General features: G+C 42.1%; 1 long non-coding RNA gene across 1 annotated transcript; it reads right to left on the reverse strand.

The window, feature by feature from the left end:
* Positions 1-5784: 5784 nt before the first annotated feature.
* Positions 5785-53395, reverse strand: LOC148123995 (uncharacterized). The gene is made up of 3 exons (XR_015740173.1): positions 53242-53395; positions 40930-41039; positions 5785-6338 (listed from the first exon to the last, which is right to left on the reverse strand). It is a non-coding gene; the product is annotated as an uncharacterized LOC148123995 (long non-coding RNA).
* Between the last annotated feature and the right edge of the window lie 18694 nt (positions 53396-72089).

Consider the following 72089-nt stretch of genomic DNA (forward strand, 5'->3'; position numbering starts at 1 on the left):
TCACCACCTCTACAGGGTGGCTTAGCTCCAAAACCAGCCGGCTCAGGGCGCTCCAGTGGCAAGCCCAGACCGAAACCGCGCACGATCGTGGATTTCTGTCTGTTGCCGAAGAGACTTCAAACCAGAAGCTCAGGAAGGGGTTTTCTATGTGGGATGATGTTGCAGTCTAATCTGAGGGCATTGGTTTACCATGCTTGCAAGGTCTCTGGTATTCCCCTAATGTTACAGGCCTTCTTTACTTCGGGGGTCAATGGCGTTCTTAAAGTAGTGTAAAGTCATCCTTTCAGGCCAATCCATGAGACCCTTCTAAATTAACAAATAAAGGGTCACTTGCCTTGTTTCATTTCCATTAACTTCTCTTCATTCTCTGCCACCCTGTCTGGATTTTCAAATCTGAGTCTCAATAATCTAATAAACTCATTGACATCTTGTAAGTCTGGGGCTTGTTTGTTGTGTAGTTGGACCACCCAGTCAGATTCATCCCCTTCATTCATCCCATCTGTTATGGCAGTAACCAAATCACACTCTGTCACGTATTGATCTCCAAATTGGTCTATGTGGTATGAGATTCGAGTGAGAAAGCAATTAAAATGCTCATGGCAGCCATCAAAAATGGCTTTGAATGGTATTTGATTTGGTCTGGGTCATGATTGGGAGGTGGTACAGGCCTGGCATCTGCAAATTGAACTGGAATGAAAGGAGCTTGGTGGGCTGCGTATCTTGACTGGGCAAGGGCCCTAAAGCCTGGCTGGGTTGTGCCTCTCTGTGAGAGGGGTCTCTGCAGGGTTGCTCCAATTGGGGTTTGCATTTATGGTTGCCATGAGGAAGGTGGGTGTTGCCTGGTTCCCTGCCTGGTTGGAGGGGGAGTGTCTGCTGTCTAGGGAGATCCCCTTCAACCCAGGAATTTGTTGGTGTGGGCATCCATTGGCACTGAATCCACCCCTAGCCTGGATAAAATCCCCACCCTGGAGGGATATTTTCTGCAGGGGGTAACCTTCTTTCTGGAAAGTGGGGAGCAGGACTTGGGGTTTGCAACATACCTCTGGTAGTCAGCACCTCTTGCTGGGCCTCTCCAACTGGCATCTGTGTAATCTCCTCATCCCTCACGATACTTGGATAAGAGAAGATGGGTTGTGTCAGGCTCCAACTTGTCCAGACAGGCTGTGGTTTTGAGACCAAGCTTGCCAATTTTAATTGCTGGAATTGTTGTGGTAATTCTGCCATCGATGGGCTCCCAGAATCAATCTTGGGGTTATCACCCTGAGAGAGTTTCAATTCAATTTGGGTTTCCTCCCTCCAGCCTGCTTCCTTTGCTGTATACAAAGGGCTAGGGAAAGATTTTTCTTCAGGCTGTTTGTGTAAAGTCGTTTGGCAACTCCCCCATGAGTTGGAACATCTTGGCCTGACTCCCAAATCCTTTCTCTCTTCTGCCATTCTAAAGGCATCCATCATCTCCTCCAAAGGGGCACTGAAAGATTCAGCTAATGCTCCAGTGGCTCCCCTCCCCCCACAAGCCCCATCCTGCTCACCTTCAGTGTTGGCTGATTATTGAGCTTTCTCCATCGCTGGAAAAAAATTCTCTGGGGTATCAGCTTAAGCCCCATTAGAAAAAAGTGAGTTCTGAAATAATGTCAGGGTTCCAGTCATTGTCCTGTTTAAACAGTAACTCCAACACAAACATAATCTCGAAATACTTTATTAAAACCTACTGGTAACATCTGTGAAATTTCAGAACTGAAATCATTCTCAGACCTTCCCACAAAATTCAACCTTCCTCCTCCCACTTTTCTAGACTTCATTAATCATGTGAATCAATTACTCTGCAGCTTCAATTTCTTAGTGTGATATACTAAATAACCTTGAACTTTGAAACTTTTTTTTCTTTTAGAACTATTCAATTACATCACCCCCCCCAACATTCTTCAACTCTGTGACAGCGATGAATTCCAGAGCTGACAATGAGAACACAAATTTATGTTAACTCTGTAAACCACTTAGATAGGACTGTAAAGCACTATGAAGTGGTATCTAAGTATTACATATAAGCTATTGCTCAAGGCATTTAGAATAATAAATTCTTTCAAACTGAACACTGTAAATGAAAACACACAGTAACCATATCACTATGGTTCACACCACTATGCAATATGTTACTAATTAATGCTTGGTTTAGGCTTTATTAGTTCTTTTATTGCCTTTTTTTCCTTTGTGTTTTTGTGTGGAGTTGTTGTTTTCTTGCCTTTTCAAAGAAGCTCTTGCTTTTGCCTGTGAGATCTTTTTTCCAGACAAGGCATAGATAGTTGATTACTGTGCTTCTCATTATAGCTTTCAAGGTGTCTTATAATAGTTTTTGTTGAGTTCCCTTTGGTGTCATTCATTTGATAAACATTTTTAATCTCATCCACCAATGTCTTGCAATCACCAAGGCTTTAAGGAGTTTATTATTACGTTTCTGGAGGTTCCAGAATATTCTTCCCTTGTGCAAAAGGAAAGCTGTTAACTTCTGATCAGAAATAAAAAAATAAACTTCCTTGTAGATTAAGAAGTTTTCTACCTCATCAATCTGAGCTTGATCTTAAACACATTTTATCCTATAGAGAATGTGCTATAATCCACTGATCCAGCAATAAGTGTGTGTGTGTGTGTGCAATTTTTCATATGCACAAATTAATGGCAGGAAGGTGAAGAGGCAGTGAAGAGGTGAGGTGAGCTCTGTGGTGTTATTTTCTCCATTCTCTAAAATATGATAGCTACATTGATGATGATGATGACGAGGAGGAGGAGGAGGATCATCATCATCATCATCATCATCATCATCATCATGCACAGTGATATTGGGTGTGGGCATATTTACTTTGGAATCTTGAGCACCTGGAAACAGGGTGCCTTAAAGGCCCAAAGTAAATTCCAACAAGAGATATTTAGACTCTTTCATTTCTCTTCAAAATTCAGGGTGGGATTCTACCAGTTCGCAGCTATTCACTAGAACCGGTTGTTAACATTCTAAGCAGTTCGGAGAACCAGTTGTTGGAAGAAATTACTGGCCTAATCCTGTAAGGAAGGCAGGAAGGAAACATTCTGCTGTTGCTTACAGAAACTGCCTCTCCATTAACCCTTATTGCATTCTTGGCAGGAATAGACTTCCTGTCTCAGGAACATCTCTGGAGTTTTTCCCCCCTCCTTTGCTGGTACTTTGCTTGTGTGGAGTGACCATTCAAAGTTACAATGGCACTGAAAAAAGTGACATGACCGTTTTTCACACTTAAGACTGTTGTAGCATCCCCACAGTCATGAGAGGCCAGGTGAGGAAATGCGTGCTTGTTGGCCACACCCAGCCAATAACATGACCACCAAGCCATGTCCACCGAGTCACATGACCACCAAGCCATACCTACCACCTAAGCCACCCCCACAGAACCGGTTGTTAAAAAACTTGAATCCCACCCCTGTCAAAATTGTATACAAAAGTGCTAGACCAAAAGCTATTTCTGCAGATGTGTATTCTCTTTCTTGACAAATTTGCATTTGGAACATAATGTTCAATTTGGCAGGTTTTATAGCCTCATTTATTTTCATCATAGTTGGGAACTACATGGAGGACCACTCAAAACCTCACTTAAGATTTTGCCTTCTAAGAAAGAATTCTTTTAAATATAAGCCAACCAAAAGGAAACAAAAACAAAATCCAAAATAGCATCAAAACTTTGGAAACAATGATTATGGGCTATCAAGTCAGCATTGCCTCTTATCATCCATAAGATAGAATTTCTCCATAACAATCAGTTGTTCTTTAGTACACCCATTGCCACCATTTTCTTAATATGGATCACAAGTAGACCTTAAGGACATAGCAATCTTGTCTCCTGTACAGAATTCCTGGGATTACAGTACTATAACTCCAGGACAACATTGTTTGAACCCTCCTTTATAAAATTAAACAAATGAGACAAAGAGATTGCATGATAAAAATCTCATAAGGAAGATCACTTAGTTTCTCGCAGTTGCTTAAACTTTAAAAAGTGGAGACTAGTGCCAATCTTTTTAAAAAAAATTGAAACCAAATTATTTTGAAATTATTGCCATGCTATGATTCCTATAAGATTTTTTTTTTTACAGGGATTGGCAGTATGACATAAGTGATTAATCCAGATTTGGAAAGAAATGTCATTAGAATGGAATTCTCAAATACCTCTTAACGAATTTAAAAAAAAAATGATTTGATTTGTCAATTGCTAATATAACAGGTATAAGTATAACCTTGAGTAAGAATACAGGAAAAAGATTGTGCACTTATGCACGTCCTTTACAGACCTCTTAGAAATGGGATGAGGTCAATAGTGGTTAGTTTAAGGTTAAAGAAGTGGGGGTTAGATGATGTAACAATAGAGTCAGGTAGTGCATTCCAGACATTGACCACTCTGTTGCTGAAGTCATACTTTCTGCAATCAAGTTTGGAGTGGTTTACATTGAGTTTGTATCTGTTGTGTGCTCTTGTATTGTTGCGGTTGAAGCTGAAGTAGTCATTAACTGATAGGACATTGTAGCAGATAATTTCAAGCCTGGTGATATAGGGTATTCCGTTGTGAGCAGAGGAATGTAGTACTCTTCTCGTGAAATATTCTGGACTCCCTCAATTGTATTAATGTCCAATATACAGTGGGATTTCAGACAGATGAGCTGTATTCAAGTATTGGTTTAGCAAAGGCTTTGTATGCCCTAGTTAGCAATTCAATATTACCACAGGAGAAGCTTCATAAGATTAGATTTTCAACTGTTGATGTCCTTTTGGCAATGCTGTTATGGTGAGCTCTTGCACCTAGGTCATTTTGATATGAGTACTCCAAGGTCCTTGACAGAGTGAGGGTCATCAATTAGGCCATATCCTCCTAGATTGTATTTGGTACACTGGATTTTTTATCAATGTGTAGGACAGAGCATTTGTTGGTTATGATTTGGAGTTGCCAATTGTTTAACCATTCAGACTCATAATCAAAGTCACTTTGAAGGACAATAGCATTGTCAGTGGTGTTGAATAGTTTTACATCATCTGTGAGAAGACACAGTTGCTTACAAGGTGATCACAAAGGTCATTTATGCAGAGTATAAAGGGTGTGGGTCCTAGAATAGCAATAGCAATAGCACTTAGACTTATATATCACTTTATAGTGATTTACAGCCCTCTCTAAGCGTTTTACAGAGTCAGCATATTGCTCCCAACAATCTGGGTCCTCATTTTACCCACCTCAGAAGGATGGTGGGATTTGATATGCCAAAAAGCAGGCAGCTGATTGTTAGCACAGAAGTAGTTTGCAGTACTGCACTCTAACCAGTGCACTACTGAGGCTCTGAATGAATGAAGAATGCTGCCTTGGGGGACACCACTGTTAATTGGAGCAGGGTTTTAAATAGCGCTCCCTATTTTTACCATTTGTTGCCTGTTTGACAGGAACGCAGTAATAAAATATGTTTTCATTTTTGGTAATTTGCCATATTAGTGATGGAAAGAGAGTTGCTTTAGTTATGCAGAGCTTTCAATCATTTCCTTTGCAAAATTCATGTTTCATTTAAACATAAAAGCTAGTATTCTTTTCTCCTGACAGCCACAAAAAGCAAATTAAGACATTGCAGTCAACAGAACATTGAAGACTCTATTGCCAGTTTTACTTCATTTCTTTATTCCAAACTATAATATTTTCTTTAATTCAAATAATTTCTAGTTATTTTCTCTAATTCTTCCATATAGTAAATGTGATATTGAGCAATGATTGTTCTGATAATTGTTTTTGAATTCTCTGATAATCTATTCTGCTTCCTGAAGAGAACACAGACATCCTCTGAATAAAATCCCATTACAAGGAAATGCATCTTCATATAGTCAACTTTTAAAGGAGTTGGTAACCAATAAGCTCATATCTTTTCACTTTTGCAGCACTATCACAGTCTAAGATGACACCACATTGCCAATTTTACGTCCATTTGTCTTTGCAGCAAAACAGGCCTATTCAAATCCCAATGAGAAATATACATGACTTAATGAGTTAGCAGAACAATGAGAGCTTTACCTTTCTAATTTCCTGTGTTGTTCTTGTTTTACAATCTTTCCTCTTCTTTTTTCAGTGTGGGTGATTATTAATAAAGTTATCTTGCTGTAAGATCTTCAGTAGAGTGTGTCCAGTTTTTAAATAATATTGTAGATAAATGTTTCTAAATGATGCTTTCTTTATATTATGAATGCAATTTAGTGGTTCAAGACTGAGGATTCTAACTGGTGGTATCCTTATGTCTGAAGTCATTCTTGGCAGGAGCCCTTTTAAACACAGTCTAGCTCAGGTAAAATGCTGCAGAAGAAGGCAGAAGAGGCAATGATGGGAATTAACCAAGAACATGGCATGTAAAACCTAAATAGAAAATGTTATGGTTCACATCCCCAAACCACAGAGTTAAAAGCATGCTCTGAAATGGAACAAAAAATGTGAATGTTTAAATATAATTAAAGGATACTGCTGTGGAATCTGATAAATTTCTCCTTTAAAAATTAAAAACTAAACTACATTTGAAAAACTAAACCGTTTTCAAAATGGCTGCACACATGGATGCTGAGGCTAACCGCTCTTTCTTTCAGTGTATGGTGTGTATGATTCTGTGTATGTTTTGGATCCTTTCCTTGATTGAATCCTGTAGGGCAAGGAGCATCTATAGTCGGCAAGCCTTGTTACAAATTGGACTGAAATGTGAAAAGGCTATTACGGACGATTTTATACATTCTCATAACATACCGAAGGAGGCAGCTAGGCCCCTGGGGGAGCCATGGATCACTATCCCTGTAGGAAGGAGGAAGAGGCAGAGAAAGAAGAATAGGAAGAGGAAGAGAGGATGCCATGCTGGGATTTTCTTTAGGCTGAGTATGTTTCCACACAAGCTTTCAATTCCAAGTATATTTCTTACCAATGCAAGATCTCTGACTAACAAAATGGATGAATTAAGGCTACAGATTGCAAAGACTAAATTCAACAAGAACTGCTGTGTTTTGCTAATCACAGAAACTTGGCTTCATTCACTCATTCCAGATGCAGCTATTGAGCTGGAAGGTTACATAGCTCACCAGCAGGACAGGAGTAGAGATTCTGGCAAGGGGAGGTTTAAGCCTTTATGTGAACAAAAGCTGGTGCATCAATTCAAAGACTGTAGACAGCCACTGTTCCATGGAACTGGAGTATATGACTCTTAAATGTAGACCCATATATCTTCTATGGGAATTCAGCGTGGTTTTGATTACTGCAGTCTATGTCCCACCTGATGTCAATACTACCATAGCTTTGGGATTCTTGTATAACATTGTTAGTAATCAGCAGAACAAGTGTCCTGATGCTGTGCATATCATAGTGGGTGACTTTAATCAAGCTGATTTAAAAGAAGTGCTCCCTAAATTCTATCAGCTGGTAAGTGTGCTACTAGAGGAGCAAACATAGAAAGGCTGCAGGTCCTGACGGCATCTCTGGCCAAGTGCTTAAAGACTGCACTGATCAGTTGGCTGGAGCCTTTACCAGGATCTTCAATTCATCTTTATCCCAGTCCACTATTCCATCTTGTTTGAAGGCTTCCACCATTGTTCCACTGCCAAAGAAGTTCTCTATCAATAATCTCAATGATTACAGATCAGTGGCACTAACTCCTATCATCATGAAGTGCTTTGAGAAATTGGTCTGTCAGCACATCATTTCTGGTCTTCCGCATACATTTGATAAACACCAGTTTGCATACAGAAAAAAATAGATCTATAGAGGACACTATAGCCATCACTCTTCACACTGCTCTGACTCATCTAGAATAGCTAGATGAGGATTCTTTTTGTGGATTTTACTTCTGCGTTTAACACAATTATTCCACATAGACTAGTGTCTAAATTTCTGGACCTTGGGCTTTCTAATTCAATCTGCCTTTGGATTATGGATTTCCTGTCTGGCCGCTCACAGAGGGTCAGATTAGGTAATCATATCTCTTCATCCCTTAACACTGATACACCACAGGGTTGTGTGCTGAGTCCCTTACTCTATACTCTTTATGTGCATGACTGCATTCCCACTCATGCTAGTAATACTATTGCTAAATTTTCAGATGATACAACAGTGGTGGGACTTATCCATGGGGGGAATGAGTCTGCCTACCAAGATGAGGTGGACCATTTTTTTTGTGTGGTATGGAGACAATAACTTGGTCCTCAACACCAATAAGACCAAGGAGCCTATAGTGGATTATAGAAGGAACAGATCAGATGTCCAGCCCTTGCTTATCAATGGAGACCGAGTGGAGCAAGTGGCTAATTTTAAGTTTCTGGGTGTTATCCTAAAAGAGGACTTGACCTGCGATGCCCACATTGCAGCCCTGGTCAAAAGGGCCCAGCAGAGATTATACTACCTGAGACTACCTTAGAAAATAACAACTGAATGAAAAAATGCTGGTGACCTTCTACTGCTGCACCATAGAGAGCATTTTAACATACTGCACCTCTGTATGGTTTGCCAATTGCACAGTGGCATATAGGAAAGCACTCCAGAGGGTTAATGTCATTGCCCAGAGATCATTGGTTGCCCTCTCTTCTCTTTGGAAGAGCTTTGTAGCTCCCACTGCCTTAAGAAAGTTCAAAACATTCTCAAAGATCCATCTCATCCCAGGAACCCTTTTTTTGAACTATTACCATCTGGCAGACGATACAGAATAATTAAAAAAAAAAAAAAAAGGACAAATAGGCTGAAAAACAGCTTCTATCCCAGGGCAGTAGCTCTTTTGAATTCTGCTATATAGTGCAGTATTGGTGTGGTGTTGTGGATTTCCAGTTCAATGTGTGAAGGGTGAAGGATGTGTGTTTGTGCTTATTTTCATGGTCATGGTCATGATGTGCACCGAAGATGGTGTTTGATTTCGTTGTACGAGGTGCAATGACAATAAAGTATACTAAACTAAATTTCAAGAAGAAAGTAAGTCTTGGCAGGCATACTTAATAATATAACTGAAGGGTTATACTGTAAAAATAAGGTTCCATGTTTCTACATTTGACCATCACTGAAATTAGTGTCTTATATCTATTTGCAGTTTTAATGATAAGAGATAGCCCTTAAAGCTTTTTGGGGTAGGTGGGGTAGATAGGTGCCATGCCCAGTTCAGTCTTCTATGTTGAGTACTGCCCTACTGAATGAAGGAGAATGAATAACTGTCATTCCCACAGCTTTTCATTATCTACCATAGCAAGGTTTGCTAAATACTACATTGCAGCTATGTCTGGAATTTCTTACATTCTTTCTGCTTGTTCCCAAAGATTTCTACAAATTACACTCTGGATTGGAAAGTTATCTGAATTGTATGATAATAATGCCAAAACACATGGCTTTAGATTGATATTTCACAGATTATGGTGACTAAAGTAACAAGGAATAATGAAATTCGGTTTCTAGATTGTAGCATGGTTCTAATCCATATTTAATCAAAATAACACAGAATGGTTTGCCTTTAACCTCCTTAGAGGGTGGACTATGTTAGGAAAAAAAACATTCAGCAATAAATCATACTCTTGATTCCAAATTCTGAACAAGAGGCAAAAGAGAATGTTTCCCAACCATAAATGTCCTGCATGTATTCACTCTTAGAATCACCTACAGTGGTATGCATTCCCCCTCCACACCTATCCCTATTAATATGCATTTCCTTTGTGATTCAAGACTTTTACCATCTTCTTTGGGAGAAATGGACAGTCTGAAATATAACTAGATTCTACTCCATAGATGCCTGAGAAGTGTGAATTAGGTCAGTCCATTGAGCTGAAATAAATTCTTCAACATCTCAGGGCTCCAATTGCAGGCATGTAGAAATCTCTTCCATTGTACCTAGATCCCAGCTGTCTGTTTAGAAGCAGCTTGTGTTAGTAGCAGTGAAAGAGGCACAACTTCAATTTAATCTGCTATATTAAACTAAATCTATATTTTATCAGCACTTTGTGAAAACAGCAACTAGAGGGATTAGGGGGCTTGCCAGGGCAGGAATCTCTGATGAACTTGTAGAAGGGCAAATGCTGAATTATGCCTGGTTCTGCTTCTGCTACATGGTAAGATTGATACCAGAGGAGAACTCTGTTCAAAACACGCTTTAGACTCAAGTATAACCAAAGGAACAAAAACTATCTGGTGGGAATAATGCTGGAAAGTACCTGTTAGCTTATTGATTTTCTGATATCTGAGGAGGGTGATAGGCTAAGAATTAGGATACCTACTAAACATGACAAAAGCAATCCTTTATTTTATTTATTTATCAAGCATGTATTAGATAACAGATATAATTAGAACATGATTATGATTACATGAAATGGGTAAGAATAAAAGGGGACATTAGGACAGGGATAGTAGGCACGTTGGTGCATTTATGCATGCCCCTTGCAGACCTCTTAGGAATGGGGTGAGGTCAACAGTAGACAGTCTAAGGTTAAAGTTTGGGGGTTTGGTGAAGAAACTACAGAGTCAGGTAGTGCATTCCAGGCATTGACAACTCTGCTGCTGAAGTCATATTTTCTGCAATTGAGTTTGGAGTGATTTACCTTAAGTTTGTATCTATTGTATGCTCATATATTGTTGTGGTTGAAACTGAAGTAGTCTTTGACAGGTACGACATTGTAGCAGATAATTTTATGTACTACGCTTAGGTCAGACCAAAGGCAATGTAGATCAAGGTTGTCCAAGCCCAAAATTTCAGGCCTGCTGATAGAGGGCAGTGGTTGCCAACCAGCGGGCCGGGGAGCACTGGTGGTCCACAAGAAAATTTTGATGGTCCGCAGAGAAATGAAACCCCCAAAGCACTCCCCAAAGCAATTAATCCAGACTGCGTGGGAACACAGGGTTTGCCACCCAAATGGCCTGCAAGAACACAAGGCTTGCATTGCTTGCATTACAAACAACATGAGGTAGTGAGGAGAGGGGGGAAAGGGCAGAGGGGGGGAACTTGCACCACACACCCCATGCTCCTCACCTGGTCCTTGGGATGCTTCTTTCTGCTTCTTTCTTCTCCTGCTTTTGGCTGCATGCAAGGAAAGTAGCAAAAGTCTTTCTTTCTCTCCCCCGAACTCCCCCAGAAATGAGTCCTTGGGAATCCTGCTCCAAGAGGCTGCACTGGCATGACAAATCTCACAAAGACTCATTTCTGGTGGAGTTTGGGAGAGAGAAAGAAAGACTTCTGCTGCTTTCCTTGCATGAAGCCAAAAATCTCTCTCTCTCTCCACCTCCTGAGAACAGAGCTGGAGATGGTATCCTGCGATCCCAAATAAAGAATGATCGATTAGTAGGAAAATGGGGTGGGGAATTTGCCTGCGGACTTTTTTGGGGATTTTCCCAGGGTTTTTGGTCCACAGGATTCAAAATTATGAGTTTGGTGATCCCTGAGATCCAAAAGGTTGCTGACCCGATATAGGGTATTCTGTTGCAAGCAGAAGAGTGGAGACTCTTCTCATGAAATATCTCTGGACTCTCTCAATTGTATTAATGTCTGATACACAGTGCAGGTTCCAGACAGATAAGAATTGATCTATTTTGTATGCTTTAGTTAGCAGTATAATGTTACCAGAGAAGAAGCTACACAAGATTAGGTTAACAACTCTTAATGCCTTTTTGGCAATGTTGTTACAGTGGGCTCTAGCACTTAGATCCTCTCAAATGATCTAAGTAAGGTCCTCCAATGTCCTTGAGAGAGTGTGCATCATCTACAATGTTGTGTCCATCCAGCTTATATTTTATGTTCTGATTTTTATTGACAATGTGTAAGAGCATTTGTTGGTTGAGATTTGAAGTAGCCACTTGTTTGACCATTCTGACACATAGTCAAGGTCTTTTTGAAGGGTAGTAGTATTGTCGGTGGTGTTGAATAGTTTTACATTATTAGCCAAGAGAACATAGTTGCTTTTAATATGATTGCAAAGGTCATTTATGTGAAGTATAAAGATGTTGGTCCTAAAAATGCTGCCTGCTGGTAACAGGTACAGGATTTGATAGGGCATTCCTTATTTTGACCATTTGTTGCCTGTTTGACAGGAAAACAACTATCCAGTTATACAGGGGTCCAGAAATACCGTAAGATTTTAGTTTTAGAAGTAGTTTGTCATGTACCACTGAATCAAAGGCTTTATGTATGTAAATTGTGTCTATTGCTTTGCCCTGATCGAGTTGTGTAGTCCATATGTTTTTGCAGTGTAGGAGTTGAAGATTACAGGATAATTTTTTTCTGACACCAAATTGTTTGTTAGAAACTAGGTTGTTTGTCTCTAAGTGGAAGGTAATGGATTGGTTAATGATGGACTCCATGACTTTGCAGGTGATGCAACATAAAGAGATTGGTCTGTAATTTTCAACTAGGTTGGGGTCTCCGTTTTTGAAAATAGGGATGACCATGGCTAGTGACCATAGGTTGGGCTAAGAAGTACCTGAACAATTTTTCAAAGATTATGCTTAGATATTCTGCTATGGCAGTGGATAGCTTTTTTAAGAAGTAGGCACACAGTCCATCAGGTCCAATGGATAGAGATGGTTTTAGATTGTGTAGTGCCTTTTCAATGTTGTCTTCTGTGAAATCGATATTTATTAGATCGTTGTAATTATTGGTGGTATGAGTAGGAAATATTGGGCATGAGCCATTTCTATTATACTGAAGAAAGATATAAATATAAACTGAGAGGAGCAATGAACATATCATTTACATTTATTTATTATCTTACATTCCAAGCATGTCTAACTGTTCCTTCTGAATCTGTTTTGCCATAGGATTCTATGGTATATATTTGCAATATTATGTTATATTGAAACCTAATATTTTAGAGTTCTTTATTGTTGAACTGAGTATAGCAGACTTTATTTTTCATGACAGCAAGGTTTGTGCAGAATTTTAGCAGAGGATTTTAGCTGAAGTAACTAAAACCAAAGAATAAAGGACACTTTGAAAAGTTCCCAGCTATGACTTATTTTGACACTTATGTTCCTTTTTCAAAAGTATTTATAATCTGCCTCACATGTAACTTACATCTGCATAACCACATTTCCCATTCTCCTTTGCCTCAGTACTCCTTATACCATACATAAATTTGACAACTCCGTACATTGAGATAAAATGAGCTACAGTTCACATAAACTTTGGCATTTGAAATGTGCTTTAGGATATTCCTGATTTTTCACCATCATAGACTAATTTTGCTCTCTTCCTACAGTGGAAATATCTGCGCTTACAACTCTAGAACTATGCCAGATATATCAGGTGTGTAACTTTGTTAAAGACTTCTAGCAGTGAGCAATTAATAAAGGAAATGTGTTTTCAGAGTCTGAAAGTAGGAATGAAGCAATGTTACTTCTTTCTGTTTGGCTAAATAGGCAGAATGATCTCTACCACAAATTAAGATATCATTTAATAACAGGGAAAATAGCAACTTAATTATAAAGAAACAAAGATATGGTTTGGGCTATAAACTGAGCACTGTAAAATAGTCACTTTCTCTATATTTAAACAAAATATAGAAATTCTTCATTCTTTTTCTTATTTTGCACTTTGCATTTAATTCTTCCTGTTTATAAGTCATAAATGCATTGTTGGTTTTTCCTCTATCCATTTTTAAAACTGCTTTCAACTAGAAATATAAATGATTGAAAAATTAAATGCTATCTAAGGAAAAGAAAGTTTTTATAAACCACAAATAGATTCAATCTAGGATACTAAACTGATGCTGCAACCAGCCAGGACTGAAAGCTTAGCAATCATCAATTATCATTATCATGCAGTACATACAGTTTCTGCAAATACTGACTATAAAACAGTCTTCTGAATAATGGATGAGGTCATCAGAAACAAGGGTTTGTTGAAGGTTTTTTTGTTATAAAAGGCATAGAACTGCCTATTTCATTCAATTATAAAGGTGCCAAAGATGGCCAAGATAAAGTATGGTAAATCCCATGGTATGGTAAATCTATGGTAGATCCCAGTGGTTCTTAAAATTGTCCAATGCAGAGGAAAAAAATATGAAGGATATTATACAATGGGTATAGTCAGAAGTCAAGAGAAACAATACTGGGGAGGCACTGTTCAAAGTACAATTTTAGTAGATCCTTAATTACACATTAAAATATACTTTCTCATCCCATTTCCACAGTGACCCATTTGCCAGGGCGGTAACAAAAGAAAAACAATCCATTATCAATAAACAGATTGAATCAAATAAGCCAAAACCAATTGAGAAAAAAGCATAAAAAAAGATTGCCGCTAAATGATTCAAGAGTAAATTATAAATTCTGATGTTTGCACCTATAAAAAATTGCAAGATTCAGAAATGTTCATTGACAAGTTGGGTAGGCATATAATCTGAAGAGACATGGTTAATATTGGACAAAGTGCATCTTGCATTGTTCTTGGACTTTTTCAATAATAATGCATTAATCAGTGTGAAGGGAAATCTTGCTCTAAGAAATTATTTGATTTTATTCAGCATTTTGCAGTGTTAATTCAGCTCCAGAAAAATAAACACAGATGGCTGATGCTTCATTTGATTTCTTTATATTTGATATCTTTATCAAGTAGATCTTAGAAACCAGCTGTAGATTTCTCCAACATGGAGCAAACTCAGAAACATGTTGCAAGTGCAGAGCTTCAGCAGACATGTTACAAGTGCAGAGCAGAACAGCAACTCAGCTTCAGCTCAGAAACAGACCCGTTTCACTTTAGTTCAGCAGGCAAGCATTATATAAAGCAGAGAAGAAAAGCAGTTTCATTTTCAATAGACAAACTCAGAGCTCAACATAGCTTCAGAGTTTAACATAGAGCCACGCCTAGGCTACTTCTAGTTTCAGGTTCCAGCCTAAGTTCTCATTGGCCATGGCTATTCATTGGCTGACCTTGTTACCAAGCTCTTTTCCAGTTCATGAATATACTCTGACTGATTTTTCTCCAAGCTTCCATGATTACTACTGTATGACAAAATTTCTACTTCTTCAGTGAAGAAGCTACTTCTGTGCTTCTTCAGTTTACATTTATTTATTTGCTTGCTTAATTTGTTTGTTTGCTTGTGTCGTATATCTCATACGAACAAAGGACGCGAGTCGGTGACTTGGTTCAGCTCATTTATTAGGGTAAGACACAAATGGGGAGAGTGGGGAAGAAGCGCGGCTTAAAAGCACTTTCTGCTGAGTGCTGCGGCCAATCGGGTCGTTTTGAATCGCGCATGATTGGCTCAGCCAATCGCGGTCGATTCCGAACGACCAATCAGTGCCGCGCACTCAGCCAATCCGGTGGCCGTGCGCTTTAGCCAATCCGGGCTGCGGTTTCGAGTATTCAAATGTCTGTACAGAACACCCCTCCTCTTGGTTTGGTCCTACGTGGCGTAGTCCCGTAAGTAAGGCGAACTCCGTATTTTCCGACTTGACTTGCACTGGTCAGTTGTCTCCTGGCTGTAGGCCGGTTCGGGTGGGACTCCTGTCGCTCTCTGCCTCGTTGATGGAACCGCCTGGAAGGGTGAGTCAGGCCTCTCGCCGCGGCTCCCTCCTGGTCTCCCGGGTTGGTCGAGCTGCTGGCTTCACTGCTCCCGCTTGGCTTTTCCGGGCTGGTTGAGCTGGCTTGGCTGCTCCCGCTCGGGCTTCCGGGTCGGTTGAGCTGGCTTGGCTGCTCCTTCCAGGTGAGAGCTTGAGTGGGTCGCTCTCCGGTTCTTCAGGTGGTGAGTACTGCTGGTTTCTTTTTGGGTGGGTTTGTTCTTTTTGTTCTTTGGGGGCTTCCTCCCCTCTTGGTTGGTGTTTTGCCGGTTCCTTTCAGTGTCTGGTATTTGCGTGTCGGTTGTATTTCCCGCGGTGGTTCTTGCTCTCAATTTGTCGATGTGGCGTTTCCACGCTCGTCCGTCGGTAGTTTGAAGGCGGTACGAGTGTGGGCCTGTTGCTTGGGTGATCGTTGCCAGTATCCAGAGGGGGTCCCCAGTAAGGTTTTGCGTAGACCCTGTCTCCGGTGCGAATGTTCTGCGTTTGCTGGTGGAGTCAGGGGTCTTTCCGGGTTGTATGTGAGGTGCAAGCGGTCGAGCGGTGATCGCAATTTTCTCCCCATTAGTAGCTCCGCTGGGCTCTTGTTCGTCGTAGTGCTCGGGGTTATGTGCTGAATTAGTAGCATCCGGTTTATTTTGTCTTGTATGTCCCCGGTTTCGATCTTTTGGATGGTCTTTTTGTGAATTGGACCATTTTCTCCGCCCTTCCATTCCCGCCGGGTGCGCCGGTGCCGTTAATGCGTGTCGGATCCCTCGTTCTGCCAAGAATTTCTCGAAGGGTAGCGCGGTGAACTGGGGCGTTGTCTGACACGATGACATCCGGGAAGGCCGTGGGTTGAAGAGCTTGCTGAGTTCTCTGATGATGGCGCGTCTGTGGTAGTTGTCTTCATGTTGCTTACCTCCAGCCAGTTGGAGTAAGCGTCTACGGTTACCAGGAAGGTGTGTCCTCTGGTTGGTCCCGCGAAATCTCACGTGGATTCGGGACCATGGCCCCCGAGGGGTTTCCCATTCCAGGATCGGGCGGCGGGGGGTTTGGTCTTGATTCCTGGCACTGCTTGCAGGAGGCCACCCAGGCTTCGATCTCCTTGTCCATCCCTGGCCACCAGGCGTGACTTCTGGCCAGGGCTTTTGTCCTAACGATGCCGGGGTGCCCTTCGTGCAGCATGCTCAGGACTTCTTTTTGCAATTTTCTGGGACTATGACTCTGTCCCCCCACAGTAGGCAGCCTTTCTGCGTTGATAGCTCTGTTTGTTGGTTCGGTAAGCTTTGAACTCATTGTCCACGTCCTTCTCCGGCCACCCTTTTCCCACCCATCTTAGGACCTGCGCCAGACGTTTGTCTTTATTGGTTGCTAGGGCAATGTCTGACGCGCGGTCAGGGGTAGGTTGGGTAAGGTCTCGATGTTCAGGGTGGATGTGGTGGGTGCTGGGTCAGCGTCCAGGGTGGGCAATGGTGTGCAGCTGAGGGCATCCGCGTGCGGGATTGACTTACCGGGCGGTGTGGATTAGCGGTAATTGTAGGCAGCGAGAAATTTGGACCACCTTGTCATCCTTGGGGAGAGGATGATTGGGGTGGCCCGGTCTCCGCCAGTATTCCCAGCAGCGGTTTGTGGTCCGTGATTATGGAGAAGGTCCTGCCGTAAAGGTATTCGTGGAATTTCTTTACGGCTGCGTATTGCTAGAGCCTCTTTGTCCAATTGGCTGTAGTTTCTTTCGGGTTTTGAAAGGGTCCTTGAGAAAAAGGCGATGGGTGCTTCTTTCCGGTCGGCGGGGTGTGGCTGAGGACGGCTCCTACGCCCGAAGGTGATGCGTCGCACGCGTTACCGTGATGGGAGTGTCTCGCTGTACTGGATGAGGACAGGCGTCCGATGTGAGAAGGTCCTTGGTTTTGTTGAAAGCGTCCTCTTCTCGTCTCCCCCACGCCCAGGTGGCTGCCTTGTCGAGCAGCCTATGCAATGGTTCCGCCATGGTCACCTTTTGGGGCAGGAAAACATTGTAGAAATTAACCAACCCCAGGAATGCTTGTAACTCAGTTTTGTTTCTGGGTTTGGGGCTTCTTTGACGGCTTTTATTTTGCCCTCGGTGGGGTGTATTCCGTGCTGATCTAGTAGGTACCCCAGGAATTCGACCCGTGCCGTGCGCAGTTGGCATTTCTCCCTCTTAACTTTTAGTCCTGCACTTTGGAATCTTTGTAGTACTTCCCTTAGGCGGCCCTCCAATTGTTTCTGGTCGACGCCGCTGCTACCAACATCGTCGTCAAAATAGGGTACTACCCTTTTATGCCCCGGAGGAGCCTCTCCATTAGGCTTTGAAATACCCCCGGGCTACGCTGACTCTGAATTGGAGCCTCTTGCAGCGGAATGCCCTCGGTGTGTGACTATAGTCTGCACTTCTGCGGTTTCCTCGTCGACTGGCAGTTGCTGATAGGCTTGGGCCAGGTCGAGTTTGGCAAAACCCTGCCCCCCAGTGAGTGTAGAAGATGTTGCACTACTGGGACGGGGTAGGCGCTTTGTTGTAGCGCACGGTTCAGGGTGGCCTTATAGTCCCTGCAGATTCTCACCGACCCGTCTGGCTTTATCGGGTGACTATAGGGGTCTCCCATCGGGCATGGTCCGTTAGCTCGAGGACTCCTGCTCGATGAGCTTATTTAATTGCTCATCGATTTTTTGGGCGGAGGGCAAAAGGCACTCGCCAGGGTTTGAGGCGGATAGGGGCAATGGTGGGGTCAAGGCTGAGCGATATTGGCGGCCCCGGTGCTTGCCTAGGTTTCCGTCGAAGACCTCTTGGAACTCGCGCACTGAGCTGCTCCTCCCAGTCCACCTCGGCACGTGGTTGGTGCCGGTCACTTCTAGTCCCAACGGCGCGAACCATTGAAGTCCCAGGAGGCTGGGGCAGTCTCGCTCGATGATGGTTAGGGTAGTATTTCAGTGCGCCCTTTAAATGTGACCTTGAAGTGCCCGGTCCCTACCACGGGATGCGATTCCCTGGTAGTCTTTGAGAATGAGCTTCTGGCTCTCCAGCTCGTGCCATTTCATGGAGGTACTAGCAGCTTAATTTCCCGCCACGCGACCATGGATAGGTAAGATCCGGAGTCGACTTCCATTTTGCAGGGGCGGTCTTCGCCCGATGGCGACCTCCGTGGACCTTCCGGCCATCCCAGTTGGAGGAATGGCCAACGATGACCGTCTGGTGAGTTTCCTCATGCTGGCGGTTTCGTTGAAACGGCGGCTCCTCGCTTCCCGGCTCAACGGCTCTCGCTATCCCGGTCGCGGTTCCTTGGGGGGTGTTGTCGGCGTCTGGCGTTGTCGCGTCTCCGTGGGCTGCCGTCTCGGTGGCGGGGCTGTGGTTCCGTTTGAAAGCGGCAGACCTTGGCGATGTGGCTCCGGCAGTCGCCAATGCTGGCATATTGCATCAAAGAACCGGCATTCCGACCGCGGGGTGCTCGCCGCCCAGCCGGCGCACTGGAACTTTGATTTTCGGTTCCGTTGCTTTCGCCTCGCCGGTCGCGTCCCGTCTGCAGCCGGTGGATGTCCTCTCGCCATCTTCTGAGTCGGAGGGGATTCGAGATCGCCGTGATGTGTGAGGCGGCTGCTCGATGGTCGAATCCGGACTGGTTCTCGGGGTCGCGGTCGCCGGTCATGGCGGGTCGCTCCGCTGTGCCGGCTTGCCGCAATTGGGGCCGCTGATTTCCGGGTCGCTTCTGCTGCGGTGGCTTCGGCAAAGGGCGCCGGCGGCGAGGAAATGTCGCCCTTTGCCATGATCCAGCTCTGCAGGATGGGGTCCCGGAGGCCGAGGACGACGCGGTCCCGCAGGGCTTCATCGAGCTCGGTGAACCCGCACAGGCCCCGAGGTCTCTGAGGTCGGCCACAAAGTTGCTGACGCCTCCCCTTGCTTCTGATCGCGGTAGAATTCGTGCCGGTGGATGAGGGTGGGCACGGCGGGTGCGTAGTGGCTCCTCAGCAGCGGTTTGAGATCAGCCCAGTCCATGGCCTTTACGCCGAGCGGCTTGGCGAGGCTTTGCCATTTTAAACACTGCGGGCCGCAGTGTGTGAGAGGAAACGGCCCTTTCCTCTGCCCGTTCGCGTCCTTGAGGTTGCTACTCTCCAGGAACATGAGGAATCAGTCTATGTACGATTCCCAGTCCTCCGTAGCTTGGTTGAAGGGAGCGGGTGGCACGTTGCCGCTGGCCATGCTGCCGGTTGCGGTTCCGTGGGCCACGTGCGGTGTGGAACTTGTTTTAAAAATCCCACCCTCGTCGCCAGTGTCGTATATCTCATACGAACAAAGGACGCTGAGTCGGTGACTTGGTTCAGCTCATTTATTAGGGTAAGACACAAGTGGGAGAGTGGGGAAGAAGCGCTTAAAAGCACTTTCTGCTGAGTGCTGCGCCAATCGGGTCGCTTTGAATCGCCCGCGATCGGTCGATTCGACCCACAATCAGTGCGCCGCACACTCAGCCAATCCGGTGGCCGCGTGCGCTTTTTAGCCAATCCGGGCTGCGGATTTCGAAGTATTCAAATGTCTGTACAGAACAGCTTGCTTATTTATTTACAGTATGTATGTATGTATATCCACCTTTATTATTGTTATAAATAATTCAAAGCTGCAGACATGCGTAATAATCTTCCAACGTTTCCCATAAAAACAATTCTGTAAGAAGGGTTGGCTGGGAGACAGTGACTGGCCTGAAGTCACTCGGCTGGCTTTCATGCCTAAAACAGGACTAGAACTTACATTTCCCTGATTTGTAGGTCGGCACTGTCTATCACACCAACTTTTTTTCCTATTTGAATGATTCCATCCATTTAAAGCAGATTTCAATGAAATATCCCTTCAAACCAAAACAATGACTCAATAGAATGGAGTCCTGGGAGAATCCTTCAGGCAACCACTATCCTTTGTGAAATAAAACTTTTCAAAATGATCAGACTTGAAAATTATTTTTCTGAATAGTGTTTCTGCTGAGTTTTTCTTCATAGCAGAGTTTTCTTCATAGCATTCTTGAATATTTGCAAATGCAAAATGCCAGACTTTGACAGCACTGCTTCTTGATCTGTTAGTTAGCATTAAAAATTAGCTGTGTGTTTTGTTTAAATAGCTGCTGTGAAAGGGAACAGAGCACAAACAGCAGGAAAATTATATTGGTGGTTACATCTTCCTTCCTCCCCTCTTTCTTATAGAACTTTTTAAAATATGTTGATTACTAGTGAATTTCCTAATCCTTGAGTCATATAACCTGCTGTGAAATTGGTAAGCATTTTAAAAGCTTTTACTGTGTCCTCCTCATTGTGAGTCAAGAAACTCAAACAACTTTAACTCATTCCACAGCTGTCAAGAATCCTTCAGTCTTTGTTTCTTTTCCCAAAAGCACATGGCTGTGATTTATGTCTGTGAAAATAACCACCTCTAATTGCTTATTTCCCTGAGGTTTTAGAAATGATTAAGCTGAAATATTATTGAATTATTTGAAAATCTTATTGAGTTTCCTGCTATCCTGTGTAAATTTTAACTTAAATCAGTCAGTAATATTTTTATAAAGTTTTTTTTTTTACTCAGACTTAAATAGAAAAAGGAAAGAATGTCCTTTTCTGAAACTTCTTCTAAAAGATAGATGCTGAAGATCCAATATCATAACTTAATATGACCCAGGCTCACAAGGGCAACTTATAAAGCTTTGTGTATTACAATTTTCAAATACCTGAAAGCAGCAGAAGAAATATATTAATGTAGCATGCATCTTAAGAATACATATGCTCAGGCCTGGAGGAGAAATTTATAACAAGAACATACAATTACTTGCTAAAATTTGATATGGAAGAGGAAATAGTAAAAGAATGTATGATAGCATGGGCAAAAAATTTAGGACACAACATAGAAGTAAAAGATTGGGAAAAGTTATGGAATAAAAATTATACATTAACAAGATCCGCAATATATAAGGAGAATCTCTATAAGAAGTTTTACTGTTGGCATTTGGCACCAATGTGATTGGCAAAAATATATCAAATATTAATATTCTAAGAGGAATTTAGTAAGTAACATATAAATCCTTATTTCATTATCTCTCTTTAGTCCATTATTCAGAACATCTACTTCATTTCACCAAATAGTTAGGTCAGTGTTGCCTACTTCCTGAGGTTGCTTTGACTATTGATTAATGTTAAGGTTAAAGCTATATAGCAATAGCAATAGCACTTAGACTTATATACTGCTTTATAGTGCTTTACAGCCCTCTCTAAGCAGTTTTACAGAGTCAGCATATTGCCTCCAACAATCTAGGCCCTCATTTTGCCCACCTCGGAAGGATGGAAGGCTGAGTCAACCTTGAGCCTGGTGGGATTTGAACAGCTGATAGTCAGCAGAAATGGCCTGTAGTACAGCACTCTAACCACTGCACCACTGAGGCTCTATATATGAACATCTCCTGGGGCAAAAATTCATAAGTTAATATTGTTCCAATCATGTGTTTTATTTTAAAGCTCCACTGGCCTCTTTGTTGATTTCTGACAAAATTAATGATGAGTCTTGAAATTAGGCTCAAACTATGATCAATCCATATACCAAGGAAACCTGAAACTAATTGGATAAATGTCAGAAAGAATATAAGCATGTAACTAAGAATATATTTAGATTCTGTACAATATTTCACGTATTCAATTCCTAAAAATATCCTGAAACAATTAAAAAAATAGGCTCTCTCTAATGCTATTTGTCTTAGGCTGAACAAAAAATCAGCTTTCTACATGTCTTCTGATAACTTTGACAAATGCTGTGTTATCTTCAGTATATTTCCTATGGATGACTCAATTTTCCTACTTCCTCATTGTACTCCACAGTGTGTCAAAAATAGCCATTCCTTCTTGGGTGAAGGTGACAGAGAAGAAGAGTTTCAAGAAGACCCATAACTCTACACAAAGAAAATGCATTTTGATATATCACATTTTTCCTCTTCAGGTGCACTTTTTATCATCAGCAGATAGTAGTGGCTGGGATTATGATATTCTATCTAACAGCTTTATTATGGTGCCTTATATTAGAGATACTTGTCTAGAGACTAAGACTATAAACCTGATATCCCCGTTTAGGGTCAGTAACCTGCGGCTCTGGAGCCACATGTGGCTCTTTCATCCCTCTGCCCGGTCACCGCTCGGTAAAAGGTAAAAGGACACTGCACGAGGAGGAGACTCTATGGTAGGGGAACCAGACTTCCAGTCAGTTCCAGATTGAATGGGAGGCTTCCGGTTGGGGGCTTTGTGGCTCTTTGAGTGTTTAAGGTTGCCAACCCCTACCTAAGAGAAAGAACCTGTAACATTCAGAAATTGTTTCTACACTGTCTGAGGTTGTTGAAAACTGGAAGGTTTTTAGAGGACCACAAGTTCCCTACTTCTGTCTCCTTAGTGCTGTTATCTAGTCAAGTAATGAAACGTCTTAAGCAGAACAACCAAGCTAAAAGAGCACCAAGGATTTCACAGTTCAATCCTGAGCTATAGATATTCCTTCTATCGGGACTTGTGTATAGCTCCAGTCCCTAAACCAGAATTATTACATGGAGACCACTGGATTTAGAAAAAGTAGTAATCTGATGCCCCAAATGGCATGTTGACACCTTGAATGTCTGAAATATGACAATCTGGAGTATTTGGAAGAGGCCCTTCCTTTCTCTCCTGTGAAAAGACACTTCTAAAAAGGAATTCTTTCCTTATAATTGCACATATTTTGCTGCCATTTTTACTGAGCCTAGTCATAGCACCGTCTATTAAGATTGGTAAGCCATTTGCAGGAGAGAGCCTACTTCCTCTGCATCTCCAAGTTTCTATCAAAAGCTTACTGAGAAGATAGGTGCATGACTTAAATCTGCCTAATTGTCTGAACAAGGGGCCAGAGACATATCCTTATATGAGCATTCCTCATGATAATGTGACAGGAACAGTAATGAGATTTCATCCTACCTATTGCAGAGCATTTCAAGCAGCTAGCTTCAGTAGCAAGGGAATGACCAGTTGCTAACATGGAATGCAGGAACACAGCTTAGTAGTTTATGGCCCACACTGATCATGAGGGCCCCAAACAAACTTCTCCCCTGTTTTGGCTCAGGTTGTTCCTGAATGTGATAATTCTTCTCTCTCTTCCTTTCTCCGTTCCTGCCCACCCCATCCTCATGTATATTAATCGTTCTGAACAGACCTCATTAGGCTGATTTTCTAGTTGTTATTTTGCTTGTGCATGCCTGCAGTTTTTTATCCTGTCCTTTTCTTCCTGGAGTTAATTTATATAAGTGAGCCACGTAGGACATGATTTATACCCTCTTCAAAAAGAAGTGCATATAATCCATATAAATTCAACCTTGACTGCAGTAGCAGAAGCTTGGTCTGACAATAATATAGCTGCTAACTACTAAACTACAGTCTGTCCTTTGAATCCTTATGTCTATTATTATTTGGGTATCCCTTTCTTTAAATGTCCTAGAGAGATAAAGACTTTAAGCAGATACAGAAAATATATATGAGAATAATAGGTTATAGGACCAAGGAACAGAAATTAGCTGAAACACACAAAGACATGACATCGATTCTGTTTATCCTTCATGATTTTACCCTCATAACCTTATTTTTGTTAAAGCCTTTTGTTAAAAGCTGTTGGCTGTTGGAAGAGTGCGAATAATAATATTTTTTCATCTTTATTATTGTTATTTTTTTCATTTTTCCACCCATGAACTGAAACAAATCATCATTATATGGCATAGAATCCATCTGTATATTATGTGGCATGGAGCCCATCTGTATATGATTCAGAGAGTAACTCCAATTTTTTTTATCTATTTAACAAAACCAGTCTGGTGGATGAGCAGTTTTGAAGCCTCTGAAGGGATGCTGCAAAGATATATTATCTGCCTTTGTTCCCACCGAGAAATATAATACTCATAATCTCTACCTATATGATATCATGCTTTATTCCATGGATGGCGATATATCTCTTTGCACCTACTTTTTATCTGCATGCCTTTGGAAGGCATCAGTCAATCTTACAAGTATTCCAAAACGTGTAAGATCAACTTATGCCAATAGATATTGAGAAGTGTGAATTATTGTAAATCTCATCGTGTCAATGCTCTATGTACTCCAGTTGCTCTGTTCAATCTAATTCTTTTAGTAAATACTTCTTTAAAAAATAATTTCACTTTATTTTTCAGTGTCTTTATGCAATACCTATTTATTACCTGAATTTTAGGTAAGTATTCCCAAAATATATTTTGCTATTTATTTTTCTTAATGTATACTTTTTTCCTACATAATTTTCCTCCCTTTTTAATATCTACAGTGCAGTTATCTATAATAGGTGCTTTTTCTTCTTTTTATGAAGAAAGTTTGTCCAAAGCATTTATTATTACTCTTAGCACTGATTTCTATATAAAATACTTGAATAAAATTTTATCTGATCTTTTCTAGTCAAGAATAATAGAAAGAACTAATTGCTATGACAAACTTAGAATGAGAAGTTACAATTTAGCAAAATATGGTACTTTGAATTAATAAAACATACTACAGATTTCTTTCACAGGTCTAATAATCATAATATCATATCAGCAAACTGCACTCCTTAGCACCAGCACTTAGACTTATATATCACTTCACAGTGATTTTTAGCATTCTCTAAGCAGTTTACAAAATCAGCATAGTGCCCCCAACATCATTTTATTGACCTCGAAGAATGGAAGACTTCAGCCAGTCAGGGTCAAACTCCTGGCAGTAGGCTGACTTAGCCTGTAATACTGTACTCTAACCACCAACATCACCATGTCCTCATTAGTAGCCTTCATTATGTTATCTAATTTGGATAATGAAATGTCTGCAAGAAAACAAGCAAGTTTAGAGAGCACCAAGGATCTCTCATAATATCACATCAATTCAGGAAATACAAGCACTAATATTAGAAATAAATTAGATAATATGACAATTATATGGAATCTCCTCCAGTTTTTGATATTAATTTTGAACTTGTAGGTACATATTAGTTCAGTCTGGATCAGAATTGTTAGGGATACACCCTAGCAGAATCTGCACGGCAGTCAGGCAGTCAGGCAAAATATGTGAGATAAATGTTTTGTAGCTTACAGTCAGTAAAACAGATACACAGTGCTAGTTAAATAGTTTATTCCAGCAAGAGTTTTAGCATAGTCAAAACAGTCCATATATCATTCATTAATTCAGTTCGTCCGGGGATTATTCAGTTGCAAATTCCAGTGTCGAAAAAGAGGTCAGTAAACTTACAAATATCAGTCCAGTAATATATCTCCTCGCAGTAGAGATATGAAGAAGTCAAAACTCCTCTCTTCCTTCAGCAACTCAGCAGTAGGGAAAACATGCAGTTAACAAACCATCAATCCATCAAACCAGTCAATCGTCAGGGAATCGTCAGGTTCTCTTGCTCCCTCTTATGGTGGTTCACATCCGCACCCAAAATTACATGCTTTGCAGTTTAAAGTGACACACACTTAAACTTACAATCATAGTTTATATATATTATTTTACCCAAACTACGTTAGGTAACCTTGTTTTTCCTAACATTCTCCCCTTTGGGGTAATATAATAATATAATAATATATATATTTATAACCTTAACCCATAGTCATCACAATTTTCTTTGTGTTTTACTGCACCTTGGGCTTTTGTGAACTGATCAGCAATATTTTGCTCAATCATACAATATTCCAGTCTTATTAAACCATTCTTTACAGATTGTCTTACATTCCGATATCTAAGATCTGTATGCTTAGATCTCGTTTTCACAGCAATATTTGTAGCCAACCGTATGGCTGCTTGATTGTCCTCATACACTACAATGGAATCTTTAACAGTTAATCCCATATCTAATAATAACTGTTTATACAGAATTAAATCAGTACATAATAAAGACAGACATGAAAATTCTGCTTCCATTGTGGACATACTTATGTGTTGCTGTCTAATTGATCTCCAACCAATTAGTGCTTTTCCATTGCTCTATGCCAATTTTCTTGATCCTTTGCAGGATACATTTTAAGTTCTTCCACAGTAGTTGGAACTTTACTTACTTGGCAAACTACACTTGCTTGGTACCTGTCAGGTGGTCTGGTTTCACGTGTTGAACGTCTAGGTAGTACATGGCTTACAGGTGGACTTTCATGTACTACCTGTTCCTGGTTATCTATTTCTTCCTGTTCACCTATTTCTTCCTGTTTGGTGCACTTCCTCTTTAATTGGATTCTTCTTATTACTGATATGGTGGTTTGGTCTTTTGTAGGTTTCTATGATTACATCTTTATTTGAATCTTGCTCCAGTTTTTCCCATCCTACATGTTCAAGGAATTGTGCACTAGCACTACAGTAAACTCTAGATGTACCTTCTTCCCACAACCTGTAAGATTTATGGTTAGATTCGTAACCTACAAAAAATAATCTTTTAGCCCTATGCTGCCCCTTATGTCTCAGTTGTGTAGGAACATGCACCCATGCTGGTGCTCCAAATGTGTGCATGTAGCTTAGGTCAGGTTTTCTACCATGCCACCATGTGAATGGTAATTCACCTGTTGTTGAGTTAACAACATTATTTAGTATATGATTACCACACATTATTGCTTCTCCCCACAAATTTTCAGGTAATCCTGAATCTGACAACATAGTACGAGCCATTGCCTGTAGTGTTTGGCCTCGTCTTTCTATAAAGGAATTATGTTGTGGCCTATATGGTGCAGACTTTTATGTTCTACACCTGCCATCTTCAGTCTATTTTGGAATTTATTATTTATAAATTCCGTATCATTATCAGTTACAAGAGTTACTAGTTTCCTTTTAGTTTTTCTTTCTGCAAACTTCAACCAATTAAAGAAATTCTGATATGTTTCGCTTTTACTCTTCATTAAATAACAGAAACCATATCTAGAATAATGATCCATTATACTTAATATATACGAGCACCTCCACACTTGGTTTTTTAAGACCTATAATATCAGCAAATATGACCTCTAGAGGCTCCTTAGTTTTAAATCCATTAACTCTATTTGCTGGTATTATCTTGCTTTTTTCTTGACTGCAAGCATTGCAGTGCAAATACTTACTGCAAGGCTTCAGTTTTATACCTTTAGATAGTTCAACCATTTGCTTGAGCATTTTAAAATTTATATGCCCTAAATGTCTGTGTAACAAATGTATGTATTCATCATGAGGTTTAACGTTATTATACACTGTGTTAGCCACCTCTAATTGTTTATCTTTTAACACATACAATTCACCTTTTAAAGTTGCAGTCACTTTTTTACCTTCCTTTTCTATTATGCAGTTTTCTCCCCTAAAGGTAACTACATAACCTAGTTTAATCAAAACTCTAACTGAAAGCAAATTAAACTTAAGTTGTGGTACATATAACATTTTTACATTTTCTTGTATGCAAGAACAATGTGCAGTACCTTCACCTTTTGCTTTAATTTTCCAGCCATTAGCTAACGATATCTGCTGTGAACTCGTGGACATCTTAATAAATCTTTTCTTATCTTTCATTATGCAGTGCGATGCTCCACTATCTACAACCCAAAAATTATTGTTGTTCACAGTTTCGTTGCTATATATGGCTAACTCTAAGCATTTTTTATCCTTTTGATGCCTTTTTGCATTTTGGCTGGCATTGTGGCGTTTTTTCTTTCTTGCAGAATCTAGCCAAATGTCCTTTTCTTCCACAATTAAAACATTTTCTAATTGTGTAGGCTGACGAAGATAATTTCTCTTCTTGTGGTTATTCCCTTCTCAGTTGATCCCTTTCAAGCCTTCTCCTGGCTTCTTCAATTAATCTGCCAGTAATGTCAGTTAATGTGAGGTTATCTTTTGGCAGTACTTCCAGTGAAGTTACATAGTCGTCATAGCTCTCATCTAACGAAGACAAAATTATATAAACCTGATGTAGTTCAGTGAAGATAAGTTCTTTTTCATGCAGTTCCTGAAAAATCCTCTTCATAGTGTTTATATGAGTCAACATGTCTCCATTCTTTTGAAGATGTGTTCTGAACAGCTTCCGTGTAAGATTTATATGTGCTCCTACACTGTCTCGAACATAAATCTTCTTTAAATTAGTAGCTGTTTCTTAGTAGCTGTTTCTTCTCCACGAATATGGACAAGCTGCTGTTCACAGAGTGTCAGTCCTATTATACAGAGAGCTTGCTCATTCTTCAGTTTATATTCTTGTATTTTCTGGGCATCATCTTCATCCTCCGGATCCCAAGCATCTACCTCTGGTGGGTTTTGAATTATACTCCACAAACCTTCTCTACGTAGAAGTAGGCTGCATTTCATAGACCATGAAACATAGTTTGTTCCATCCAGTTTGGATATTAGAGACGAACTTGGTAAATTGACTTGTGCCATTCTTCTCTGGATATTAAACTATAATTAATAAAACACAGCTGTCTGTTTACAGTATTGTGTAACTACACTAACTCTCACTTTATATAAGCCTGTTATATCCTGGTTAGTCTGACTGTGCAGCTGGGCCCATAACCAGTGTTAGGGATACACCCTAGCAGAATCTGCACGGCAGGCAGGCAGGCAGGCAAAATATGTGAGATAAACGTTTTGTAGCTTACACTCAGTAAAACAGATACACAGTGCTAGTTAAAAAGTTTATTCCAGCAAGAATTTTAGCATAGTCAAAACAGTCCTGTTGTGGAGCGGCGGAGATATGAGGCTGAGCCAGAGCATTCGTTTTAAAGAGGCTTTATTCAGGTGAATAAAGGGTTGCCGCGTCTGCCAGGCTAACTTGGCAGATCAGCTGGCGGCAACAGCTGATGCCATTTGACAGCTCCTTTTATAGCCGGCTGTCAAACGGCATCAGCCAATGGGAGCGGTCGGTGCTCCCACTCGAACTGCGGACCTGGTTGGGAACTCCAGCCAGTTCTATAGACACAACACTCCTTTCCCCCAGCCAAGAGCATGCGTAGTCCCACAAATAGGCCGGTTGTCTACGATGGCGGCAGGACCGCCGGAGTTCAGGAAAGTCTCTGGCTGGAGCGAAGTCCTCGGCCCCGGGGAGCATCTCGGAGACTGCAGGGGAGCGGGTTCGGCCTGTGAGGCCCTGCGGTGGATCAGGTAGGCTTCTCCATTCGTTTCGTTTCTGGCGCGTCGTTCGGCCGGGGCGGTAGACCGGCTTGCTCGGTTGTAAGTCTAAAGTCCTTCGTCGGTAGACCGGCCCGGTAGGGAGTTCTCTCGGTGTCTCTCGGGTAGATTGGGCCCGGCGGTGAGCTGGAGTCGCCTGAGTAGATTGGGTCCGGCAGGGAGCTCTCGGCGCCGGCTGGGTAGGTCAGGCCCTGCAGGGAGCTCTCGGCGTTGGCGGGGTAGATCAGGCCCTGCAGGGAACTCTCGGATGGGTAGAGCGGCCCCGGCAGGGAGCCTTCTGTGCTGGCTGGTTGGGCCGAGTAGACCGGCCCCTTGGCGGTTGTCGGGTAGGCTGGATCATTGGTGCTTGCTGGGTAGATCGGGTCGCTTGGCTGGATGCAGGAGCCATCGGTTGTGCTTCTCCACCTTCTCCTCAGCTGGTCCACGTGCCTGCGCTACAAGCGTCTGTCTTCTAGGAGGACTCTGTAGGATCTTGGCCCTGCAACTGACACAACCTGTCCAGGTACCCACAGCGGGTCCCCTGCATAATTCCTGGCATATACCAGGTCATGCAGGGCAAAGTCCCTGACCAAGCTGTCAGATCCCAGGGGGGTGTCTGGGCAGTAATGGGGATGTAGCCTGTCCAAGGTGGTCCTAAGACGCCTCCCCATTAATAGTTCAGCAGGAGATTTATTTGTAGAGGTGCATGGGGTTGTATGCTGGCTTAGAAGATACCGTGACAGTTTGGAGTGCCAGTTTTCCTGGCCAAACCTAGCAAGTGCCTCTTTTGCTGACCTGACTGCCCTTTCAGCCATTCCATTGCTAGCTGGGTGAAAAGGGGCTGTGAGAATGTGTCTGATACCTAAGTTGGCAGCGAACATACTAAACTCACAAGATGTGAACTGGGGGCCATTGTCAGACACCAGTGTGTCAGGGCGGCCATGGGTAACAAACAAACGGGTCAGAGCCTTAACAATTGCTTGAGTGGTTGTTGAAGGAAGTAGGGCCAAGTCTATCCATTTGGAATACGAGTCTACTAAAACCAAGAAGGTCCGCCCGTGTACTGGTCCAGCCAGGTCGATGTGCAGGCGAGACCAAGGTCCCCCAGCACTTTTCCACCTGGTAGGAGTGGCTGCTGGTGGGGCAGGCCTGGTAGTTTGGCAAGGTTGGCACGAGCTTACCCAGCTGGAGATTTGGGCATCCATGCCTGGCCACCAAACGTAACCGCGGGCCAGGGCCTTCATCCTCACAATGCCCGGGTGGCCTTCGTGAAGGACCTTTAGGATGGCTACACGGAGAGTGGCTGGGATGACCACCCTTGTCCCCCACAACAGACAACCCTGTAGGCTTGACAATTCTTGCTTGCGAATTTTGAAAGGAGTGAAATCAGAAGTGTATTGTGTTTCAGGCCACCCCCTTCCCACCCAGTCCAGAACCTGGGCAATTACCTTGTCTTTTTTTGAGTGCGTTGCAATGTCTTCAGCTGTAACAGGCAATTTAAGTTCATTTACTTCAAAAATGGCATGAATGGGTGTTGGGTCTTCGACTGGAACTGGCAGGGGGCAGCAACTAAGGGCATCTGCGTGACTCAAGTTTTTTCCAGGGCGATGCACTAATTTAAATGAATATGCGGCCAGGAACAGAGTCCACCTGGTCATCCTAGGTGATAGGACCTGTGCGGTTTGCTTGTTCCCTGACAAAAGTCCTAGAAGTGGTTTATGGTCAGTTATGAGTTCAAAGTGGTGCCCAAATAGAAATTCATGAAACTTTTTTACTGCAGCTACTGCAGCCAAGGCCTCCTTATCAATTTGGCTGTAGTTTCTTTCTGCAGCAGAGAAAGTCCTAGAGAAAAAGGCAATTGGTGCCTCAGAACCATTCGGGAGCCTGTGGCTCAGAACTGCCCCAATACCAAAAGGGGATGCATCAGCAGCCAGGACTAGAGGGAGTTGTTGATTAAATTGGATTAAAACTGCATCAGATGTTAGTAAGGATTTGACTGATTTGAAAGCGTGGGCTTCCCTGGGTCCCCAATGCCAGGGGGATTCTTTGTCTAACAGTCTGTGTAAGGGCTCTGCAATGGATACCTTATGAGGAAGAAATGAAGCGTAAAAGTTCAGCAGCCCCAGAAAGGCTTGGAGTTCCATCTTGTTGGTTGGTGTGGGTGCCTCGTGGATAGCCCTGACTTTGGATTCAATTGGGTGAATACCAGAGGCATCAATCCTGTATCCTAGAAAGTCCACTTGCTTAGTGGCGATGGTGCACTTCTCCCTTTTGAGTTTGAGGCCATGCTGCCTGAACCTGTCTAGGACTGCCCTAACCCTTTGTATTAGCTGAGGTTTATTAGCTGCTGAAACTAAAATGTCATCAAAGTAAGGGACTACCCCTGGAAGTCCTTGGAGGATCCTTTCCATGAGAGACTGGAAAATACCTGGGGCTACACTCACGCCAAATTGGAGGCGCTTGCATTTGAATGCTCCCCTATGGGTGACTATGGTTTGCAGCTCAGCTGTCTGATCATCAACAGGGAATTGTTGGTATGCCTGGGACATATCTAATTTGGCAAAGATGGTGCCAGGTTCGAAAGTGTGTAATAGGTGTTGGATCACAGGTACAGGGTATGCGCTGACCTGCAGAAAACGATTGAGGGTGGTCTTGTAATCAGCGCAGATTCTCACGCTGCCATCTTTTTGAGTGGGGTGACTATGGGGGTCTCCCATTTGGCAAAATCAGTTGGCTCTAATACCCCTTGCTTTAGTAATTTATCTAATTCTAAATCTAATTTTGGACAGATGGCAAAGGGTACCCTGTGCAGCTTGAGGCGAAGGGGAATTGCCTGGGGGTCCACAGTGAAGGAGATGGGGGTGCCAGAATAGCAACCCAATTCATTGCTAAAGACATCAGAATAGTCTGTGAATAGGGTGTCTACTTCAGAGGTTGAGACAGCATGGATTCCAGTTATACTAAGGGAAGGGAACCAATCTAGTCCCAGCAGACTGGGAGGGCACCATTAACAACCACCAAAGGCAAATGGCCTTTAAAACCTTGGAACTGAACTAAAAACTTGCCTTTCCCGAGGACAGGGATGTTCTTGCCCTGGTAGTCCCGTGAGGGTCAGGTGGCATTTCTGGAGCTTCGTTTTTGAAATTCTGGGGTGAATCTTCTTCAGGGTCTCCCAGGAGATGATTGAAAGCGCAGATCCCGTGTCCACCTCCATTCTGCAAGGCTAACCTTCTAAAAAAAAAATAATACTTATTTTGTTAGAGGTTTTGGAAGTGTGGTCTGCGTGGTAGCAAGTATAGCAATCTTCCACTTGCCTTTGGAAATTAGCTGTAGGTTGAGGTCTCTGAGGGAAGGTTCTCCCTGCTTGGCAGATTCTAGCTAGGTGGCCTTTCCTCTGACAGTTTAGACAAATGGCATTCCTGAACCTGCAGGATGCTCTAAGGTGGGAACCCCCACAGCTCAGACAAATGAGAGGTTGCTTGGGGGTGAAGTTGTTCCTTTGCCCTGCTCCTTCTTGTGGGGGCTTTTGCTGCCTAAGGCGGTTTATGTCTGTTGTGCCTATGGGGTCTTCTTCAAGGGAAATTTCCTCAGAGTGAATAGTGGAGCTGCCTGGCCTGATAGGAGTTCCTTGAATCTCAGCTGCTGATTGAGCAGAGAGCTCAGCAGCTTGGGCTTCTTCTATAGCTAAGGCCAGGGTTAAGTCTTTTTTGGCTAGTAAGCGTCTTTGAAGCCTAAGGTCCCTGACCCCACAGACAATCTGATCCAAGAGCATGTCTTCTAGGTAGTCTCTGAACCCACACTTGTAAGGCAGCTGATCTCAGGGCTGCCATGTACTCACTAATTGATTCCCCCTCAGCCTGCCTTCTGGTTCTGAAGGCATGCCTCCTAGCTATCTGGGAGGGTTTAGGTGAGTAGTGATTGGAAAGAATCTCTTGGAGCTCTTCCCAAGGGATGGTTCTTACAGAGCGAGGGGCAACTAGTGCTGTAGCGGTGTCAAAAACCGCAGCCCCACAGTAACTGAGGAAGAAAGATTTTTTCCCATGCTCTGCAGCGTCTGTGAGTTCGATAGCATCCAGGAAGTAGATAAACCGGTTTTTGTATGACTCCCACGTTTCTTCGGCTGGCTTGAAGGGTGGGAATGTCGGGTTGGTGTTCATCTTGAGGCAGCAGTGCCTGTCACCTCAGCTGCTGCGGCTTCGAAAATCACGCTCTTAGAAGAGCGTTATGCGGCTGCGCCTGTCAGGCGGCGTCTGTCTCCTCGGAGGCTTTAAATTTCGCGCTCTTGGTGAGCGTCGGCGGCTGTGGCTTCAGCGCCCGGTGGCTTCGCTCTTTTTAGTGACCAGCTCTGCAATCGGACATCTGGTAGCCTCTTATCACATCCCACCTTCGTTGCCAGTGTTGTAGAGCGGCGGAGATAGGAGGCTGAGCCAGAGTGTTCATTTTAAAGAGGCTTTATTCAGGTGAATAAAGGGTTGCCACGTCTGCCAGGCTAACTTGGCAGATCAGCTGGTGGCAACAGCTGATGCCGTTTGACAGCTCCTTTTATAGCCGGCTGTCAAACGGCATCAGCCAATGGGAGCGGTTGGCGCTCCCGCTCGAACTGCGGACCTGGTTGGGAACTCCAGCCAGTTCTATAGACACAACAAGTCCATATATCATTCATTAATTCAGTTCGTCCGGGGATTATTCAGTTGCAAATTCCAGTGTCGAAAAAGAGATCAGTAAACTTACAAATATCAGTCCAGTAATATATCTCCTCGCAGTAGAGATATGAAGAAGTCAAAACTCCTCTCTTCCTTCAGCAACTCAGCAGTAGGGAAAACACGCAGTTAACAAACCATCAATCCATCAAACCAGTCAATCGTCAGGGAATCGTCAGGTTCTCTTGCTCCCTCTTATGGTGGTTCACAACCGCACCCAAAATTACATGCTTTGCAGTTTAAAGTGACACACACTTAAACTTACAATCATAGTTTATATATATTATTTTACCCAAACTATGTTAGGTAACCTTGTTATTCCTAACAAGAATCAATACATATGTGAAGGAGGAAATCTCATTTTTACACCAAGCCCTTTTATATAAAAATAATTCATTTCTGTCATATGTATTCAGCCTTTTCAAAAACTAAAACGAAAACGAAAAAAAAAACCATGCCCAGGGATGGGATTCTACAGGTTCACACCTATTCACTAGAACCAGTTGTTAACATTCTAAGCAGTTTGGAGAACTGGTTGTTAGAAGAAATTAATGGCCTAATCCTGTAAGGAAGGCAGGAAGGAAACATTCTGGTGTTACTTACAGAAACTGCCTCTCTGTTAACCCTTATTACATTCTTGGCAGGACTAGACTTCCTGTCTCTGGAACTTCTCTGGAGTTTTCCCCCCTCCTTTGCTGGTATTTTGCTTGTGTGGAATGACCATTCAAAGTTACAATGGCACTGAAAAAAGTGACTTATGACCAATTTTCACATTTATGACTGTTGCAGCATACCCACAGTCACGAGAGGCCAGGCGAAGAGATGCGTGCCTCAATGTGAGTGATGTTGAGTTGGCCACACCCAGCCAGTCACATAACCACAAAGCCATGCCCACCAACTAAGCCACACCCACAGAACCGGTTGTTAAAAAATTTGAATCCCACCCCTGACCATGCCTATTTGAGTGGATAGAATAACTTTATTGTTACTTTGAATGTACAGTAATCAATATACATTAAAATGAAATGTAAGTGATTGTTGTTGTTATTGTTATTCATTGCACAATTAACCAGAGGTTCAACCTACAGTTAGCATTTTTGTCTACTTTCTATTATTTTTTTAAAAAAAACAAAGAGACATCTGGGGAAAATATTAAATCTTTCATCATTTTGAACTCACAAGGAGTTCACAATTCAAATTGTTTCCAAACTAGAGGAGTTTCCAAACAATAAAACATCATTCAGTCAACATAGATCAAATACTTTTCAAAGACATCAAGAGAATAGCTAAATACCTATTTACACAAAAAGTTTGGAGGAAAACATCTAGAATTTAAACTCTGGAACAGGGTGTCAAACTCGATTTCATTGAGAGCTGCATCAGGGTTGTGTTTGATCTCAGGAGGTGTGGGCATGGCCAGCTCAAAGTCACTCATCGAGACTCTGTTTTTGGCCATGATGCAGCCCTCTGCCAGCAAAATGGAGCTCAAAGGGGCTGCATTCAGGGTGGCTCCTTTTTCATTGGCAGAGGGCTGCAGGAGGCTGTTGTGATTGAAAACAGGCCCTGGGCAGGCTGCACAGAGCCTCCTGGGCTCCATTTTTGCTGGCAGAAGGCTGCAGAAGGCCATTGCAGCCAAAAACTGAGCCAGAGTGGGCTGCACATAGCTTCCCTGGGGTCCATTTTTGCTGGCAGAGGGCTGCAGAAGGCAGTTGTTTTCGCTGCACTGCAGGCCGGTCTTTCACTGTTTCCAGGGTATCCCTGTGGGCCAGATCTAAGCACTTCATGGCCTGGCCCTGGCCCATGTGCCTTGATTTTGATACCCCTGCTCTAGAGCATATTTAAATGGTCACTGAATGAATGATTAGCAAGTGAAAAATACTGGTATATGTGACTTCATTGCTTTGTAAATTTAAAAATGTTGTGGTGATTAAATATATGGAAAGCCAAGTTTTACAGTCATGTTAAGCCACAGTGGTGGATAGTTAGAGTGAAATACTGTAGGCTACTTCTGCTGACTGCCTGCAATTTGGCAGTTCAAATCTCACCAGGCTTAAGTTGACTTAGCCTTCCATCTTCCAAGGTGAGTAAAATGAGGACCCAAATTGTTGGGGGCAATATGCTGACTCTGTAAACACTTAGAGAGGGCTGTAAAACACTGTGAAGCAGTATATAAGTCTAAGTGCTATTGCTAAGTACTAATAAATCTGGAAAAAAAATTGATTTATGTTGTAAACTTCCGGAAGCAAGAATCTGTATTGTGGAAGTACCCAACACATAGAATAGATGCAGGGCATTTCAGATGTTGTTAAATTTAAAACATATATTGTGCAATTTTAAAAAAATCATGAATTTTAGTTAAATAAAGTTTGGCATGCTATAGATTATTTACTCTGATAGAGACAGTATCGCTTACTGTTCTGATTCCTAGTGACTATCCTGATTGTTTTGGAAGTGCCTGGATTAAATCTGGAACTTGTGGCATTCAATGTATAAGACATAAGACATAAGAATTTTATTTGTCATTACACTCGCAAGCGGGTGCAACGAAATGAGGTGCTCTTCCACAAGTAAAACTGGACAACACTATTGAAAGAAAAATAAAATTAAACACAACAGACCATACAATAATCTCTATACAATTTAAAAATGTAAATGCCCCATTACTCTCAGCCATTAAATTCCACAAAATCTTATGACCCTGCATTCAAACTCAAAACTGCACTTGGATAAAAACTGTTCTTAAATCTAGTCGTCCTTGTTCTTAATACCCTGAATCTCCTTCTCGATGGTAATAGTTCAAAGAGCTGATGTCCCGGATGAGAGGAATCATTCAATATATTAAATATCTTCCTCTTACATCTATTCCTATACCGTTCTTCCAAAGAGGGGAGTGAGCAGCCAATGATGTTTTGGGCCATCCTAATCACCCTCTGAATTGCCTTTTTCTCTGCCACTGTGCAGCTCGAGAACCATACACAGAGACAGTAGGATAATATACTCTCAATTGAACTCCGATAGAAGGTAGTCAGTAGACTCTCAGCCAGTTGTTGTTTCCTAAGAATCCTTAGTAAATACAACCGTTGTTGTGCCTTCTTAATTAAAGCAGCAGTGTCTGCACTCCAGGTCAGGTCATTTGTAATGATGGTCCCGAGATACTTACATTCAACCACCTGTTCCACACGAACTCCCTCTATATACAGTGGCTGAATGTCTGCTCTTTTTTTCCTATAGTCCACTATAACCTCCTTGGTCTTCTTAATGTTAAATAGAAGATTATTATTTTTGCACCAGTGGGATAGCTGTAATACCTCATCCCGATATGCAGACTCATCATCCCCAGAAATAAGTCCTACAAGCGTAGTATCGTCTGCATACAAGCGTAGTATGTCCTGTATCATTGCACTATAATCTGTTCGCTATGTATTTTTGCACAAAAGATCCTTAGTACTAATTAATATATATCATTCCCAGGAGAATAAATCATATGAGTTTTATTTAAGGAGGCTATACAGATGAGAAATGTCTCCTGGACCTTCAAATCATGCTCTATTTTCTCTAACTGGATGACTTCTGTTTAAAGAAAGTGAATTTTGTCGTCACAGATCTCTAACACCTTGCTTATTATGGCAAGGAAGAATTAGAATATCCCCTTTCTCTGGATAGTTGTTAGTTGCATGCTAGCTCAAAATGAAATGCATAGCTTACTTTCTTTTAATCATCCACAATTGGCTTTGAAAGAAAGAACTACTCCAAACAGCAACATAGGATGTTTGTTCTTTGTGTTGGATACTTGCTGTAGCAATTCAGTCCAACAGCTGTTTCAAGTCCATCATTATTCAGTTTGAGGAGCTGTTGCTCCTGAAGGAAGGTAAATTGTTAGTTTGAAAAGGAAAGAAGTGTAATTATTTTTGAGTCAATGGTATGGTTGCAGAGAATAGAAATGCAACTCTAGAAACTCATGCCATAACAAACCTCTTAATTTTGGCAAGGACTTAGACTACTTATTAAGGAATGTTTGTTTTCCTTTATTTGACATGAGATATTTGGAACAGTTTGTGCAAGACCTCTGGAATGGTAAAAAAAATTACTTCAAAAAGATCCTGCATTAGAAGCAAAATTCTGACCTTGAAACTGTTTGATGATTTCTTAATTTAAAAAATGGCATGAGCATTCAGTGAAAGAAAATTATTTTGCTATTTATTCACATTTTTTAAGGAGATAATAATATTTGAAAAAAGTCTGAACAACAATTTCAGGAGAAGCCCAACATATGAAAAATAAATTGATGAAGAGAAAGGAGAAAAATGCAGAAGAAAATAAAATCTAGAAAAAGTAAATGAGTGCTCACTATTTTATTTATCACCAATAGATTTTAAACTATTGACTTTCTTCATTTGTCTTATGCTTTACACTATGTACAGTATATGATCTACAGGCCATATGATTCATGAATGACATTGAGAAACCAAAAACGACAACGGACAATGATACTAACATGGGTACAAGACACTGAAACAAATCCAGATATCTATTTTGTTCCCACAAATGGCTAACAGTGCCTATAAGTGCACACACAAGATTAGAGGTGCCTTCACATTTTCTTCCTCTAATGTAATAAATGCCATCATCTGACAGTAATGCTGCTCCGGTTTCTACTTAATGCAAATAGGACAAACAACAGAATTAATAACAAGAAGTTTGACTAAATCCAAGGACAAAGTGTCAGCCCTGGAGTCATTTTTAAATTGGAATCTTCACAGCTGCTACAGCAGTTGATGGGCAAGCTGTGGGAATGGGGGGTTGATGGAGACAGTGTGGGATGTATAGCCATAACAACATTCTTTCCCTTGGGAGTCAAGGATTTTTGCCTGTACCTAGGGAGGTGTGACTGGGAGTAAAACACAGTTTTTTCCTTCCTGAGCCCCAGGGAAGTCTTCTGGGAGCAAAAACGCCTCCCCAGGAGGCTCCCCTGAGGCCAGAAGGCCCAAAAATCAGGAAGGGGTGTGCTGCAAAAAAAAAAGAAGTAGAAGCCACACCCATCCAGTCACATGGTCAGGCCCACCTAGCGAAGCCCACAGAACCGATTGTTAAAAAATGTGAATCCCACCCCTGAGCTTAGTGGCCCTGGCAGAGAGAACAATAATGGAAAGAAATATTCTTGCTTCTCCTTACTTCCTAATTTTAGAAAACTGGAATTGTCTTGGGCAGGTTTTGAGCAAGAACCACACCTAGGCTGTGACAGTCCTAGTCAAATTGGAACAACAAACTGAACAGGCTTGGATTATGGAATTCATTCAAAACCTGGTTGTATCAACAGGTCGTCACAAGGGATTGATGATATGATGAGATAATTCTACTATTTATAATATTTGGCACGTTTACCCAGACTAATAATATAAAAATATGTATTTGTTGAAAGGTTTTTGTTTTTATGGTTTGATTGTATGTTTTGTGAGAGGAGTGACCATATAAATAAGATAGATAAATGAGAAATTGATGATGATGATGATGATGAGAGAGAGAGAGAGAGAGAGAGAGATGGAGACACTGGTCCCTATTGAAGGATTATTGACTTTCAAGCATATTAAAAGTAGAATATGGAAGTAGGCTAGGACTAACAGGGTTTTCATAAATGAAATCCAAAGATCCACCTCATGAATAGCTTTTAATCTGTAATCAACTTATATAAATTTATCTCTTCATAATTTACCTGCTGATCAGAGGTGGTATTCAGCAGTTTCTGACCAGTTCTGGAGAACCAGTAGTGGAAATTTTGAGTAGTTCAGAGAACCGGCAAATACCACCTTTTACTGGCCCCGCCCCCAACTATTCTCTGCCTCCTGAGTCCCAGCTGATCAGCTGGGTCTTCTTTTGTTGCCCTACACAGGAGAACGGAGCTGAAAAGCAGGTTAGTGGGGTGGGGAGGGAATGGGATTTTGCAGTAACCTTCCCCCAGGAGTGGGGAGGGAGTTTTTAAGTACCCTTCCCCTGCCACACCCACCAAGCCACACCCACCAAACCACACCATGTCCACCAAGTCACGCCCCAGGTAGCAAATCCCACCACTGCTGCTGATCATGTGACTAAATGAACAATCTGCAATATTGTAGTGAGAATTTGCTTTCCTCATGTTTATTTCTGCATCTCATTTCATCTGAAAAAAAAAAGAATATGTGAGTTTATGATCAAAGAACATCTAAGATATATAGGTCTAGAATAGCCAAAAGTTCTATCAGTTTTGGAGGACTCTTACTACTTGCTGAGTTACTGCAAGTGTTGCCCCAATTCTTTTGTAGTAGACAATTCTTGCTTTCCTTTGCTTTTCTCCTCTATTTCCTCCTTGCTCTTTCTCCCTCCTTTCTTTTAAACAGTTAATCTTATAGGCGCCAGGAAAAGGAAGATGATGGATGTATCTGGAACTTTAGCAGCAGGATAGAATAGAATAGAATAGAATAGAATAACTTTATTGTCACTTCAGTGTACATTAATTGGCATACATTCAAATGAAATTTTGTTGCATACAGCTCTCCAAGAGTTAACAAAGAGAAAAGGGAAAAGGACAAAGGGCAGAATGTACTCACTTGTATTATTTCCTGCCATTTTGCTCTCATCATAGTCCACTCCCAATTTGAGGAGATTTCTGGATTTATGCCTCAAAGGCCGAGCATCTTCCTTGGACATTGTAGTCATACTGCCATATTGAAAAAAATAAATATTTCTCAGTAAATATCCAATATTTTTAAAGCAATCCAAATATTTTTATGTAACAATAAGAAGTAAATCCCACTTTTTCTAAGAATAGGATTAGAAAGTTCTCTTCACTTTCTAAAGGGTAGATATACATACATGTAGTAAGATAATTTAGCATAAGAGAAGTCTTTCTCCTACTTTGCTTAGCATCTGTTTCCCACTTTTTATTTAGCTGAGCGCTGTTTAAAGTTCTTTTTATATTTCAGCCTGATCTGAATGGTGGAATTTTAAAAGAAATCGGAGTAAACTTATTCAGTTGGTTAATTTATTTAGATTTAAATTATTCTTGTTTTATTTTCTAAAGAAGAACTCAGGGGAACTTGAGTTAAATAAAATATCAAACCATATAAAAGCATAACAATAACATTCATTAAAATACTATCATATTAAAACACTATTATTATAAGTAATGAAATATTCCAGCAAGCCACAGTGAGGACCAATTAAAATTAATAACCTGATTGTAAGATACATAGTCAAAAATAATATTTTTAGATTCCAAAAGAATTGAACCAAAAGAGAATCTACTATATGAGCTTAAATACAAAACCAACTGCTCCTTCTTGGCAAGGAATCTGGGGAAAATTCTCAGATAATAAACAATAGGAAGTGGAAAGGAAAAAAGGACATTGAACCATGACACATTTTTCAATGAAATGTAAACATATACCATCTATTACATCTTTATTTTGGTCAAAGACCAATACAAAAGCAAGAACAAAAACAAAGCAAAATAGATCTAACAACATATATTGTTACACAATGGCTGTGTGAAATTTGTAGGGTTTCAGAATATATTAAAGGAAAAATAAATGCTAAAAAATAAGGAAAATTTAGTAATTTTAATAACCAGGAGAGAGAAATGTGGAAAATAGTAATTTTTAAACTGGAGTAGAACAGTAATTTGTGAGGAAAATGTAATTCTTTGAGATAACTATGCCATTGAGAAAGTCTATCATTTTAATGCAACAAGACAGTTTAATCAGTCACTGTAGGAAGAAAAATACATTTTCTCTCTCTCATCTTGCACATTGATTATTCATCTGCTATCCAAAAGACAATCGCTCTGCCCAGAATTTTTATAAACACTACAGCATGGTTCATTCTTACTGTGGCTACAAAAAAGCTCTTCAGACTTTGAAGCAGCCTAATTGTGGAAAAAACAAGTCAGTTGTGTCCATGCCAAATGTCTTCTTTAATGTTTTTTGTATATTGCCATCTATACCGATGACATTTTAAGGTACTGGTGAAATATGAATTTTGAAATCAATATGAAGGAGAAATATTTGGCAAATATTTGAAAGACTTGGCTGAACATTAATCTTGAAATCCAAACCTTGTTTAAGCTATATTCTTGGTTAGTCAAGTTTTCTTTCAGTGCTAGGGTTTGACTTGCTCTGATGGAAATAACAGGTGAGATAAAAAAAACTTCTCAGTCCTACTGTTAGGTAGAATTATATGACCATTCAAGATTTGAAACTTCATGGGGTTTCCAGTGATGTTGCATCATGGCGGTGCAGGAGAACTTTGCTCTGCTCTCCTGCATCAGGTTTTTTACCTTTGAATAGCCATTCGTGGTGTGGTCAGATCCTGGAGGGATCACCAAAGTGAGGAGGAAATCTTGGAGTCTAATCGGGATTTGTGATCCTGAAGTGGTGAAGAAGAGAGTCCGAAGTCCGAGGTGAAAGAAGTCAGCCCATTGCAGGCAGACCCAAGGACGCAACCAGTCATCAAAGAAGGCAGCAGCGAGGAGATGGAGAATTGAGGTTTGGTAAGCTACCAATATTAGAAACGTTTTGTGGATTACAACTGGAGTACTGCTTGAAGAAGAACTGCTTGAAGAAGAACTGCTAGTATCATTGAAATTCAGAGTGAAAGGGGTGGAGGTGAAAAGTGGCAGCAATGATCGAGCTTCTCCCCACAACACAGTGGAAATACTATTTTAAAAAGAAAACTGAGAAGGAGAGGCAAGTGGACTGGAAAGAGCCTTCTGTTATTAACTGTTTGAAGCGAGACCGCTGAATTTACTCTGTCTGAGAAAGGGATCCAGACAGAACTTTAAGAAAGCCTTGAAGAGTGACGGTGCAAACTCTGGAGGTGGCCATTGAGAGTGGCAAACTATGGTAAATTATATCAATGTAACTGGAAGTGACTAATAGAACTGAGAATGAAACGAAACTGATACAAAATAAGTCAGACAAATGTTTATTATATTTATTGTTCCTACAATTGTATCTAATATTTGAATAGATTTATTTATTTATTACTAGAATATTAAGGTAATAGTAAGATATTAAGAGACCTTATACCCCTCTTCCTCCTGAAGTTTCTTTTCTTCCTTTGAATTTATTGGATTTGGATAGCTTTATTTTATATATATTTTTCCTATATACTTAAATAATAAGATATTAATATTGATTGATTATTCTATATAGAAATTGGCTTGGAGAGGGATAATTAATTGCTCTAATTTGTATTTCCCCCTCTTTTCCTTCTCCTTTTATATATATATCTGATCTATTGTAGATTAATGAATTTAATATATTGTTTAGTATAATGACAATTTAAACATTTGCTCCTTCTTTTTCTTTCTTTTTCCCTATCTTTGTTTGGTATCATGGACTACTAAAACTTAAGAACTGTTAATTTGAACTCTGAATTTTATACACTGTTTAGAAGAGCAATAGATGAAATACTATAACAAATTTAAACACTCACACTTGGCTATAATACTGTGGGACATTTGCTTAATTGATTAACTTGATTAACTACCAGATAATTTTAGACCTGATATTAGACTAGATTTATTAAGTTTTATTAATACCTTAACCTATTGCTAATAGAGAAGCTTGACTAATATTGATCAATTTGCCTCCAAGAGATTGAGTATATCGTGGATTAACTGATAATAATTTTTAAAGCTAGTGGAGACAGGAAATTAATCAATTAAATAACAATATAAATTTATTATTAATTAATAAGGAAAATTAAAAATATTAAATCATTGATAAAGTTGATGGTAATTGGAAATATGATTTGGGATAATATAACTAAAATAGTAAACGAACAATACAAAATTATTAAAGATATGACTAGCAGCACTACCACCACTACCAAACTGGGAGAAAATCTGTACCAACAGTAGCACTACCTAGTCCTACACCATCGACCCAATGAACGATCGAAGAGATGTTGGCCCTGGAGAAACCAAATACCTCAACTGGCACCCAATCAGTCCAAGCTACCTTGCTGGCAATTCAAGGAATGATGTTAGCACTACAGGAGTCAATGTCAAAAAACCACACTGAAAGTAGAACTGATAGGGAAACAATGAAAACAGAATTGAAAAATGAAATAGGGGAAATGAAAGTTGAAATTAGGAACCTGGATGGAAAAATAGGCCAGATTCAGGAATCCATTAAGGTAAATGAAGAAAAAATCAGAATAATTGAAGAACAAGCCAACCAAACAGAGAAGAAATTAGAACATATTGATCAAAAAATTACTGACCAGAATAAAGAGACAGAAGAGATCTTAATCCATCTTGAGATGGACAGAGCCTCCTACTACCTTCGATTTCAAAATGTGGAGAAAGAAAAAGAAGAAAACTTAGCACTGGTAATGGCTGAAATGCTAGCAGAACTCCTACAAAGAGATAAAAACAAGATAGTAAATGAATTGGAAGATGTGTACAGAGTTCACACAAGCTACGCAAGGTGGCACAGATTCCCTCGGGAAGTCCATATCAGGTTTGCTAGGAGGCAAGTCAAGGACATAATTTACAGAATTTCAAGAGAAGAAACAATAAAGTATAAAGGTAGAGAAGTAATTGTGCTGAAACAAGTGCCAAGAAGAGTCCGGGAGCAGAGGAAAGACTATCAATTCCTCACTTAACAAAAAAACCATCTCTTTTAGATGGATCACTCCAGAGGGTATTTTGGCAACATGGAAAGGGTGAAAATAGACAGTTTAACCAAGGCACAAGACTTTTTCGAACAAATAGGTGGTTCAGAAGATGAATTTAGTAGTAGAGATGAGCCCGAGGCTTCAAGCCAACAATAATCACAAATAATCACTAGAGGGAGAGAGAGAGAGAGAAGGGAAGAAGGGAAGAAATAGCTGCCCGAGAAGAGATAGGAGTGAGTCAAACAACATCTAGAACTAATGAGGGATAAAAGCTAGACTAAGGGTAAATGGAAAGAAGATTGAAACTAATATCTATGAACATCAATGGCCTAAATGACCCATCTAAGATGAAGACAATATTTTTTACGTTAGAGAAACAGAAGCTGATATAATTTGTGTCATATTAAGGTTCATATTACAAGGCAGGATCAGAGATACTTAGAAAATAAAAAATTGGGGAAAATGTATACAACATTAGCAGAAGAAAAAAAGAGGAGTTGTACTATATATTAAAGAGGAAATAACTTCAAAATTAATCTATAATGATACAAAGGGGAGAATATTAAGCGTACAGGTGGTCATTCAAAGTAAAAACATTCTATTGGTGGTGATATATGCCCCCAATAAAAATCAGAAAGAATTCTATAAAATCCTATATGAGAAATTGATAGAAATTGGCAGCCCAAAAAATTGTATATTTGGAGATTATAATGCAATTACAAATAACAATCAAGACTATGCATGTGAACAAAAATATATTAAAAAAACCTGGAATATATTGCCCAAGTGCTTTTTTGAGATGGCCGAAGAATAAGAACTAGTGGATGCTTGGAGGAAGCTGAACCCAGGGGTGACTCAGTTCACTTTCTACTCCAATCCACATAAATCATGGTCTAGACTAGATACGGCATGTGACTTATTTAAGGAGATTCAGGACATAAAGATTTTAATTAATACCTGGGCAGATCACAACTCATTGCAGATAATTTAGAAAGACCCAACCCACAAAAAAAGTAGATGGACACTTAACTCGCAATGATCGAAAGAAAAAAGACTACATCCAAAAAATCAGGGAAGAAATTTAATAAAAAACAGGATACCTCATTGCAGAACCTCTGGGATACAATGTAGGCATATTTAAGGGGAGTTTCTACAGCATACATAGCAAATAGAAATAAAAAAGATGGGAAAAATGAAATACCCTAACAAAAAAAATAAAAGATTTGGAAAATAGACAAATGGAATCTCGGAGAGTTGAACAAATTAAAAATGAGCTGGCACTATCTCAGCATGAAATGAACATTTTAGATCAGGAGGAACTAACCAAGAAGCTACAGTATATAAAACAAAATTATTTTGAACATGCAAATAAACCTGGTAGATGGTTAGCATACAAACTGAAAAAAGAAAACCAAAAAAGAACAATATACCAATTAGTGGACAAAAATGGAGTAATAGAAACTGATTTGGAAAAAAAGAAGGTAATTGTAAGAGAGTACTTTGAGAACTTATATAAGCAAGATTGATCTAAGCAAAGATTGATCTAAGCAAGATTGATATAAACAGTTGATCTAAGCAAAATAGAAGAATATTTGAAAGAAAGAGTTTTACATCTGCTACCAGAGGACAAAAAGGAGATACTTAATAAAGAAATAACTTTTAGTGAATTAAAAGAAGCGATTAAAAAACAAAACAGTAACAAAACCCCAGGCTTAGATGGCTTCCCAAGTGAGTTATATAAAGAGATAGGAGAGGTACTAGAAAATGTATTGCTAGACAACTGCAATGAGGTATTACTGGAAGCTAAAATTCCAGAATCATGGAAGGAAGCTAATATTACATTAATTCCTAAAGAGGGTGCAGATGCCAATCAAATAAAGAATTATAGACTAATATCTCTTCTAAATTCAGACTATAAAATTTTCATGACTGTAATGGCAGACAAATTAAAGAAAGTGCTCAATGACAAAATCCACCCTGACCAAAACGAATTCCTTCCCATGAGACAGATTAGATATAATACGAGAACAATAATAGATATATTAGAATTTTATGAATTGCATCCAGGAAACCAAGTGGCTCTTGTTTTCCTGGATGCGCAAAAGGCCTTCGATAAACTTAATTGGGATTTCATGAAATACCAGATTAATCTGATGAAATTTGGTGGTAATTTTGCAAAAATGCTAAGTTCAATTTATGCCACACAAAAGGCAAATGTACTGATAAATGGAGAAGCTACCAAACCATTTGAGATAAAGAAGGGTGTCAGGCAGGGATGCCCACTGTCACCTCTGCTTTTTATAACAATTCTAAAAACATTATTGGACAGAATTAGATCGAACAAAGAAATTAAGGGAACAAAAATTAAAAGTCAAGAGTACACATTACAAGCATTTGCGGATGACAATGTCTTTGTCATAGAAGAACCAATAGATTTGGGACCAGTATTCTTAAATGAAATAGATAAATTTGGCAAATTGGCAGGATTAAAAATTAACAAGGAAAAGACTAAAATGTTAGTTAAAAACTTAACGAACAGTAAACAAAAAGAATTAGAGGAAATGATGGGATTTCAAATTGTGAATAAGATCAAATGTTTAGGCACTTGGCTAAGACCTAGAGCATCAACCCTGAGGGAGGACAACTATATCAAATTATTGTAACAAATTGGAAAGGATCTGGAAAATTGGAGTAAAATAGGTAGAATAGCAACGATCAAGATGAATGTACTACCCAAAATTTTGTATTTATTTCAAACAATTCTGATATTATTGGATAAAAAATTCTTTAAAGACTTGGATAGAATTGTTATGAAATTCATTTGGGCAGGGGAAAAAATGAGAATAAAAAATATATATATCTATAAGATAATAAAAGCAGAGGTGGCTTTGGACTTCCCACCTGAGAGACCTACTACAAAGTGATGGCACTAGTGTGGATAAAGGACTGGATTAAATTGGAAAATGAAAGAATTTTAACATTCGGGGGCCATGATTTGCAAATAGGATGGCACGCATTTTTGTGGAACCCGAACAAGAAAAGCCATTCATATTTCTCCAGACACACTTATACGTAAATCTCTTATTAAAATTTGGACAAATATTAGAAGGAAGCACTACACTAAAATTCCGAGATGGCTTTCAACAATGTAGGTGATGTTCCATCCCAACATGATGGATATTAGCAAAAAGTTCAAATACTACCAAATTCTAGACAATGAGGGAAAGCTTAAATTGATTCAGGAGTTAGAAACCCAAGAAATAATTACTGACAATCAGTCCTACTTTCAAATAAAAATGAGATATAATAGGGATGTAAAAGATTATGGATTTGAAATAAAAGACACTCAATTAGGTAAAATACTCCTGGAGCCGGAAAAAAATATGATATTTAAATTATATAATTACCTACTAGAATACAAATTGGCTGAGGAAATTGTGAAAGGACCAATGCTAGCCTGGGAAAAAAACTTTGGTTATAATATAGATCTGGACAACTGGGAGGAAATCTGGCAAAGGAATCTTACATTAACAAAATCAATACCATACAAGGAAAATCTATATAAAATGATATATAGATGGCATCTGGCACCCTCTAGATTAGCTAAAATATATCCAAAAGCAAACCCAAGCTGTTGGAAATGTAAAGAGAAATTCGGTACCTATTTCCACCTTTGGTGGACATGCCCTGAGATTAAAAAATATTGGACAGGGAGAAGAATATGGACAGAAGAAATGACTGAATGTAGACTGGAGTGGAAACCGGAACTGTTCTTCCTGGGGATGATTAAAGGGGACTATTCTCCCAAAGTTTCTTGACGCAATATTGGAAAAGGCCCAATGTACCACCGATACAGATTGGGATGGAGGAAGAACAAAATACCTCAGTCCTGCTCAAGTCTATAAAAGGACTTCATCCATTTTTGTGATATTGTTTGCTTAATGCTGTCTTCAGCCTCAAACATTTAACTGCAAGCCTTCCTCATTGCAAGTTCTATTCAATGCAATACTACCCAAATCGTTAGTTAATTGCTTATGCAGTTCAGAGAACTGGCTAAAAATAAGTGCAATAGAGGTTTTTTTCCTATCTCTCTTCCTTCGGTTAATAGCTCCAGGCAGACAGTCAAGAATCACTTAACAGTTGCAGCTGGAATGCAGCTGATACATGCTGAATCAAGTCAACAAACAAGAAACTGACAGGATTAGGGCAGGGAAACCCATCAATCACCCATTTAGGGATGGGATTGACCTCTTCCCTTCAGGAAGAAGGACAAGATTACAAACATTTTCATTTTAAAGAGTATTAAGTAACACTTCTGTGATCAGCTGATACTCCCTGGAGTTCTCCAAGACCTTTTATAGCTGCTGCAGTGGTGGCTACCTCTTGTTTCTTCCTGGGGGAAAGGGGGACAATAATGCAGCTTGATCATACATGCCATGAATGTAATTCATGTCCATTCAGCTATATTGCTTCTCCTGTGAAGAACCCAATTTAGAAACTAGAGAACATAGAATAATAGTTGGAATGGTTAATGGCTTTTGGCAGCATGCCCAGGCTTTCAATTAGCATGAGCACTGCTCTTAGTGTCCCTCTCAGGTACTGTGTTTGCTTTGGGGTTGACTATTTTTTTAAAGGAGAATGACTGTTTTAAGCTTTCTGCATTGTTTTAGTGGTTCCTGGCCCTGTCTTTTTGGGATGTACTTTCCTCACTCTTTTTGAAAGCCTCTAGTGATGGAGCACCCACAACTTCTGAACACAAGCGATTCCATTGGTTGATTGGTCTCACCCTGAGGAAATTTCTCCTTAATCCTAGGTTACTTCTCTCTTTGGTTAGTTTCCATCCATTGTTTCTTGTTGTGCCTCTTGGTGCTTTGGAAAATAGATTGACTCCCTCATTTTTATTGGACCCCCTCAAATTTCCTGACATAACAATTAATCAGTGGAACAACTTGCCTCCAGAAGTTTTAAATGCTCCAACCCTGGAAATTTTAAAGAAGAGATTGGATAATCATTTGTCTGAAGTGGTGTAGGATTTCCTGCCCAAGCAGGGGGTTGGACTAGAACACCTCCATGGTCCTTTTCAACTCTGTTATTCTATTCTATTCTATTCTATTCTATTCTATTCTATTCTATTCTATTCTATTCTATTCTATTCTATTCTAAATATCAGAACAGTGCTATGTTATTGTGTTTTGGACTAAGGAGAAATTTCCTAAGGATGAGACCAATCAAGCTGGACATGCCCACCCAGTCACATGCCCAAACAGTCATGCCCAAACAGTCATGCCCAAACAGTCATCAGGGCAGAGAACCACTTGTTAAATTATTTGAATCCCACCACTGCCCTTGTGGTTATCTAAGAGTTATCAGGAGATGCCAAGGCACTCTGAATGAAGAACTGGATTCCTTCCAGTCAGGTTTCAGATCTAGCTATGATACTGAAATTGTACTGATCATATTTGTGAATAAGTCTGATGGGAGCTTGAAGGAGGTAATATGTCCAACTTACTTTTCTTGACCTCTGAATGGTCTTCAATCCCATTAAACACAATACTGATATCAGATTCCTGAGCCATATAAGCTATTAGTGGTGGATTTGGTTTTCATATAAACTGGTAAGTCCTCCTTCACTGGAGGTCTTCAAACAACAATTAAATAGACATTTTCATGATGAATCTAGGATTTGGATTTTATGGACCTTAATATTCCTTCCAATTTCCTTGCTATTGATTGCCTTTTGAAAGATTCTAAAGACATGGATGCATCATCAAACCGGGAGATCTAGTTATGATTTGGAGCTTGCTAGATACTCCTATTGATCAATCCATGACCAGCCTTGCCTGTTTTGTATGCCATGGATCAATTTGCCATAGCCAACTTGCCAAAGAGAACTTGCCATGGGACTAAAATTACATCATATCAAATAAATGATGAAATAGAATCATTAAAGAAAGAATGCAAAAGGAGAGACAAAATGAAATGTGAATGACTAAAATTAAAATAATTTTAAAAATAATGTTAAATAATAAAATAAAATTGCTGAATTGGCCTGTAGTGAGTTTTCCCAAGGCAATGACTGCATCTCAAACTATCCTTCTGTTAAAATACTGAAGTTTGCTGATAACACAACAGTGACCGGAACAATCTGGAACTGAACACACTCAAAACTGTAGAAATGGTGGTAGACTTTAGAATAAACCCTCTCTTACCCACCTCTTACAATACAAGACAACACAGTAACAATAGTAGAGATCGTCAAATTCTTAGGTTCTACTATATCACATGACCTAAAACGGACACCTAACATAAAAAATGTCATCAAAAAAAGCACAACAAAGAATGTTCTTTCTGCACCAACTCAGAAAGCTCAAACTGCCCAAGGAGCTGCTGATACAGTTCTACAGAGGAATTGTTGAGACTATCATCTGCACCTCTATAACTGTCTGGTTTGGTTCTGCAACCCAACAGGACAGCCTGTCAGGCTACAGAACTTTTCCCATTCAATCAACTAGAATGAACTTCTGAAAACGTATCAAAAGAAATCGTTTATTGAGATGAGACAATTCATGTAGGGGGTCAAAAAGCAGCGTCTAAGGTCTCTCAGGCATGCAGAGATAGATAAGGGAGTTTAAAACCCTTCCCCTTATCCTGATGTGTATTTAGTAAAACAAAGAGGCAACATGTTAATTCCCCCCACCCCATTTTTAGAACAATCGTTTACAGAGTTTCCCAGGACACATCTCATTGTGGAATTTTTATGGTCTCTTCAACTCCTGGCTGTCTCTCTCAGAGGTGATAGGTTCTGGCCATCTGGGTTTCATCTTTCCATTGTATCATACGTAGGTTATACAAATTCGATACAAGATTAAATATATTCAGGTTACATCAAGAAGGATATCTTTATCAGTCTCCCCCCGTTTTACTTGGTCCATTGAAGAAATGACAGATACACGGATCTGACACAGCCACAGACTTCAGAAGTTAATTAGGATTGCAGAAAAAACAATTACTACTAACCTGCCTTCAATTGAGGACCTGTATACTGCATGAGTCAAAAAGAGGGCTGTGAAAATATTTACAGACCCCTCACATACTGGACATAATTTGTTTCAACTCCTTCCCTCAAAACGATGGTATAGAGCACTCCACACCAGAAAAAACTAGACACAAGAACAGTTTTTTCCCCAAAGCCATCACTCGGCTAAACAAATAATTCCCTCAACACTGTTCAACTATTACAAAGTCTGCACTACTATTATTGTTAATCATCTCATCATTCCCTATCACTCATCCCCTCCCACTTGTGACTGTAGGACTGTAACTTTGTGGCTTCTATCCTTACGATTTATATTGACTGTTTCCTAGTATGATTTGATTGCTTATTGTACCCTATGTATCTTTTTATGTATACTGAGAGTATTTGCACCAAGACAAATTCCTTGTGCGTCCAGCCACACTTGGCCAATAAAGAATTCTATTCTATTCAAATAGGCTGCAGCAAGTTGTCCCGTGGGAATGGCCATGGTGAATTGGCAGTAGTGAGTTGGCTGCAGCAAGTTGGCTGTGTGGCAAGCAATCCCATTCCAACTGATTTGATACCCAATCCAAAATAAACATACAAGCTGACTGCATTTCTATTACTATTCCATGTGTTATCATCTTGGATAACCCAATCAATATATATTAGAATGAAATATAAGTCAAATTTCTCTAGATTTTGTCAACATTTTGTTTGTGTTTGTATTCAGTAAAAGATTTTAGTTAGGAACTATTGGAATTGATTATAGCTTCAACAAGGAATGTTAAACAACTATTAACCCAAGTTTTATAAATATAAATATATCAAGGTAACATTGATAACTCTAAATGTATTAGGAGTACATTGTATACAGCTTTCATTGTTTAAAATTAAATGTGCACTTAAATTAAGAACAATAGGTATTCAAAGCTCAGCGTGTGTGCTCATGAGAAAGTAGCTTTCTAATTAAATAGAAAGAAAATATGTGTTTCTTGTTCCAGTAATTGTTTTTCTATATCTTAGTTAATTATACATTGATATCTTACAGGGAGAAATTTTCTGGTTACAAGAATTGCCCTCATGTGTCAACATTGTCGCATCAGAGCTGCAAAAAATTTTTAACCTTTAAAATCACTGTTTGAGCCAAATCTCTTTACTACCAATAGAGTAATTAGCAAAAAAAAAAAAAAAGGCAAAATATTTATTTGTTCTGTCTCACCTGTGGCCACGAGGTGAGAGTCCAAATGTCCAAAGGAAAAAGCACAAACAGACAATATCAGGAACAACAGAGTTAACTTTCCTTCAGCTGAATTCGTCCTTGGCAGTTTTTCCAGAAGCTGTCTGCAAATTCAGATAACGAGCAGAACTATAAATCAGAGCCGAACGGCAAACAGAAAATTTTTTCCAAACTGCAAATGCAAATAACAAAGTTTGACCCGAGCGGGGATTCCAAGCGAACACGCCTCCTTATATTCCCTGAGGGGCATGTCAGTCTCTTTTCTCAGTCCCTGATTCGACATCTCCTTCCAGTTTGTGCTTGACGTTTATGCTTATGTCTGTTCCTTGCATCAAACCAAGATTCTTCGGTTTGATCTTCATCCAAGGACTCTGGCACGTCCTCCTGATTATCTGCCGACACAGGTGTAACTAATGAGGAAGGTCCTGGAGAGGATGAGGATTCTGAAACTTCCAGCAAAGCAGGTTCAAACCCCAATGCCCTATCTTCCTCTTCCTCTTCTGACTCTCATTTGTGTCACTCAACAAGGCAGGCTCAAACCTTAATGCCATATCTTCCTCATCACTTGAGCCTATATCTTCTGACAGAGCAGGTTCAAACTCTGAGTCACAACACTATCACTCACCGCAGGACCCTTCCCCCTAGTCTGATGATCCGGATGCGGTTTTAATGGAAACCGTTCATGGAATCTCCAGATAAAGTCCGGGGCGTGAACCGTGGAAGCATCCTCCCAGGAAAGAGCCTCTGATCCATTCTCCAGCCTCCCGACGAAGTACTGAAATCATCCTTTCAGCCAGCGAGAATCCCGAATGCTGACCACCATATCATCAACAGCAGGATCATCGCTGGGTACAGATGGAGAAACCGTACCAGTGGGAGAACAGAGAGTACACGATGGAGTGTCAGGAACCAGAAGGGAATGGTGGAAGACAGGATGAATGCGCATGGAGCGCAGTAGGGTGAGCCGATAAGCCACGGGATTGATGACCGCCTCGATAGGGAAGGAGCCAATGAAGCAGTGATCCAACTTCTTAATTGGACGATCAACCCGGAGATGCTTTGTTAACAACCACACCCTGTCCCCCACAGCCAGTGGAGGCGTCGCCCGATGCAAACGATCTGCGAACCTTTTAAAGTCCGCCTTGGCCCATTCCAATTGTTGGGAAATCAATTGATGCACGGAGTGTAGTTCAGATAAAAAGTCTCATGTTTCTGGAACTGGGGAATCCAAGATTGACAAGGGGAAAAACCTCGGATGGTAACCCACATTTGCGTAAAAAGGCATCATGTGAGTGGAGGTGTGCTGAGAATTGTTAAAGGCAAACTCCACCAAGGGGAGATAGGTCACCCAATCATTCCGTCGATGGTTGACAAAACATCTGAGGTATTGGGCGAGGATGCCAATTACTTTCTCAGTCCCGCCATTGGTCTCCGGATGGTGCGCCAATGCCAAACATACTTGCACCCATAATGCAGTCATTAATCTCTTCCAGAATTGAGCAGTAAACTGGACACCGCGATCTGAAACTATGCTGTCCAGTAGGCCATGCAAATGGAATACATGTTGCAGAAATAGTTGGGCAGTAACACAAGCTGATGATAACTTCTGACAGGGGATAAAGTGGGCCATCTTGGTTAGCATATCAACCACCACAAGAACCATCGTATAACCCGACGAAGAGGGCAAATGTGTTAAAAAGTCCATGGATATTGCCCCCCATGGTCGGTTCGGAGTCGGTAGTGGTTGAAGGAGACTAGGAGGCACACCCGACACAGCTTTCGCTTGCCGACACAGTACACAGGAGGCGACATAGGCGAAGACGTCATGCCGGACTCGAGGCCACCAAAAAGTCCTTGTGACCAGATGAAGGGTTTTAAAGAACCCCAAATGGCCCGCAGCTGGGTTGTCATGACATTGGGTCATGATGAGGGCTCTAAATGTTCTGGTGGGCACGTACAATCGGCCCCAATGTCGTAGCAAACCCTCCTCCAGAGTCCATGGGGAGTCAGGTCCAATTTCCCCCATTCTTTGTTGCGACCAATCATCTAAGCGCTGCGCCTCTCGTACCCGAGCCCTTAAATCCACTGGTTCCTGGATAATGGCCAAAGATTCCGGTGGCAGTACCGTATGTGGAGGAATGGGGTCCTCAATATCAAGATACTCCGGTTTACGGGCCAGAGCATCTGCTCTCCAATTTTGACCACTGGGAATGTAAGTGACCGAAAAGTTGAACCTAGCAAAGAACAACGACCACCAGACCTGTTGTTGGTTCAACTTTCTAACAGTGGTCAAGTGCTCTAGATTGCAATGATCCGTCCGACTCTCCACCTTATGCCGAGCTCACTCAAGGTGATGTTGCCAGGTCTCAAACGCAGCCTTGATGGCCAGCAACACTTTTTCCCAGATTGTATAATTGCGCTCGGAAGTAGTGAGTTTCCGTGAATAATATCCGCATGGAAAAAGAGGTGCGCCATCCACTGGGGCTTGTAACAACACCGCCCCAATGGCCACATTAGATGCATCCATCTCTATCACAAACGGATGATGGGGATCAGGATGCCTCAAGATCGGTTCTGCAATGAAGGCTCTCTTGATGGCCTCAAAGGCCTGTTGCTGTGGGGCCCCCCACTGGAACGGAACCTTCTTGCGAAGGAGTTGCGTGATGGGATCTGTCAGCTTCGCAAAACCCAGGATGAATGATCTGTAATAATTAGCGAACCCCAAGAGACATTGCATGTCTTTCACTCGATGAAGGGGTTCCCAACTACACAAAGCCTCTACTTTCCGCAGGTCCATGGCAATACCTTCAGGAGAAATGATATGCCCCAAGAACTCTATGGAAGTTTGGAAAAAGAGGCATTTCTCCAGTTTCGGATAGAGTTTATGCTCCCAAAGTTGTTGTAATACCTGGCGGACTTGGCGAAGGTGGTTTTCTCTGGAATTAGAATAGATTAAAATGTCATCCAGGTACACCACCATGAACCGATCAAGCATGTCCCGTAATATATAGTTCATCAAATGCTGGAAGACCACGGGGGCGTTGGTTAACCCAAATGGCATCACGGTATATTCAAAGTGGTCATATCGAGTACCAAATGCCATCTTCCATTTGTCTCCTTTGCGTATACGCAGCAGGTTGTAGGCCCCTCGAAGATCGAGCTTGGTGAAAATAGTGGCCTCCCGTAATCACTCCATTAACTCTGGAATGAGCAGTAAGGGATAACTATTTCTCACTGTAATGGCGTTCAACCGGCAGTAGTCACAACACAAACACAAATCTCCCATCCTCTTTTTTACAAAAAGGACGGGAGTGAAAAGAGGAGATGACAATGGACGGATAAACCCCCGGGCCAAGTTCTTGTCCAAGAAATCACGAAGACTGGTTAATTCAGGCTCAGACATAGAATACAGACAGCCCTTGGGTAGCAGAGCATTGGGCAGTAGGTCCACAGGACAGTCATAGGGTCGATACAGAGGTAACTGATCCACCTCCTTCTCACTAAAAACATCTGAAAAGTCAGATAGTTCAGGAGGTACAGAGACGGCAGGGGCAGGGATGACTTGATCAGCACAGGTGTGTCGTAGATGGTCCACACACTGGAGACTCGGGAACAAAATGGCGTTCTGTGCCCATGCCACCGGAGGATCGTGCAACCATAGCCAAGCCATTCCGAGAACCAAGGGGAGATGGAGGTCCAATGTGATGTAAAAACTAATCGCCTCCTCATGGTCCCTTGACCAGGCATAATGGCTGGGTAGCAAAACGAATAGGCCCAGCCCACAGTTCCCACCCATCAATTGTTTCCACCTTAATGGGAGGCTCCACTGCAACCAAGGGAATGTCAAAATGTGTTGCAAAAGCCCGATCCATAAAATTGGTCGTAGCCCCCGAATCCACTAACGCAACCGCAGGAATCCCCTCTGACCGGGACTGCAAGAAAACCCACGTGTCCAAAAGCAAATGTCTGGGAGGACCAGAATTCACCTCCGCTACTTCGGGCGGTTGTTTGATACGTGCCCGACCTAGGGTTTCCCTGAGGCCGGGCCTGCCCCGTTTTCTGACTGTACAAGATTAGATTCGGGAACTGGCTTTGGTGCCCCCCGTTGTTTACCAGGACAGGAACTTGCAAAATGTCCAGACCCCCCACAATACAGACACAAGCCTCCCTGGAATCTCTGTGTGTGTTCTTGTGCCGTCAAATTAGGGCAAACTGCACCCAACTCCATCGGTTCCTCAGTCCCTAGCCACGGCACTATGGGAGACCTGGGGAGTTGGTTGCACAGGATGATGCTGCAGCCTTGAAGGGGAGGGCTGCTCCAGAACTGGGCGTCTAGACTTGCGCCGTTGAAGCCAGGTGTCAATGCGCAAACATTGCACCACCAGAGCATCCAGGGTTAGAGCCGGCTCCCCGTGCACCAACTCGTCTTGTATTTCCTCTGCCAGACCATCTTGGAAAGCGTCAATTTGGGCTGCCTTATTCCACGCAGAGTCCATGCAGAGCAGGCGAAACTCTGAAATGAACTCCTGCAATGGGTGAAGTTCCTTTAATCGTCTAGCAGTGGTCTGAGCTTTTATGGGGTCCTCATACATCGAGCGTAGATGGTGCCAAAAGCCCTGATAGTCTGTTAGTAAAGGACTATTTTGCACCAATAAAGGATTGGTGCTAGATTTTGCCCATCTAGCAGCCGAACCCGACAACAGACTGATAACAAACCCCACCCGAGCCCGGTCATCAGGGAAATCTTCTGGCTGCAGAGACATAAATAATTGACACTGCCCCATGAAAGCCAGGAACATTTCAGGCTGTCCGGAGAATTTATCCAGCACAGCTACTGGGCATTTCCTACGGGGAGGGGCAGGAGGAGCAGAAGAAGCTTGTATCAGCATAAGATGGTTAAACAGCTGAGTGACTTGTTGGTGCAAAACCTGGTTATCTTGGAGCAGTTGAGTTATCTGCTGCTGCTGCTGCTGCTGCTCTAGCTGTTTTTGTTCCATCTTAGTCAGAAGATGGTGTTAGGGTTTGGGTCAAAAATGTTCTGTCTCACCTGTGGCCACGAGGTGAGAGTCCAAATGTCCAAAGGAAAAAGCACAAACAGACAATATCAGGAACAACAGAGTTAACTTTCCTTCGGCTGAATTCATCATTGGCAGTTTTCCCAGAAGCTGTCTGCAAATTCAGATAACGAGCAGAACTATAAATCAGAGCCGAACGGCAAACAGAAAACTTTTTCCAAACTGCAAACGCAAATAACAAAGTTTGACCCGAACGGGGATTCCAAGCTAACACGCCTCCTTATATTCCCTGAGGGGCGTGTCAGTCTCTTTTCTCAGTCCCTGATTTGACATCTCCTTCCAGTTTGTGCTTGATGTTTCTGCTTATGTCTGTTCCTTGCATCAAACCAATATTCTTCGGTTTGATCTTCATCCAAGGACTCTGGCACGTTCTCCTGATTATCTGCCGACACAGGTGTAACTAATGAGGAAGGTCCTGGAGAGGATAAGGATTCCGAAACTTCCAGCAAAGCAGATTCAAACCCCAATGCCCTATCTTCCTCTTCCTCCTGACTTTCATTTGTGTCACTCAACAAGGCAGGCTCAAACCTTAATGCCATATCTTCCTCATCACTCGAGCCTATGTCTTCTGACAGAGCAGGTTCAAATCTCTGAGTCACAACATTTATTTATAGATGCACCTCTGTCAGAATGAAGCAAAAGATAATTAATTCGAAATAATATGCATTTTGGAAAAATGCATATTGTTTTCCTATAATGGGCCCCTTAAATGATGGTTTCATTGATAATTTCAAATAAATTATTAGATTTTCAAAGGGAAATTACAGGAACTGAAAATATGGCAGAACTGAGGAATAGAATAGAATAAAATAGAACAGAATAGAATAGAATACCTTTATTGTCATTGCATTCTACAAATACAATGAAATTCATTAAAAAAAATTTTTTTATTTTGTCAAGCGATTATAAGATAACAGGTATAAGTATAAACATAGTTATGAATACATGAAATGGATACATACAAGAAAAATAAAAAGAAACAATAGGACAGGGAGGGTAGGCACTTTGGTGCACTTATGCATGCCCCCTATAGACCTTTTAGGAAAGGGGTGTGGTCAATAGTAAACAATCTAAGGTTAAAGTTTTTGGGGCTTGGAGAAGAAACCACAGAGTCAGGTAGAGTATTCCAGACATTGACCACTCTGTTGCTGAATCAAGTTTCCTGCAATCAAGTTTGGTGCAGTTTACCTTGAGTTTGTATCTATTGTGTGCTCTTGTATTGTTATGGTTGAAACTGAAGTATTCATTGGCAGGTGGGACATTGCAATATATAATTTTATATACTAAACTTAGATTGGACCGAAGGCGGCATAGTTCTAGGTTTTCTAGGTCTAGAATTTCAAGTCTGGTGGCATAAGGTATTCTGCAATGAGTCTTGTGAAATATGTCTGGACTTTCTCAACTGTATTAATATCAGATATGTAATGCGGGTTCCATACTGATGAGCTGTATTCAAGTATTGGTCTAGCAAATGTTTTGTATGCTCTAGTTCAGTGGTTCCCAAAGTGGGTGGTACTGCCCCCTGGGGGGGCGGTGGGATGCCTTAGGGGGATGCTAAGGGGCAAGGGAGTTGACAGGGGGTTGCTAAGAGGCATGGAAGGGCGTTCGAGGCGCCGGCCTCACAGGCTCACTGATTGCCAGCCATGCAGCCCATTGACTGTTTCATTGCTACCTCAAATAGTACCTTGAATGCGGAACCCACATGCAGTGAGCCTTGCCAAGCCTGGCGGGGAGGGAAAGGTGGAAGGTGGTGGAAAGGGGGTGCCTCAGCTTGCAGGCTGCCCTCTCCGGTGGCAGTGGCGGAGGTGCACCAGAAGGCCTGAAAGCAAAAGCCTCCCAAGGCTCGCAGTGGAAGGGGTGGGTGGTCTGGCATTAGGGCCCCCTTCCCCAGAGAAGAACAAGGGAGTGCACAGCGCCCGGCCGGCCTCCAAGAGCTGCGGCTCTCCAAGGCATGTGGCTCAGTTTGGTTTGGCTCTACATGGCCATACTGGACCTAGACCCTAGCCTCCCTCTGCAGCCCAGTTCTTCTGACGGAGCCCTGCGCTTGCTTGCTTAGTTTCCAAGCGATCGTTCCTCTGCCTCCACTGGTCTGGGCTGCTTCTGCACACCTTCCTCCTCCCAGGTGGAGCGTAAAGATGGGTGGAATGCTTCCCCAAAGTTGGGAGTTTCTGAGCGTGTATAGAATACCTCCCCTTGCTTGGCCCGATGGAAGTGGACCTTGGGTTGAAGCAAAGAGAGTGAAGTCGGCCACATCGCTGCCCCGGGGAGGTTGACATTGTAAAACTGGATGCCAAAGAAAAAACTGTGGCAGGGAGCTGGAGAAGGGGAAGACACAAACACACACACTCCCTTCTAACCCTGCTGGACCAGGTGATTGGACTAGAATAGATATCTCATTATTTTTCTCCTCCCTCCCTCCCTCCTTCTTTATTTCTTTTTCTTTCTGTCCCTTCCTTCCATACCCACTCTTTTTTTGTCCATTTTTCTTTCTTTCCCATTTCTCTTTCTTTTCTTCCTTCTCTCTCTCTTTTTTCTCTCTCTCTCTCTCTTTCCCTCTCTCAGGCTCACCCCATTGACTTGACTTGCTTGGGCAGGTCCCTCCAGTGCAGTGGGCTCAATGGGGTGGACCTGCGGGGCTGGCAATTAGAATGTGGCAGTGGCAGCATGTTTGAAAAGTAGAGCAAAGCCAGAAGTCAGTAATTTTTGCTGCAAAGAATCACAAAGCTTCTGGGTTGTGCACAAGAAGGGACACACATGTCAATTCAATTCAGCAACATAAAATAAAGAGATACAAATAAAACAAATCAACAAGAATTGGCAAAGCATCTCTGATTAGATTTTATTCACTACTAGAATCTAATCAGAGATGCTTTGCCGATTCTAGTCCAGTGACCTGCTCCAGCAGAGTTAGAAGGGAGTGTGTGTGTATGTGTGTGCATGGCTGTCAAAACTCCAAAAACAGGTCAAGTATCTCTGGGGAGGCCAGTCATAAATTAGAACACTTGCTAAACAACTGGCTGAAAAAGTTTGGGAACCACTGCTCTAGTCAATAGTGTGATATTACCAGAGAAAAAGCTATGTAGGATTAGGTTAACAACTCTTAATGCCTTTTTGGCTATGTAGTTACAGTGGGCTCTAGCATTTAGATCATTAGAGATGAGTACTCCAAGGTCCTTGACAGAGTTTGGATCATCAACAAGGTCTGGACTATTTAGCTTGTATTTTATTTTCTGGTTTTGTTTTTTTTTTGCTAATATGTAAGACAGAGCACTTATTTGTTGAGATTTGAAGTTGCCATTTGTTTGACCATTCTGATACATAGTCAGAGTATTTTTGAAGGGTAGTAGTATTGTCTGATGAGGTATATATCATCAGCAAAGAAAATGCAGTTGCTCTTAATATGATCACAGAGGTCATTTATGTAGAGTATGAGGAGAGTTGGTCCTAGAACAACTGCCTTGGGGGACACCACTATTGACAGGTACAGAATTTGATAGGATGCTCCCAATTTTGTCCATTTGTTGTCTGTTTGAGAAGAATGCTTCTATCCACTTATGCAGGTGTCCAGAGATATCATAAGATTTTAGTTTTAGGAGTAGTTTGTCATGTACCACTGAATCAAAGACCTTACAGAAGTCTATGTAGATTGCATCTATTGCTTTGCCCTGATCGAGTTGTGTAGTCCATATGTTTTTGCAGTGTAAGAGCTGCAGATTACAGGATAGTTTTTTTCTGAAACCAAATTGTTTATTAGAGAGTAGGTTGTTTGTCTCTAAGTGGAGGATAATGGATTGGTTAATAATTGATTCCATGACTTTGCAGGTGATGCAGCATGAAGGGATTGGTCTGTAATTTTCAACTAGGCTGGGGTCTCCCTTTTTGAAGATGGGGATGACCGTGGCTAGTGACTATAGGTTTGACAAGGAGCTGGTCCTGAAAGATTTTTCAAAGATTATGCTTAGAGGTTCAGCTATGGCAGTGCATAGCTTTTTAAAGAAGTAGGCACATATTCTGTCTGGTCCAATAGATAGAGATGGTTTTAGATTGCATAGTGCTTTTTCAACATTGTCTACTGTAAAATCGATATGTATTAGATCATTGTAGTTGTCTGTGATTCAAAATGTGATTTGAAATTTGAAAGCTACTCCAGCACAGTGCCCCAAACACCACATCACAATCACACTACAGAGTATTTAAAAATTAAAATAATTAAACATCAACATCAACATCATCATCATCAATAATAATAATAATAATAATAATAATAATAATAATAATAACAACAACAACAACAACAACAACAATAAAACCTAGTCTAAAACCTATCTAAAACATATAGTAAGTTAGATAGTTTAAAAATGCCACTATACACATAGGCCTAAATCACATATGCATTATTTGATTCAAGATAATTATTGCCTTGGAAAAGAAACTGTTTCTCGGTCTATTAGTGCTCATTTTAAGACACCTATAGTGTCTCCCTGATGGTAACAGTTCGAAATATGACTGAGCAGGATAAGAACAGTCTGTGGAGATTTTTAGTGCTCTAGAGAGGAGTCTGGTCTTCGCAATCTCTTCCAAAGAAAAAAGAGAGCACCAATGATTTTTTGTGCTGTATTTATAACTCTCTGGAAGCATCTACTTATCCACCACAGAGCATCCAGCATACCACACAGTTACACAGTATGCCAAAATGCTCTCAATGGTAGAACGGTAAAAAGTAGCCAGCAACTTCTCATCCAGACCACTCTTTTTCAGCAGCCTCAGAAAGTGCAGGCACTGTTGGGCCTTCTTTGCAGTGGCCATAGTGTGAACCAACCAAGAAAGATTGTCAGAAATATGAGTTCCTAGAAATTTAAAACTATAAACTCTTTCCACACAATCTCCATTGATATATAGTGGAAGAGGCTATGCTTTGCATTGTCTGAAGTCTATAATCAATTCTTTGGTCTTTTTGATGTTCAGGACGACGTTATGACTCTTGCACCACAAGACCAGTTTGAGAACCTCTGACCTATAGGCTGTCTCATCTTCTCCTGATATGAGTCCCACCAATGTGGTGTTGTCTGAAAATTTTATTATAGAGTTAGTGGGACAAGAGGGAGTGCAGTCGTAAGTGTAGAGTGAATACAAAAGGGGGCTCAGCACACAACCCTGTGGAGAGCCAGTGCTGAGAGCAAGAGTAGAGGAAAGATAGCTGCCAATCCTAACAGTTTGGGGTCTGTTAGTAAGAAAGTCCTTTATCCAACAGCATATGTGAGAGGAGAAGCCCATTTCTAATAACTTCTTAATCAGTATATCTGGAATGATGATATTAAAAGCCCAGCTGTAATCAGCGAAAAGCAGTACAACAAAGCCATGGCAATAGCATCCTCTGTGGGTCAGTTATTCCAATAGGCAAACTGGTATGGGTCAAGGTTTGATGGGAGACAATCCTGTATATATTTTAAAATCAGTCTTTCAAAATACTTCATAATTATGGGTGTTATGTCCTGAGGACTCAAGGAGTTCTCACTCAGGTCCACTCACTTTGTGTGGGCGTTATTCCCCCATTCCCATTGGTCGGTTCTCCCCAGCAGCCAGCTATAAAAGCAGGCTGCGGGGTCCAACTGGCTGCTGATTGCTGCGAGCCAGTTCCAGGCTTGGCAAGCACGGTCAGCCCTTTATTTGTAAAATAAAGTACTGTTGCACTCATGCTCTGGTTCAGCCTCTCATTGCTCAAACTTAACACTGGCGACGAGGGTGGGATGGCTACCAGAAGCACCTTGCAACCGCTGAGTCACTAGCCACCGATCTACAGCCCAGAGAGAGCGATCGGCTGGCAACAAGGAAACGCTGATCCGCAGCCAGAGAGAGCGGTCAGCTAAGCGAAACGAGCGATCAAAAAGAGCAAACGCAGATCCGCAGCCAGAAAGCGGTCTGAGTCAAATAGTTAGAAGCGTCTGTAGCCGCTTGTTAGCCTCGCTACGGGGAAAGTGAAGCGCTGCGAGCCGCAGCCGCTCTGCATTTGGCGCGAAATTCAAACGGGTGTCATTTGAATTTCGAGCCAGTAGGAATCACAGCACAGCGCTGTGGAGAGTCACTAACGCCCACTTTTTGGCGCGAATCAAGACACCTCCAACGGCTAGCAGCCAACGTGGTAACCCAGAGAGAGAGAAAGAGAGGGTAGCAAAAAAACCTCTCCAGACCTGATATCACTAGTAACTCACAGGCGTTCGTAGTCCCAGAGAGATTTCTCCGCAGGTAGCCCAGCCGTTCCAGCACCATGAGTTCCAATCCAGTATTCCCGGCGTTTAAACCAGACGAAGAGAAGTGGGAATCGTATAAGAACCGTTTCAATCATTACATCGATGCGGTCGGCCTGTCGGATGCGGGAGAGCATCAGAAAAATCCTATTTCCTAATCTACTCATGGAGCCACCGTTTACGATACCGCTGCAGCACTCGTGGTGCCGAGAGAATTAAAAACGTTCCGTGGTCCGAGTTGCTTGAGATCCTCACAAACCACTATGCTCCCAGGCCTTCACAAATCGCCAGGAGGTTCACGTTCCGAATGAGGAAGCAATCAAGTAAGGAGACCATCAACCAATATATGGCCGCCCTCAGAACAGCAGCCCTGCACTGCGGGTTTGGAACATACCTGGAGGACATGCTCCTCGATCAATTGGTTTGTGGGGTCAAGGACCTCAACCTCGCGCAAGCGGTAGAGGAGGCCCTAGCAGCCGAGCTAGCAACGAACTCAGCCACCGAAATTCAGGGCCCAAGCGCCAAGCTAGCAGCGTTCCCAGTCCATTCCGAAGAGGTGGAAGCGGAGGAAGGCCACAACGATGAGAACGATGTCCATCGCCTCACCAATGACAGACGGTCGCAGGTAGGGGCCAAACAAGAATACACCGGTCCACCCAAGCACATCACCCTGTGCCTAGCCTGTGGGGATCACATCAAAGGGCCACCTGCAAGTTTAAAGGAGCCGTTTGCAACAACTGCCATAAGAGGGGGCACATTGCGAGAGTCTGCCAAGCCCCCAAAGCGCTGCACAAAGACCCCGTCCTCGCACTCGGGACCACAGAGGCAAGTATTAAACTGTCGCACGCACCGCCTTGCCAGGCGTACTTGCCACTCTGTTAGTAAAATTTCTCTCTCCGTTTCCCTAGAAGGTAAACCGTGCCACATGGAGGTTGACACAGGGTCAGCGCTCTCAATAATCTCGTGGAACACCCTCAAGAGACTCCACCCCAGCCTATCTACTACCCGGCTTCAGAGATGCCAGTTCGGTCTGAAGGACTACCAGGGAAGGCCATTCCCGTGATCGGCAGAGGCAAGTTCTTTGTCAGTTTTAGAGCTTTTAAAGGCCACCTACCTCTAGTGGTAGTTAACGGCAATCTACCCACCTTATTGGGGCTCGATTGGTTTCCCCACCTCGGCCTAGGGTTAACAGGAGTCCATGCTGTCTCAACCTCAGACACTGACTCCTTATTCGCTGACTACGCAGATGTGTTCAGCGAGGAGCTGGGGTGTTATAATGGAACCCCCATCTCGTTCACCGTTGACCCCCAGGCAGTCCCAATCAGATTAAAACCACGTAGAGTTCCATTTGCTATTCGACCAAAACTAGATGCTGAATTGGATAAACTACTAAAACAAGGGTCATTGAGCCAACAGATTTCGCCAAGTGGGAGACGCCCATTGTCACACCCTCAAAAAGATGGTAGCCTGAGAATTTGCTCGGACTACAAGACAACAATCAATAAATATTTACAAGTTAGCGCCTACCCGTGCCCGTCATATTCAGCACTTATTGCACACATTCGAACCGGGCAGTATTTTTGCTAAATTGGACATGTCTCAAGCATATCAACAGTTCCTGTTGATAACCAAACAGCGGAACTTCAGACCATCGTCACTCACAGGGTGCCTTCCGATGCAAGCGTCTCCCAATTTGGCGTAAGTGTTGCCCTGGGTATTTTTCAATCCCTCATGGAGCGGATTTTACAGGGCCTCCCTGGTGTAGTACCCTACTTCGACGACATCTTGGTCTCGGCCAGGGACAGACCCCAACTCTTCCAGAGAGTGCGAGCAGTGTTAGAGAGGTTCAGACAGCATGGCCTCAAGTTAAAAAAAAAAGAAAAATGCGCCATTGCCACTAGACAGGTGGACTTTCTGGGTTATAAAATTGACGCCTCTGGCATTCACCCCTGGAGTCCAAGGTCAGGGCGATCCACGAAAGCTCCCACACCGACCTCCAAAACGGAGCTACAAGCTTTCTTGGGACTCCTAAACTTTTATGCATCCTTTTTGCCCCATAAAGCCTCAGTAGCCGAACCCCTACACAGATTACTAGACAAAAAGTCACCGTGGCACTGGGGGCACAAAGAAGACCAGGCGTTTAACGCCGTCAAATCACTACTTACGCCAGAGGCAGTGCTCATCCAATTCGACCCCAACCTTCCTTTAGTACTGGCAGCAGACGCATCCCCTTTGGAATTGGGGCGGTCCTTAGTCACCGACTCGCCAATGGCGCCGAGGCCCCCATCGCCTTTTCTCCAGGACGCTCTCGGCCACGGAGCGAAATTACAGCCAAATAGACAAGGAAGCCCTAGCAGCTGTTGCAGCCGTGAAAAAGTTTCACGAATTCCTTTTTGGCCACTTCTTCGAACTGGTCACCGACCATAAGCCCCTCCTGGGCCTACTGGCCGGCGACAAACAGACACCTCAAGTCCTCTCCTCGGATGACAAGGTGGACGCTTTTCCTAGCGGCCTACTCATACAAACTTATCCACCGCCTGGGCAAACTCTATCCCACGCTGGACTTGCACTCAGTCGCTGCCCCTTACCCGCTCCGGCTGAAGACCCAGCTCCTGTCAATGCCATTTTTGAAATCACCCAGTTGGACCTGCCCATCACCGCCCTTGACATAGCCGCCAAAACCAAGGCAGACCAAACGCTCGCCCAGGTGCTCGACTGGGTGAGGAGGGGGTGGCCGGGAGGCAATGTTGATAACAAATTCGCACCCTTTAAGACTCGCATGCAGGAGCTGTCCAGTTTGCAGGGTTGTCTACTGTGGGGCACTCGGTGGTCATCCCGACCTCACTGCGTGCACCGAGTCCTGGAAGCGTTGCACGAGGGACACCCGGCATTGTGAGAATGAAAGGCGTTGGCACGCAGCTACGTGTGGTGGCCGGGTCTAGACGAGGACATTGTCAATTGGGTAAGTTCCTGCAGCATTTGCCAGGAATCCCGTCCTGCTCCCCCCATCGCCACCCCTACCAGATGGGAGAGCGCCAGCGCCTTGGTCTAGAATCCATATCGATCTGGCCGGCCCGTGCATGGAAAGATGTTCCTAGTGGTCGTGGACGCTTATTCCAAGTGGATAGGCGTGGCGCAGCTATCCACGACCACCACACTAGCAATCACCAACATGTTAACGCGCCTGTTCGGTACCCATGGACTACCCGACTCCTTGGTCTCCGATAATGGCCCACAGTTCGCATCAGTAGAATTCAGCCGTTTTGCAGCCAACCTTGGCATTCGCCACATTTTCACAGCCCCATTCCACCCTGCGAGTAATGGGTTGGCTGAAAGGGCCGTCAGGACCACCAAAGAGGCCCTCGCTAGGTTTGGCAGAGATGACTGGCACCACAAACTCTCACGGTTCCTGATGAGCCAGCACTCAACCCCTGTGCAGTCACCAATAAGTCCCCAGCGGAACTTCTGATGGGCCGGCGCCTGAGGACTGTATTAGATAGACTGCACCCACAATACTGCCCTGACTCTCCCCTCGCTTCCACTTCGGGTTAGACATTTTATGTTACAGGAGCCGATATTCGCAAGGAATTTCGCTGGGGACCCACTTTGGATTCGGGCGAGGTCATCGCCGTCACCGGGCCGAGATCATATAGAGTCAGGCTGGAGGATGGTCGCGTCTGGAGGAGACACATAGACCAACTCAGAAGGCGCCTCAGCAACCTCGCAAACAAGAATCCAGAGTCTCCAGTCGAAGGGGAACCGTCCCATCCGCCACCCAGCCACACCGCACCCAGTGACCAGTCTGCGCCAGCGGTCGTTCCAGTCAGCCCAAACTCGGACAACAGCGCCCAGAGAGTTGATCAACCGGATCCAACCCACGAGAGTTTGACTCCAGAAACCAACCCGGTGGTTTCCGAGGATGCCCAGTCCAGAGAGTGTTGGCGACACTATGCCAGCTCAACCGTCACAGACTGATACCGAACAGTCAGACAATGTTCCCGAGTTGCGCCGCTCCGGGCGCTAACACAAACCCCCATCTACCTCAAGGACTATGCGTGTTGCATCTGGGGGAAGGGGTGTTATGTCCTGAGGACTCAAGGAGTTCTCACTCAGGTCCACTCACTTTGTGTGGGCGTTATTCCCCATTCCCATTGGTCGGTTCTCCCCAGCAGCCAGCTATAAAAGCAGGCTGCGGGGTCCAACTGGCTGCTGATTGCTGCGAGCCAGTTCCAGGCTTGGCAAGCACGGTCAGCCCTTTATTTGTAAAATAAAGTACTGTTGCACTCATGCTCTGGTTCAGCCTCTCATTGCTCAAACTTAACAATGGGTGTGAGAGCTACTCGTCATTTGTCATTTAAAGTATCAGGAAAGGGCTTTTTGGAAACTGGAATAATAATGGAAGTTTTGAGACAAGATGGAACAATGGCTTGTGTAAGAGAAAGGTTAAAAATATTTGTAAATATTTGTAAACACACCTGCAAGCTGGTCAGCACATGCTTTGAGTACCTTCCCAGGTAACCCATCAGGGGCAGCAGCCTTTTTCACATTCACTGATCTAAGCACCTACTTCACATCATACTCTTGTACTGTGAACAGTTGAGTACCAGTGGTTTGTAGAGGCAGTGTGTTCAAAGACCTATTCAGTTCAAATCGGGCAAAGAAGCATGTTCAATTCTTCTGCCAGTGATGCGTCCTTATTGATTGATATGGGGTTGCTGCCCCTGTAATTAGTGATGTATTTAATTCCCTGCCAAGCCCGTCATGGATCATTATTTGTGAAGTAATCCTCAATCTTCCTTTTATAGTCCTTTTTTGGCTCCTTGATGCCCCACCTCAGTTCCACTCTTGCCTTGTTATACCAAACCCTGTTCTCAGACCTGAATGCCATATCATGTGTCTTGAGAAGTAATTGCACAACCTTGTTCATCCAGGGCTTCTGGTTTGGAAAAATCCAGATGCACTTATTCACAGTAACCATATCCACACAGGTCACGATGTAAAACAGTACAGTTTTTATATATTCCTCCAAATCCTCTTATATAAATACATTCCAATTAGTATTTGAGGAACAATCCGGGATCAAGTGCTCCCTCCGGCTAGATCTTGATGAATTTGATTTCAGGCTTAGTTTTCCTTCTGAGGGAGGTGTATGCTGGTATAAGGAACAGTGATAAATAATCTGAAAGTCCCAGATGTGGAAGGGACACTGCTTTATATGCCTACTAAGAAGGGACATAGAATCCTAAGAAGTATGTTTGATTCTCTATGCCAAAGCAAGATAATTTTGAAAAAAAGGCATCTCAATTCACATATTTATGGCAGTCTTTAGAAGTGGGCTAGGGAGGTACTTATTGTTTTGGGAAAGGCCAGGTTGTAATGAGGCCTTGTTCATAATCATTCATGTTGTACTTATACTCAACTACTTTTTGGATTAAGGTGTTCTACATGGGCCTGCCCTTGAAGAACATGTGAAAACAGTAGCTAATCCAGAATCTAGTAGCACATCCAGCTCTTGGTATTTCTGGTTAAGCCTGTGTAACAGTGCTGCTCTGCAAGCTGCACTAGCTCCCAGTAGGCTTCCATACACAAGTCAAAGTGCTGGTCATCATTTAAAAAGGCCTTCTTGGCATAGAAGTAAGCTTCTAATCCCAATCTCAATTTCAATCATAATTTTGGAACTACCTGTAATGCAGGCTGGTCAGAGGTAGATCTCAAATGCTTTAACTTTTGCTCAGGAGTCTGAATTCCCTGATAGTTTTGATGGGCCTCTTTTATGATTTTTTTGGCTGTGTTATATCCTTCAAATGCAATGGCCAGATTGTAGACAGTGTGGTATGTAAGTACTGTATATATGTATCATGGATTTGTATAGTGCAGACATGTCAAATACAAGTTCATGGGTCAGATCTGGACTGCAATTTGGTTAGATATTGGATGTAGGGCTGCCCTGAAGACAGCAAGGTGCTGTCCCCCGCCACCTTGGCCTTGATCCAGTCTGGGCAGCATTCCTCCTGGCATGTGCACAAAAGGCACAAAGCACGGGGGGATGGTGTTTTGGTGAAAGGGATGCATTTAGAACACAGTCAGCTTGCAGGCAAGATGTTACTGGGCTGGGCTGCAGGGTCTCAGTACCCCAGTAGTTCAAGGGACAGGTTGGACACTTGACCTCCATCAGCTTGTGTGGTCTGAGAGGGATGGCCAGGCTTCTCTGGTGAACTAGGCTTTGGTGCTTGCCCTGGTCTCACCTTTTCTGCTGGAGAACTCCAGATTCCCACTCCCAGTCTTTCCTGCTCCCCCCAACTTCTGCTTTGATAGATCTCTGGAAAGAGGGAAGGGCTGGTGGGGGACTGCATTAAGAAGTCTGCCCCAATAAGCTACCATCCTTACCGCATGCGATTGGAAATGAGGATTTCCTTTCGAGAAGAGCCAGCCTTCCCCATGCAGGACCAGGGAGTACAGCTCCCTGCCTCCTATTCTTGCTCTCCAGAGCTCTGTCAAGGCAGAAGTTGGACTGAAAGGAAACTGCTTCCTGAAAACTTTCTCATCTGCACTTCACAGCAGAGTTATCCTCTGCCTTCTGCTTTGTTGGGAGGGGGCACCGGACAGGGAAATGCCAACAATGTCTGGAATTGGGAGAAAAACATTTCTTTTGCCATGCTGTACACATGCACACCTGAGCTTACAAACTGCCAATCATGCCTGGGCTTAGGGAGAAGGGCCTCTCCTTCCTTTGTAAATAAAAGTCCCCAAAACTTAGAATGTGCACATGTGTGCACACACACTTCAGTGCTAGCAGTTTGGAAAGGCAAGGAGCTTATGGGGCACCAAAATTGTCCCCATGTTGAGTTAGCTGGTGCGGCTTGTTCCGTCCTGAGTCAGTCACATCCAGTGAGAACTATCAAACCAGCCCTGCCCACCCAGCCATACACACCTAGTTTTGGCAACCTTTCTACTGGCCCTTTGAAGACAACCATAATGCTGATGCGGCCCTCAATGAAATTGATTTTGACATCCCTGGTATAGTGTAACAGTACTACACTATTGTCAATTTTATTTTCAATGAATTTTCCAAGTATTTGCAGCATGTTAATTTGGCTTTTCCATGTTGGATGCATCCTGAGTTAGCATCTTCATTCAGCTATCTATTGTAACCTTATATCCTTTTTTGAGTCTTACTGGACAGCTCTATACCCATCAATATAGATGCAAAGTTAGAGGGTGGTTTCTGTTTGTTTAGCTTTTTGGCAGGGAAAGGCAATGTGAATTCCTTTACAACTATTTAGAGCAAACCCTTCAAGCTGCTCCTTGTGCTGATGCCAGTTTAAGGAAAAACTAACCACACTAAAATGCTTTGGCAGCAGCTGGCAAGAAATCCAGTCTAGACTAAAAGCTTCTATGAACATTCTCCATTGGACAATTTTCCCAGCTGTTGGGCCTCCCAAATTACCACTCCAAGAAAGCGTTGCTAATTGTAGGGGCTGTTTTTCCACACATTTCAATGTGTTTTTCT

This window comes from Pseudonaja textilis, chromosome Z (assembly GCF_049901715.1).
Source record: "Pseudonaja textilis isolate UNSWEBS1 chromosome Z, rPseTex1.2, whole genome shotgun sequence".
Taxonomy (NCBI): domain Eukaryota; kingdom Metazoa; phylum Chordata; class Lepidosauria; order Squamata; family Elapidae; genus Pseudonaja; species Pseudonaja textilis.